Raw genomic sequence first — 72,089 nt, 5'->3', positions numbered from 1 at the left:
AAAAGATTAGTACTAGTATCCTTACTTATTCGAGTAAATCTCGAGGACGAGATTTCTATAAGGAGGGGAGAATGTAGCAACTCTCACTAAAATCAATACTTAAGGTGTTAATTATCTATTAAGGAAACCCTAATTAAGATCCCCAAGCGATTCTGCACAAACCCTGAAAGTTTCAGAACAATCAGAATTAGGATCAGGGCCCCTAAAACTCAGGGGGGATATTTCCTACTTGATGATTATCCACATAACTCGTTGTAGAAATCTGATTGGTCAAAACTGTTGACTCATCAAGGCTAGTCCCGTGGAGGGCAAGCCAAAGAATTATAGGTGTCCCTTACGGACCGTAAGGGATAAGGCATACGGTCCGTAAGCAGGAGCAAATTCGTGTATAAATAGCAGGCTTCGGGACTTGCTTCTGGGCATAAAAACGATGCTCAAACTTCAAATTGACGTCGAGTTATAGTAGAATCAGTCCAAAAACACACACAATCACTAAGTGCTGCTACGATTCAGGGTATTCATTCGATCGCTATTACGATTCAACGTCCGATCGATTGAAACTATCCAGCGTATGATTAAGTGCTGCTCAAATTGAGCTGATACTTTATTGATTCGTCGTGATTTCGACTTGAATATTTGAGTGCTGTTCGAATTCGGACTATGCTCTGTTATTCGTTGTGAATCCGCTGAATTGTTAAGTATTGCACTTTGTTAATCGTTGTGAGGGTTTAATCTCGTGAATTGTCGTAAATGCTGTATTGGTTACTTACCTAATTTCGTGTGCATTAGATTATTAGGCTTATCCCATACCCTTACAATCAAAGAAGATAAGCAAACTGAGCAAAGCAAAAGCAAAGGTGAGTTCACGAACTTTCTACAACGCACGGCCATCCTCCAGAGGTAGGATGCCACTCCACTAATCTTCGCACACATGCCTGTAGGGCCGCGATGTAGTATCCTTCGCACACATGTCTGGGAGACCGCGATACGGGCTAGTAAGCTAGGGAACCAACCGTGAATTCACTCAACTTTGTTGTTGACTCGTTGTTACATGCCTTGCAGGTCGTTAGATCCCTAGCTTAAGGAGCTTGCACTGGGAGGCGTGGTCGTTGTGAGAAAACTTATATTAAACTTATGTTTTGCTTCTGCTGTAAACTCAAACTATGTTTTGACACCAATTGTATTGTGTTGGATTTTATAAATAAACTACATGCTTGTTCAATATGATTGGTGGCTATGATCCTGGGCATGTCACGCCTCCAAGGCGGGGTGGGGCTTTGGAGGGGTGTGACACAAACATTACTTAATGATAATTGATAAGATGTTTTACTCAAAATGAAAATCCTTGTTTCTAACTTAAACTAGGACTCACTCAGCGAAGCTGACGTTTTAGCATGTATGTCCGGTTGACATGTTGCGTGAAAGGAAGTCAATGGAATGCAATGAAAGCTCCCCTTTGTCGCTCCTAAGCATCGAAAATACAAATAGTATAAGTTAAATGTTGCCTTTAAAGGACCATTATTTAACATGTAACTTCTTTCATGATCTCATTGTTCGAAGTATTTTCTGTTGCTTGTATTCCATTAAGATTGAAGTCACTTGCCTTGGAGTAATCGGATTACACGTTTGCTGAACTTGAAGAAGAGCCTTCCCCTCTAGCCCGTGCCAGCTTCTCAAATCCCTCTTTTTAAGACAAAAAAATAAATCAACAATAAGACTGTGTTATTGTGCTAATCAATTTTTTTTGAACACTTGATTCAAGCTAAGTATAGTTCTAACCTGCTTCCCTCTGGAAGACCTCCTATTTTTCATCGTATATATTTGCAGCAAAAAATTAGCATTAATCAAAATGTTAATCGATTCATATAATAAGTTCATAAAATAAATCTTGAAAGAAAACGATCTCAACAGTAATCGGCATCCTCCACCGGTTTCATGGCATCTTCAGTTAGTTGATCAAACACAACTTTTGTTACAGCTGACATCTTTTCCTTTCTACTACCAGAACTCCTTTCAGCCTTCTTAAAGCTTGAAGAACCTAAAAAGAGTATTATCCTTGATATGAGATTATTGACACAATAATAATATGAATTTAACGTGATTATGTTACCGTTTCCCCTGGTTCAAGCACATCGGCAATCCGTCTCTTAATTTTCCCTATAGAATGACTTGTAAGGTCAGGGGCTTCAACTTTAATGTATGTGGCCATAGATTGTCTTGGTGCAAGATTTGGATTAGAATCGATGCTATCAAGCCATGCATCCTACAAAAATACTCGAAGAATGAGGGTAAAATAGTAAAAAGTTTGACTTCATAGAAACGAAGGATCCATTTATTGTACCTTGATGTCATTAGTGACATACTCAACATAATTTCCTGTCTGGTCAAATAACCTTCATTCCTTTCTTGTTCAAGATTGAAGGGTTCAAGCTGAATTCCAACATCTTCGAGTTGCACATCATCCTGCAAAACACAACCCCAAATCACCAGTGTTCTAAATACTTTAAGTAGAGCTAGAAGATCGAATAGCCTCACTATACATATCAAAACATACTAAGGTCAAAATTCTGATTGTAACAGGTATTTTAATGACTAAAGCTATTATTCGATCCATCAACCATATGAAGCATGTGTATAATAGATTTTAACGTCTCAACAATAAAATCATTAAACCATGTTTCAAGATCTAAAATACATGTTTTCTCAACGTCTTCCTGTTAACATCTTCGAGAACAAATCATACAAAACAGACTACACTGGTTTGGAGAAAATAAAAGTACACAAAAACATAACATAACGCAAGCTACAAGACGAGAAATAAAGATTTAATCTAAATACCTCATAATGCATTTCAGAAGTAGCTACGTCATTAAGAAGATCTCCGGTTGCTTCAATATCATACTCTGAGCGTGGATTATAAACCCTAAACAACATTCAACCATTAACCAGAATCGGACGAAGCCGTATATATATATATATATATATATATATATATATATATATATATATATATATATATATATATATATATATATATATATATATATATATATATATATATATAGGTTTGGGTTCTTTTCAGAACCTTATTTTTAAGAATAACTTACAGAACCAATATAGACCACTCATTTTTGTCTAAACTTAAAAAACTAAAAACAAATAAAAAGGGCATAATAGTAATTTATCAATAAATATATATTTTTAATTAAATAATTAACTAATTCTCTTTCATCTTTTCTCTTTCTTATTTTCAATTTTAACATATCTACATGTATGTAAAAATCAAAACAGTTTAGAATACGAGCATCTAATTAACCTTCGTGCTAATCATCTATTTATCAAACTATCATTTATCTTACCATATAATAAAAGAAACCACTTTAGGGACACTTGTCATCATATTAGGCCATGTCTTATGTATAATTATTATTTTAGTTTAATTTTTTCTAATTAATTATAGATAATCCTCCTACTAAATATTATTTAGTTTAATTATTACTTTTATATTTATCTATTTACTTCAAATTCAAACTTAGCCATCTAATTTGATATTAGAGTAAATTACAATTTTGGCCCCTATGGTTATATCACTTTTACTCTTTTAGCCCAAAAAGAAATTTTTTAACATCTGAGCCATCAACGTCTTTTTTTCTAACCCTTTTGGCCCCTATAAGTTAATGGATGAGGTTAGTGATAGGGGCCAAAAGGGTTAGAAAAAAAGACGTTGGGAGCTCAGATGTTAAAAGATTCATTTTTTGGCTAAAAGGGTAAAAATGATATAACCATAGGGGTCAAAATCGTAATTTACTCTTAATATTAACTATATATTTGAACGTTTTGTTTAGTTTGGTATCAAATAGATTTTATAAAACTTAAAATAAAATTAATAATATTATTTATCATTTCTACATTTACAAGTTTTAAATAAATGGTTAAATTTATTGAGACTTCGTTACATTTATAAGTTTTAAATAAAGAGTTAAATTTATTGAGACTTCGCTAACAAATTTTACTAAAATATAATAATCTATTTATATCGATCTAAATATATATATATATATATATATATATATATATATATTATACTATATAATAAAACATTAATGTGTGACACCTATCATTCATTGTAAGCATTTATTTTATGATTTTCTCGCCTCACTTCAAATTTATCTTATATTAATTAAATAAATAAATGAATAATGAGCTAATATTAAATTTCATCCTACTTTAAATTTTGAATACCCTTCTTCTATTTTTCTAATAAGATACTATTATAAAATTTAAATTGTTAATTTAAGATATTTTTAAATAAAACAAATTATTTATCACGAAAACCAAACTTTGTATTAATATATGAAATATTTTTTTTCATTACTAAAAAAATTATTATATCAATTTTATTACATAATTTATAAATCAATTTGTCGGAATTGGTACCAACATTTTATCACTCAAATAGATGCTAATTTGCTTCTTGAATAACATATCTTCTTTTCAAGAACTATCTTCACAATCATCATATCCATCGCGTATCGAGTATTATCCATTCGTATATTGAAAGATATGACTTTTTTATTATTGGTATATAAAACTAGATTTATTAAACATGTGTAAAACACGTGGTTTTTTAAAGATATACCTTTTTTTATTATTTACTATACAAAATCACATTTATACGACCCGTGTAATACATAAAGTTTTTTTAGATATAACTTTTTATTATTTGATATATAAAATTAGATTTATTCAATTCGTACAATACACGGGATTTTTTAAGGATATATATTTTTTATTATTTAGTATAGAAAATTACATTTATTCAACTCGTGTAATACACATATTTTTAAAGATGTAACTTTTTTATTATTTGGTATATAAAATTACATTTATTCAACCTGTGTAATAAATGAAGTTTTTTAAAGTTGTGTTATTTTATTATTTGGTAAACAATATTAGATTTATTCAACCCGTGTAATACACATGGTTTTAAAGATATAACTTTTTATTTGGTATATAAAATTATATTTATTCAACACGTACAATATGGTTCTTATAGATATATGTAACACCCCAAAACCTGAATGTTTATATTTGCCGTATGTTCCTATATGACTTAGCATGAAATAAATAACTAGGCTATTTAACCTAGTTAAGTGTGTGGTTAAAAGTATTAAATGACGAAAGTAGTGCAAATTATGTTAAGTGACAAACATGAGGGGCTAAATGGAACAAGATGGAAGTTGGGTTATTAAAATGAAATATCACCACACACGAACACACACTTCGTGTGTGTTCTTGAAAGTTCAGGAGCTCCAAAGAGCCAACACCCTAACTCAACGATAACCATCAAATTGAAGGGTGAATCAAGACTTAAATTCACAACCGAACATGGATTAATGATCACCTTTACAAGGGGATCATAAGGTATGTCTTAAAATTTTTATTGGTGATTATGCACAAAGTGGGTTATGTTAGAAATCGCGAAATTGTATGAAATTGAGTATGAGTATGTGTTAGAATCATCATATAGGACATGGATTATGCGTGGTTTGGGGTAATTTGATGTTTAGAGGTGAAACCCACTTCTAGTGGTGAAGATGGCGACATGGGTGTGTCACCCATGTCCAATCCTTGTTCAAATCTTGTTGTACCATGTTGTATGTAATGCTTTCCTGTTAGGTAGATTGAATGTGATTTGAATTTGTTGATGTTTTTGTGTTAATTGATGAATGAAAGCATGAAGTAGGAAGTAAAGCATGAAACACTTGTACATTATGCATAAATTGTGACATGCACGCCAAGTGTTTGATGAAATGCCTAGGTGAGATTAATAGATGAAATGGTATGCAAGTAATGGATGAAATCGTATAATATGGGGATATGATGTATTTGATGATAAATAAACATGAGAAATCTATTTTTAGATGGAATTCATGTAGGATTTGGTTGGCCATGTTATTTGGTAAAAGTATACATTAGAATATTGTACTCTATGTTGGAGTGGTATGATGTTTACTACATGTTTGAATAATTGCTTAATCAAAATTGATAAGTAAAAGTACTCTAAATGTGAAGCATATGAGATCATTAGAACAGGATGAAGTTAGAATGATGTTGGGTTGTTAAGCATAGGTCATGGTGTTAGTTGTAGAATTATGTTACTAGAATGAACGGAATTGAATATGTTTGGTGTGTGCATATAACTAGATGATCATGTGGTTGTATGCTTATTGCATCGTGAGTATGAAATGTATATAGTGTCATTCGTATAGTCTACTATAATGACATAGATGTATGAGGTTAAGTCAAAAGTTCATATGATAAATCGTTGACTTTCTGAAAGTCAACTGTGCATAAGTAGCAATGTTAGACTTTTTGTCACAATTGTAATATATAATGCGTGTTATATCCATATGTGTTATATGTGATGACGTGATGAGTTATATGAGTTTGAAAAGATTGACTTTTGGAAATATGCCTTATGCTTGTTGGAATTGACTAATGAAAGTCAAATGTGAAACATGAATTTGATATGATCGTTAATATGTACAATCATGTATGCTACCAAGAATGTGAATGCGATGACATGAAAGTATAGGGATCATGTCAAGATGGATGGAAGCATGGAAGGCTAACGGGTCAAAAGGAGGCGAGGAAACAGATGCGAATACGGACACTTAAGGTAAGTGATTTCCGAAATCACTTCTTATTTATAAATGAAGTTTGGTATGTTGTATATAAGGAACCAAGTAAAAATTTACGGGTAAGGGTAAGTACCAAGGTAAGTTCATATGAACTTCGTCTATCCTTAATGTAAATTAAGATGATAGTTTCATCGTGTTAATGGAATGTTCATTATGTTGCTGAATATTCATCGTGTTAATGGAATGTTCATTATATTGTTGAATGTTCATCGTGTTAATGGAATGTTCATTATGTTGCTGAATGTTCATCGTGTTAATGGAATCTTCATTATGTTACTGAATCTTCATCGTGTTAATGGAATGTTCATTATGTTGTTGAATGTTAATCGTGTTAATGGAATGTTCATTATGTTGCTGAATGTTCATTATGTTGCTGAATGTTCATCGTGTTAATGGAATGTTCATTATGTTGCTGAATGTTTATCGTGTTAATAGAATGTTCATTATGTTGCTGAATGTTCATCGTGTTAATGGAATGTTCATTATGTTGCTGAATATTCATCGTGTTAATGGAATGTGCATTATGTTGCTGAATGTTCATTGTGTTAATGGAATGTTCATTAAGTTGCTGAATGTTCATCGTGTTAATGGAATGTTCATTATGTTGCTGAATGTTCATCGTGTTAATGGAATGTTCATTATGTTGCTGAATGTTCGTCATGTTTGTTGGAAGTTAGTCAGTTATGTTTGTTTGTAATTGCATTAATTTGTGTTGATATGTTTGTAGATAAGGCTAAACTTACAAATAAGTGAATGTGACTTTTATGTATGTATGTATGTATGTAGATATGGAACCGTAGCATGTGTAAGTCGTGTGAACTTGTATGTATGCACAAATGAATGAGATACGTATGAATGTACTTAGATATATGAAAGTGTATACACGTGATGTAATCTAATGATTGTAGATCACGTGTATACGTATACGTGAAGATGTGGGTTTTCAATATGTTTGAGATTACGTACTCCGAACCATGTTACTATTGAGAATGAAATAAATGGAGTATAGGTATGGGAACGTCGGACCCTCGAGGAATTGATGTCGGGCTCAAGTAAATAAAATTGAGAGGATGTTTCAATGGAATACCTTACGTAGTTAGAATGTGATATAGCCTTTTAAGTATATGTATTAAATTATATATGATGTTACCATGTACTAACGTGTTGGTTATATAAGGTGACCGCAGGTTAGTCAGATATTCATGAGGGATAAGTGAACGAGGATCAAGTTGAAGATCATGGATTGTACGGGAAGGCGGTCACGTTGTTTGTAATCATTTGTTAACATAGTTACATTAAATAAATGATGAATGATGTATTTATGTTAGAAGGGTTGACCTAAACGCTATTTAAGTATGTTAGAGTAGTTAAAAGAAAGAAATTTTACGGTTCATTTTCCGCTGCGTCGTTTTGGGTCAAATCGTGAATAGGGTCTTACAATATAAGTTTTTAATATTTAATATATAAAATTATATTTATTCAACGTGTGCAATAAAGGGGGTTTTTAAAGATATATTGTTTTATTATTTAGTATATTTAATTCATTTATTTGCCCCGTGTAATACACAGGGTTATAACCTACTTTATTACATATATACAAATCTTTACACTAATATTTTTTAATGATTATTTATTTGCATATATGTAAACCTTTATCCTGCTCATCCAATTTTCAAACAAATTTCTATATTTACATATATGTAAACTTCAAGCTAGTCGTCTATCAATTTATATGTAAACTAGTTGATGCCCCGTCTGTGTTGCGGGGCGATAGCCGAATAATAATTCTCAATCAATTAAAAAAACACTATTATAGTTTTGTTATGAAAAAAAACTAAAACGATGACACGACCGTAGTTCTGAGCTCATGGCAAAACTGTAGTTTGTCAGGATTAATGAGCGAGTGTTAGGCAGCTCCTTGACATGGAAAAAATTAAATCGAGTCAACCAATTAAAAAAACACTTTTATAGTTTTGCTAAAAAAATTAAAACGATAGCAATACTGTAATTTGAATTGAGTGCAAAGTTGTATTTGTTGACTTGGGTAAAATCGTAATTTGCCAAAAGTTAAAGTGATGGCAATACTATAAATTAGAACCAGAGACAAAATCGTAATATAACTTTGCACTAAGGACAAAATCGTAATTTTAATTTTAAGTTGGGGACAAAACTATATTTTTAATTTGAACTGGGCAAAATCAAAATTTTGAACTGAGGGCAAAATCGTAATTTTGAACTGGAGGGCAAAAACATACTTTTATTTTGAACCGGACAAAAACATGATTTAAAACTGAAGGCGAAATCATAATTTTTGAAATGGGGCGAAAATGCAAAATCTTCAATTTTAGTTTGGGGCAAAAGCAAAAATTTATTTTGAACTGTGGCCAAAATTGTAATTGTAATCGTAATCTGGGGATAAAATCATAATTTTGAACCGATGACAAAATTGTAATTTTTTGCGAGGGACAAAAGCATAATTTTATTTTAAAGTGAGGGCAATGAAATTAGTATTCTATAAAAAAAATTAAGGATGAAACCGTAATTTTAAAACGAATATAAAATAATAAAATGATTGGTCTAATAGGGAAGTGCCACTCTGCGTGGCACTATTCCCCTAACTTGTTTTTGTATATATAGGAAAATATTCTATATATGTGTAAGTATACTATTAGCATATATGTAAATATACAAACAAATCATCAATTTATAGTGAACTAATTCTATTTACACATATATGTACCTAATCAAAGTGTGACGCGGGGCAAAATAAAAAAAAATGATAACATCAACATCGAGAACCAAAGAAGCTTAAAATCTCAATCGAAATCAATCAACTATCCATTAACTTGAAGGGTGTTGCTAAATGCACCCCCTTTTTACTAAACGCACCTTCTCCCTAAACTTTCACATTAATACTATTCAACCCTTTTTTGTTTTTATAATATCTTTTCCGGGCTTTTTGTTATCTTATTTTTGTTATTACTATTAGTTGTATTCTGAAACGTTTTTTAAGTTAAAACGAAAAGTGGTTTCTTATTAAAAGAACAAATGTTTTAAATTGAAGTAAGTCAATATAATTTAGTTTGTTTTGCTTGATGTGTCCGTTTTAGTTTCAATTCTAAGACACTAACTGAACCCTTTGTTTAAAAAAAATATTATACTACCTACTTATTTATTTATTAATTAACACACATGGTTTAATAAATAGATATAAGCTAGTGATGTAAATGTTTTCTTTTGAAGAAAGGACAAATATTTTCTATTTTTAATATATAGAATTGTTAATCATTTTATAAAATATTTTAAATATCATAATAGTATTATTAAAATAAAAGAGGTAAGACAACTAAACTATGAAATAAAAGAATAAAAGTGAGGTTTTGGGGTTAAATACATAAAATTAACGGGTTTTTTTTTTCAAAAAATATGTTTATCTTTTTTTTTTTCATAAAAAATGTTAATTTTCAATTCGTAAAGCTTGTTTATGAATGACAATATAATAAAATACTAGTCAGAAAGTGTCTTTAAAACCAAGATTCGTTTTATTTAGAGAAAAAGGTTATAATTTTAATATTTAAAAATAATTGTTATGAAAAAAGAAAGTTTAATAAAAAAACCTTATTATTTTTTTTTAGTACAAAAAACGTTTTTTTAACCTTTTGGAAAAAAAAAAAACATTTCAAATATAATGGTTTGTATAGGGGTGAAACATGACAAGTTTTTAAAATGATATTTTTAGAAAGGAAGTATGAAAAGTAAAAATGGGGGTGCATTTAGCCAACCCCTAACTTGAAAACTCAAAATACCTGTAATGTTTGGAACAAACATATAATGCAAATAAACTCAAAATTAAAGATAAGCACAAGCAACATAAGATAAAAAAAATATAAGTGAAGATAATTAAGGACTTTGAAATTGAACTTGAAAACATCATTCGTTGATTGCTTTCGGAACCGATCAGGCAGCATCAAAATATAAAGCACAAACAACAAAAGATAAACAAAAATTATAAAAGGAGTTTTGGTCACAAAGATGTGTAATGAATAGAGAATGAAATGGAACAAAATTTATTGAACAGATGATATGCGATGAGGAGGAGATGGGCAATTCGTGAGTATGTTGGATCCTAAATTTGTTGAATTTTAAGAGAGAGAATGAAATCATGATTCAAAGGAGATCTTATAGGGGAGTTTACGGAAAGAGTTAGGTTAAAATTACTATATTACCCATTTTATTTTAATTCAATCTCCTTAGTATTCTATTTATTTACATACCTGCCATTACTCTTTTGAGCCATTGATCATATCATTGAATGGTCTTGATGGGTTCTGTAAGTTCTGAAAATATATAGGGTTCTGAAATGATCCTTGTAGGGTTGAGTTCATTTCAGAACTCTAAATAATTACAAAACTTTCAGAACTCCTAATAAACAATCATTTTATATATAAGTTTTTGTATTTAAGATCTTTTTATCATCTATTATACGTATTTCTTTGATTACATACATGTTAAAAGTAGTTTACATATGTTTAATTGCCAAAATTATATATATGTGTCATAACTAATTACATATATGTAAAAAAACTAGTTTACATACGTGTAATTATAAAATTACATATAAAAAATGATAAAATTACTCTTAACATGTATGTAATCGTAAAAATACACATAATAAATGATAAAATTATCCTAAACATAAAAATATATAAATAAAAAGATTGTTTATTAGGAGTTCTACGAGTTCTGTAAATATTTATAGTTCTGAAATGATCCTGGCATATATATATATATATATATATATATATATAGGGTAAGGTTCATTTGAGAACCACCCTTATTGCGGGAACCGCGAGAACCAATGTGAACACAAAATAAAATCTAAAAAAAATCAAAAAAGCACTCAAAATTTTTTTTTAATATTTAAAAAAAAATCGCTAAATTTCATCACCAAAAAAAAGAAAAACTTTTTTTCGAGTAACAGTTATCCATGCACATGTGCATATGTATCATTACTTCGACAAATTCCGTAATAGACAATTGCACTTTAATTTACAATACCATCCGTAATACACTACTTTTTAAATTACCAATATTCAAAATGCACATGTGCATCATTAAGTATAACCATGATATAACGTGTTTTGTTACAAAAAGTTTGTAATTTTGAATGGAGAAGTAGGCCCATATACATGTTTTTTGGTTAGTTATTTATAGTGGTTGATGGTTTGGTTATAGTTGTCAATTTATGATGTAATATGTTGATTGGATGGTATAAATGGTTTTTATATACATGTAATAAAGTGAAAATATTGGTAATGGTATTGTATTATGGATGGTAGGAGGTAATGGTATTGTATTATGGATGGTAGGAGGTAATGGTAGTGTATTATGGATGGTATGATAGATGAAAGGGAAGTGTATTCAAAGCAGTGTACCAAAACACCTTATTTCATGTTGATACATATAAATGAACATGTGCATTTCTAATATTGGTAATGTAAAAAGAAGTGTATTACATATGGTAATGTAAATGAAAGGGCAATTGTCTAATATTTGTAATGAATTACAGAATTTATCAAAAAAATGACAAAAATGCACATGTGCATGTTTGTGTATTATGGATGGAATAATAGATGAAAGAGAAAGTGCATCAAAGTAGTGTAAAACACATGTTGATATATATAGATGCACATGTACATTTTTAATATTGTTAACGTAAAAAGTAGTGTATTACACGTGCTAGTGTAAATGAAAGTGCAATTGTTAAATATTTGTAATGAATTACGGAATTTGTCAAAGAAATGATACATATGCACATGTGTATGGATAACTGTTACTCGAAATTTATTTTTTGAATTTTTTTCTATTATCAACGAAATATACCGATTTTTCCAAAAAAAAAAAAAAATAGTAAAAAAATTGGGTGTTTTTAAGATTTTTTTAGGTATTAATGTTTGTGTTCACACTGGTTCTCGCGGTTCTCGCAATAAAGGGTGGTTCCTAAAGGATCCTTCTCCTATATATATATATATATATATATATATATATATATATATACATATATATATATATATATGGGAAGGTTCAAATAAAAACCACTAATTATTGTGAAAACTCGAAAACTAATTAAAAAGGCCAAAAAAACATACCAATTTTTTTTTTTGCATACAAATTTTCGCCATTTTTTATATATAAAAAAAATTCAAAAAAAATTGTAGTGCACATGTGTACAATGTGTAGTATTACACATGTGTACTACACATTTTTTTTTTGGAAAAAAAGTTTTTTTATATAAAAAAACCTGCGATTTTTATAAAAAAAAATTGGTGTGTTTTTTAGGCTTTTTTTTAGTTAGTTTCGAGTTTTCACAATAAAAGTGGTTTTCATTTGAACCATCCCCTATATATATATATATATATATATAGGATGAGGATCATTACAGAACATTATTTATTGCGAGAACAAAAAGAACAACACTAAAACACTAATTTTGGGAAAAAGGTTCATATTTTATAAATTTTGTGTTTCTGACATTCATATGTGCAATTATATATACATAAAAAGACCATATATTTTTACCTACACATAGCCTACATACATGTTGTTAATTTAACATACACATAACCTACGTATGTGTAGGTTATAAGTAAAGTGAAAATTTTCCATATTTTGTTTTGAATTCAACTGTAAGAAACACTAAATCTTACATTTGTAACATTTTCATTTACTTTCTAGGTTTTTAGGATTGAAAAAATAGGTGATTCATTGTGTTTTGCGTGTCCTTGCAATATTTAGGGGATGGTTCAAATGAAAACCACTTTTATCGCGAAAACTCGAAAACTAACTAAAAAAAACCTAAAAAACGCACCAAATTTTTTATTTCAATTTTTTATAAAAATCGCAGGTTTTTTTCTATAAAAAATTTTCAAAAAAAAATTGGAGTACACATGTGTAATAATACACATGTGCACTACAATTTTTTTTTATTTTTTTGAAATTTTTTTTATATATATAAAAAGTGGCGAAAACTGGTGTGCAAAAAAAAATTGGTATGTTTTTTTGGCTTCTTTAGTTAGTTTTCGAGTTTTCGCGATAACTATTGGTTTTCATTTGAACCTTCCCTTATATATATATATATATATATATATATATATATATATATATATATATATATATATATATATATATATATATATATATATCCAAAATCAGTACCAACAAAAGTAAATCAGAGAATACTAAATCAAATACATTAATCAATCATCATCTAACAATAATTGAACTGCTAACAAAATAAGAACAATAAAAAAACATCAGAACATTAACGAAATCAGACGAATGTAACAACAAAGAAGAATGATCGAAGCACGTATTAGACATTACCATCGATTTAACGTCTTCCAATCCGATGTTTGTTGATCGAAAGTGTTGGAGGGATCTTAATCGCCATGTTCGCCATGGAATTAAGGTTTTCTTTTGAAGCGTATGTTGTAAAAAAAGGCAGTGTTGCAAAAATCGCGACTAGTCGGCGATTTATCGGCGACTAGTCACTAGTCGGCCTCCTACTGAGTAATTTTTCACTAATCAGTCAAAAATCGCTAGTCGGCCCAAGTCGGCCTAGTCGGCCCAATTACAATTTTTACAAAACTGGCCCAAAATGAAAAAATTAGCCCATTTTCGTTAGCCTTATACCCTAAAATCATAGTTATCAGCGACATAACTGGATTCCTGCCCTAAAATCTTTACAAAACTGATCAGCGACATCAGGGACAACGACGACTTCATTCTCCGGCGGCCCTGCTTCCTTCTCCGACGGTCCCGCTTCCAACTCCGGTGGCCTTCTTCTTCGGTTCTTCCATACTCCAACAGGTAATTTATTGGATTGATTATATGCTGTAATTGTTAGACATTCCATTAGTGAATAATATGCTGTGATTGCTGTTGAATTAGTGTTTGATTGGACTGATTATAGGTTGATGTTAATGAATAAGTTTCAGTTTGTTACAGTAGGCCGATTATAGGTTGGTTATAGTTGTCACACCCTGACTTTTGCGGAAGCGTGGTTATTTGGTGTGCCTTCTTAATACCATAGCAAACAATCACAACAATGCTATATGATAAAAACAAGAGATGTTTATCCATTAATAAAGTTCGGAAACTACCACAATACCATTGTTTGAAAACATCAATACCAAATTAAGTTACAAATCATGACGTGTTCAAATGAGTTCATAAAGACTCAACAAAAGTACTTAAATAAAACCTGAGTTTAGAGACGTGTATCCCGTCCAGGATTAAGATACACCCCCTAAACTCGACAACCATGGATAACATCTTTTATTCAAACGCAGCTTGACGACACATGCATACCCTTCCAGATCCACTAGTTTCCTGAAATACATGTAGTTTGAAAAATCAACAAAAGTTGAGCGAGTTCATGTGTATGTGAGTATGTATAAACCTTTGTAACCAGTGAATGTATGTATGTCCCCGTATGATTGCAAACAAGGAAAAGATCACCAATGGTTTGCAAGGCCACTGATATGTGTGACGGTGTAGGAAGACTCAAACCTAGCAAAGTTGTACCGGGCTTCCGGCTGGAAGACATAGTCACCACTATGGGCCGCCCCGGCCTCATGGGTGTGGGCTCGCTACACCCAAATAGATCTATCACTCATGCCCCTCGGTCCTGATACGAGGATTAATGGTCCCAAGTATCCGCCTACCCTATCACATGATCTATGGTTCTTTCCTAGGCTAATCATACCAATAGTATTGTAAGTATCCTTTTGTAACATGTATTTCACCCCCTAAGTAAGTAAAAAAAACAGTTTAAGGAAAAGGGGGACATGAACTCACAGTAGTGCGTCTTCTGTATCGTCAACTCAAATCTCCGCAGCTAATCACGACTACCTACAGTGTACGTCTATTAGACGAAAGGGCCGTGCCTTGGCTTAGAGTTTATGTTTTTTGAGTTGCGTTTCTTGTGTTTCCCAATATTATTCCAAGTTATAATTATTTGTTAAAATAATAATTTTTTTAACTCTAAATTATGTTTAATTTTGGAATAATTGTCTAATCAATATTTCGTATTAATACTTCTCAAGTATTTTAACTTCGTATTTCCTTCCCAAGGATGGGGGTATTTTATACATGTATATTTGTAGTTCTGAAATAATATATTTTAAGTCCCACTTAAAAAATATATATAACTCATTTATCAAAAATAATGTATTCCCAAGAAAATATATATCTTTCCCAAAAATAATATATTTTCTAAATATACTAGGAACATATATATTTTTATCTTCCAAAAATATAATATATTTTCTCTTTGTCGAAAATATGATATACTTGGTAATATGTACAAAAACCATATTTTCACCCCTTTCGTTTTTAAAATAATATTTACCAAAAATTATAGTTGTAAGAGTATTTTCCGGAATATTTCCTAAGTTACGTTTTTGCGTTCGGTTTTACAATATCAAGTGTGTAACTTAAATATTTTATCCTTGTAATTTTTGGTATTATTTTGGAGTCGTAAATGTCATGGTAATTTGTAAGTTATATTATTTCACCCTAAAATAATATAACCATTCCATATAGTAAACAAATATTCGCACAAGTGTCCTAGTATAAAATATATATTCTAAATATATATTTACCCATTTTTATTTACAAAAACCAACCTCCAATACTTGTATTTTTGTTATAAAAATTATGGCAAAGTTTATATTTGAAAAACAAAGTTAAAAATACACTTGTAAACACTTATTTAGAAAATATTTTCTAAGTGTTGGAATTTTTAGAAAATTTCGCCATAGTTTCCCCTAAAAAATGGAGGTGTCCATGCTATTTAGCATACCATTTTCTTTTCAAAAATCATTCAAACAATCAACAATCACACCCTAAACATCTTGCACTTGCCAAGTGCAAAAACTATACAACTTACATAATAACATGAACTTGATTTTTCACAAAAGTGTGTAGTAACTTGGTAAAGTATTTAGTAGCCTTTGTTACCCTTCAAAATATATTTACTACTTGGTAAACTTCATTCTTGAGGATTTTAGATGTTTACAACTATTAAACATGTTTTACAAAAATGTTTATTTATAACACGTTCTTGTTTCAAAAGTATTTCTATACTTATTTTGCCACTAAAAATAGTGTAGGTTTAATAAAAATCATGATCTTTCAAAAATCATCTTTTTAAACTTGGTTCTTTTAGAAAAATCATTCACAAGTCTTGGATTTACAAGATTATTAACCTACTTTGTCTATTACTTTTCAAGAAAAACATTTTACTTTCAAGTTCATGTTTAATCAAGAAGTTGATTATTTCACGTTGTTACATAATCATCCCCTATCTTGCTAAATCATGTTTTTAATCATAATCTAGCAAGTTCCATGATATGATCAACATCAATATCTCTAGTAATCAACAAGCAAACATCATCCATATGCTAAACAACATCATTCTATCCATATTTCATCTTATGTAAACTTTATGTTTCAAGATTTAAGTGTATGTTCTTTAGTGTTCTTAGGATTTTCATCACAATATATCTTTTAACCACTAAAAACATGAAGTAAACAAAGATCAAAGAAGTCTTACTACTAGCTTGAAGCTAGGGAAGAACAATGGAGAAAAAGAAGTGGATAAAAGCTTGTAAAGGAGGTCCTTCAAGATCCGTGAGTTCCACACCTTTTAAATCACCTTTGTGCACCTTGTATGAAGCTTGGATTGGATGAATGAAAATCGAAAATAATGGTGGTGTATGGATGGTAGTTCGGCTGAGCTTTAGAGAGGGAGAGGAGAAGAGTTGAAGTGGTGATGAAGATGTAGGTGATGGTTAAGTGTACTTATAATCCAAGATCTCTAATGTCCAATGGGTATAGTGTCCTTTGAAGTACATACAAGATCACACTAAATCCAAGAGAAGATTATGGTAATATTTAGGAGATTTGAAGTAATCTTGGAGTGGGGGCCACATGAGTGAGCCGTAAATTATATATGGGGGGGGGTGTAAATTGTAATTTGAAATGGTAAAAGGTAATTAGTGGAAGTTAAATGTTATATCTAATGTTTAGTGTGTAGGATGCTTTATGTAGAATGTTTAAGTGTTCGGGAACCATAACTAGTTCAGAAAAATAAAAAGAATGTTTTTAGCAATATTTTAGTGTTCCGGGTAATGTCCGGTTGTTCGGTTAGATACCGATCCGTTAAAGTGCTAAGTTATACCGTATATGTCCTTTATGTAACTTTTCGTGACACTTTTAATTCCCGACACTTAGGAAAGCATACAGGACCATTTTGCCATATTTTTGCATGTTACTAGCATGTTAAAATGCTGATTTTTAATGATTAATGCAGAATTCTGCACTTAGAGAGCGGGTTTTAGGCACTTTCCGGCACTTAAGCTATCACCTAGTGACGCAGTTTTATGGTCCTTACTTCCCTACACTCCATACTAGTGTAGTACCTTGTCTCTGGCTCATACTGGGCCTCAAAACATTGTCTGTCTATGTACTGGCACTGTCAGTATATTTCTGCGTTATCCGCTAACTGTGCTAACCATGCTTTGTGCATCAAGTATGTCACGAAAGTTTGTATGTAATAAATGGTGTGACAGTATGAAATGTGATGCACATGTATGTATGGTACAGAAATCATAAAGCAGTTTATATCATCAGTTGTAGTTAAACACAGTCATTAAGCACAAATTAATATTAATTTATTGTACGGATACCTGTAATTATGAGGGTTGTCACATTCTCCCCCTGTTAAGAAAATTCTGTCCCGAAATTTTAGTTCTGCTACTAGATGCAGGGGTCTTGGGGAATAAATGTGGGTACTTTTCCTTCATACGATCCTCAAGCTCCCACGTGAATTCTGGGCCATGTCGCGCGTTCCAACGAACCTTGACGAGTTTGACACTACTCCGTCACATCTTGTTAACCTTCCAATCAGTAACCTCAACGGGTTCTTCGGTAAAGTGGAGTGTGTCGTCAATATAAACTTCGTCGGCAGGAATGACAAATGTTTCTTGAGTGGGACTCTTTTTCAGATTAGATACATGAAATGTATCATGGACGCCATTCAGTTCAGCAGGTCAATCCAACTTGTATGCTACAAGACCAATCCTTTTTAGGATTTTAAATGGGCCAATGTATCTGGGGTTCAACTTCCCACGCTTCCCAAAGCGTGCCACACCCTTCTAGGGTGAAACCTTCAACAAAACCATATCTCCCACCTCAAATTCCAGAGGTTTCCTTCTTCGGTCCGCATAACTCTTTTGACGATCACGAGCTGCTTTAATGCGCTCTCGGATCTGGAAAATCTTGTATGTTGTCTCTTGAACCAAATCCGGACCAACAAGCTGTCTATCACCCGCGTCAGCCCAGCATAATGGTGATCGACACTTGCGTCCATAGAGAGCTTCGAAGGGTGCGGCTTGAATGCTTGCATGGTAACTGTTGTTGTATGAAAATTCAACCAAGGGTAAGTGAGTGTCCCAACTACCACCCAAATCCATTACGCAAGCTCGCAACATGTCTTCCAATGTTTGAATCGTTCTTTCGCTCTGTCCGTCTGTGTCACACCCCCAAAATCCACCTGCGGAGTATCACCGCTTGGGAGCGTGACTGACCAGGATCAAGCCACCAATCATATAGAACATTGTACAAAGTAAAAGTAATTGCAATATAAACCAAACCAAATCCATATGAAAGGTGTTTCCAAAACATAAGTAAGTTATCATTGTTTAGCGGAAGCGTATAATCAAAGCCCAACATAATTAAGTACGAAATGTCATAAGTGTTTAATGAGATAATCTCGATCCAAGCCCACAACGACCCGCTCCTCCATGTGCAAGCTCCATATACCTAACGACCTGCAAGGCATGTAACAGAGGATCAACAACTAGTTGAGCGAGTTCACAGAAAGTAAATGCGTAATAGTAAGTTCGTTAGTAACAGGTGGCGCTACTGGGCCGTTAGTACGTTCTATTGGTGGGGGCTTCCCATGTTGTATAACCACTAGACTGCTCGTGACCATAAGTATCCTTCACAACCGAGGATAGGAGTAAGTATAAGTACACGTAGGTTTTACGTGTGTATCCTTCACAACCGAGGATAGTAGTAAGTATAAATGCACGTAGGTTTTACGTGCGTATCCTTCACAACCGAGGATAGTAGTAAGTATAAGTCTACGTAGATTGTAAATATGTATCCTGCACAACCGAGGATAGTGAATAGCATAAGTATGTGTCCTACACAACCGAGGACAGTGGTATGGTAGTCTAGTATTAGTGTCAGCACAAATCTATTCAATCTTATTCCTTCAATCCCATTCCCAAGTCCTTGGGAATCCCATGCCTTAGTAAGGGTGTGAACTCACCTTGGGTTTGCTCGGTATGCTAAGTATGTGCTCAAATAAATCAGTCACGTCCTAGAGTATGCACGTATACACAATCAGTTTATATCCAAGTTGAGCACGTATAGGTAATCATACAAGTACTAGCATGTAGTCGTTATTACATAAGTTATGTACAACACTTAACAGCAGTCAAATAATCCCGTTAACTTTAACAGGGTTAAATCATGTTACTGTGCAAAATAACCAAGTTGGCGAAACAAAGATTTTTGGCGAAACACAGGTTGACGAAACACGTTGTGTTTCGTCAACTACCCTTTGACTAATCAAATTTCTATTTCGTTAACATCCTTGGCGAATTACATTTTCTATTTCGTCAAACATCCTTGGCGAAACACTTTCTGTTTCGTCAGGATCCCTTTTGGCGAAATAGAATCCAGTTCCGTCAAACTAACACAGAACCCAAAATAATTTCCAAGCTAAATTCTTTATTCCGCCCTTACCACCAATTAGAAAGTGCGGCCGCTCCATCCTTGTGAGTGGACCGATTAATGCATTAGTCAACATGGTGGGTGGTCTTGCAAACATGGCCACTATTTTTATCATTTTGGTTCTTTAATATTAGTGGGCCAAGCCCCACATCCAATTGAATTCGGTTAGCCACCCCCATCCCTCCAATCACATTATCACATCCTAAACAACATAACGGCGGCATCACAGCACATGTATCTGACATGGAACCTTAATTTTTAATCATTACTTCCTAATAATCCTAATATACTAGACGACACCCACATGTACCCTCCCATACATTCACATGCCATACAACCTGGCGGCTGACACATTTCAACCATCCCCAAATGTTATTGGACCAAATTGATTTGTGAGTTGAACCACTATTTAAACAAATATATTTGATTAATCATTCTATGAACATACACAGAAGACAAGGCTAGCCGTCCAAAACGTGATTTGACCGATCTATATATTATGCACATGTACTCCAATCATCCTCAATAAACACCGATCATATCACAAGAATCAAGACTTTATAAAAACATATAACCACTTTGAAAGGATAACATCATGAATATGCAGTATGAACGGCACGTGACGATCATTAACAAATGCAGTCAAACATAATAGGGTGATGACTAACACTAACCACAGCGAATGAGGAATAACTTGATCGTTCTTTGAGGGTTTCGAGGTCGCAAGGTTGCCGTCGAATGGATGAGGAGGCTCTAGGGTTTTTAGAAGTTTCATAACCGTTCCCTAATCACATATATATATATTCTTTTACGCATACACGTTTGGGCCGCATTGGGCTTTGGCGAATTTGGGCTCTCGGCGAAACACTTATGTTTCGTCGAGTGGGTTGGATAGCAAATAACAATTTTGTTTCGTCTAGTTTGTTTGATAATATTTTACATCTCGATTCGTGATTAAGTGTTCTATAATAATTCTAATATTATATTTTTACAAAGCAAGTAATCACATATATACACAACCGACAATACGTTTCATTACCACACCACGCGTACAATTACAAGTCAAACAAGTCAAACAGTCAAAGTCAATGGTCAAAGTCAACGTGCATTTAAAGTCGAAAGGTCGAGTTGTCACATTATCCCCAACTTGAAAGAAATTTCGTCCCGAAATTTGGTACGTACTTACTGAGGAAGCTAGGTAGGTTGCATCGTTCACTGATCGTTCACTGGTTTTCCTGGGGTGTCACATCCTCCCCCCGTTGATCTGGAATTTCGTCCCGAAATTCCGTGGTAGTAGCTTCAACCTCAGCAGTGGTTGTATTGTTTCCGAATAACTGGGGATACTTTTCTTTCATTTGGTCTTCGCGTTCCCAGGTGAACTCTGGGCCACGTCGGGAGTTCCAACGAACTCGAACAAGAGGGATTCTCTTGTGTTTGAGGACCTTCACATCCCGGTCCGTAATTTTAACAGGTTCCTCGACGAACTGCAACCGCTCGTCGATAGTGAGTTCTTTGAAATGAATGATAAGGGTCTCATCTGATAGGCACTTCTTCAGATTCGACACGTGAAAGACATTGTGAACTGCCCCGAGTTCAGCTGGTAGGTTCAATCGGTAGGCTACTGGGCCTATTCTTTCTATAATCTCAAATGGTCCGACATACCGCGGATTAAGTTTACCCCGTTTGCCAAAACGTACCACACCCTTCCAGGGTGAGACTTTAAGTAATACCCGGTCCCCGACCTGAAATTCCAATGGCTTTTTACGCTTATCCGCGTAGGCTTTCTGACGGTCGCGTGCTGCCGCCATGCGTTGTCGTATCTGTGCAATCTTTTCTGTGGCGTCCACTACAATCTCTGGACCCGTAATCTGACTATCCCCCACCTCTGCCCAACAGAGAGGTGACCGGCATTTACGCCCGTACAATGCCTCGAATGGAGCGGCTTGTATGCTGGTGTGATAACTGTTATTGTACGAAAATTCCACCAAAGGGAGATGCTTTTCCCAGCCGCTGCCGAAATCGATGACGCACGCTCGAAGCATGTCTTCAAGAGTTTGGATCGTTCGCTCAGACTGCCCGTCCGTCTGAGGATGATACGCTGTGCTCATGTCTAACCGTGAGCCGAAAGATTTGTGCATCGCTTGCCATAGCTCTGACGTAAATCGTGCATCCCGATCCGAAATGATGGAGATGGGCACCCCGTGCCTTGAAACTACTTCTTTAAGATAGATGTCCGCGAGAGTGGAGAACTTATCCGTTTCCTTTATAGCCAGGAAGTGTGCAGACTTGGTGAGTCGATCCACGATCACCCATATGGTATCATTCCCACGCTGGGATCTAGGTAAGCCCGTAACAAAATCCATGGAAATTTCTTCCCATTTCCACTGTGGTATCCTGGGTTGTTGAAGTAGACCTGCGGGTTTCTGATATTCAACCTTGACTCTCGCACAGGTCAAGCACTTGCCAACATAGGTGGCGATGTGGGCCTTCATACTTGGCCACCAGTATGTTGTTTTGATATCGTGGTACATTTTATCCGACCCTGGGTGTACCGAGTAGCGAGACTTGTGCGCTTCGTCTATCACAAGCTCTCGTAGACTGCCATAAAGTGGAACCCAAATACGCCCCGTTACATAGTAGGCGCCGTCTTCCTTTTGTTCCATGCGTTGCCTTGAGCAGCGTAAGGCTTCAGCCATGACATTCTCGGGTTTTAAAGCTTCTATCTGAGCAGCTCGTATCTGTGCACGAAGACTGGACTGATTAGTAAGCTGTAGTGCCCGCACGCGCTTAGGTAGGGTGTCTTTCCGACTGAGGGCGTCGGCCACAACATTGGCCTTGCCTGGATGATACTTGATGGCGCATTCGTAGTCGTTCAGTAGTTCAACCCATCTCCGTTGACGCATGTTCAAATCCTTTTGCTTAAGGATATGCTCGAGACTCCTGTGATCGGTGTAAATCGTGCACCTGGTACCGTACAGGTAGTGTCGCCATATCTTAAGCGCGAAAACAACAGCTCCCAGCTCTAAATCGTGCGTCGTGTAGTTTCGTTCATGAATCTTGAGTTGCCGCGAAGCGTAGGCAATGACTTTATCACGCTGCATTAATACACAACCAAGCCCCTGTATCGATGCATCACAATAGACCACGAAATCGTCGGTGCCCACTGGCAATGAGAGAATAGGTGCACTGCAAAGCCTATCCTTTAAGTACTGGAAAGCCGACTCCTGGGAATCTCCCCAATGGTAGGTAACACCTTTCTGAGTCAACATAGTAAGCGGTTGCGCGATCTTCGAAAAGTCTTTAATGAACCGTCTGTAATACCCCGCCAAACCCAAGAACTGGCGTATTTCTGTCGGTGTGCGCGGTGCAGGCCAGTTCCTGATCGAATCTATCTTGGATGGATCGACGTGAATCCCATCCCTGTTCACCACATGGCCTAGAAAGTGGACTTCACGAAGCCAGAAGTCGCATTTAGAAAATTTCGCGTACAGTTGTTCCTTTCGAAGGAGTTCCAAGATAAGACGTAAGTGCTGCTCGTGCTCCTCCTGACTCTTGGAGTAGATCAGAATGTCGTCGATGAAAACAATGACGAACTTGTCAAGATATGGTTTGCACACGCTGTTCATAAGATCCATGAAAACTGCAGGCGCGTTCGTAAGCCCGAATGGCATGACTAGAAACTCGTAGTGACCGTAGCGAGTTCTGAATGCTGTCTTGGAGACGTCCTCATCCCGGACTCTCAGCTGATGGTAACCTAACCTCAAGTCTATCTTGGAGTAATAACACGACCCTTGCAACTGGTCGAATAAGTCGTCAATGCGCGGAAGAGGATAACGGTTCTTCACCGTCACCTTATTGAGTTCACGGTAGTCGATGCACATTCTGAACGTACCGTCTTTCTTTTTCACAAATAACACTGGAGCTCCCCAAGGCGATGAGCTTGGACGAATGAAGCCCTTTTCCAAGAGCTCTTGTAGCTGTTTAGACAGTTCTTCTAGTTCAGTTGGAGCTAATCGATACGGTGCGCGGGCTATTGGTGCTGCTCCAGGAGCTAACTCAATCTGGAACTCGACTTGGCGATGAGGCGGTAAACCGGGTAAATCTTCAGGGAACACCTGAGGAAAGTCACGTACAACTGGAATATCTTCCAGCTTCTTTTCCTTTGCTGATGCCTCAGTAACAAGAGCCAAAATGGCTGTGTGCCCCTTACGTAAACATTTATGCGCCTTTAGGAAGGAGATGATGCCAACCACGGCACCACTCTTGTCGCCTTGAACTTCGAGAGGTTCCTGACTAGGGCGAGGAATACGAATGACCTTTTCCTTGCACAAAATCTCTGCGTGATGTTGGGATAACCAATCCATACCGATGACGACGTCGAAACTACCCAAAACTATGGGTATAAGATCAATCGAGAAGGTCTGACCCGCTAGAACAATATTACAACCCTTGACTACATGCGCGGCTTCTACACTTTTACCATTGGCTAATTCTACGACGTGCTTGGTGTTTAGGGGTGTTGGTGTACGTTTTAACAGTTTACTCATTTTTAAGGACATATAACATGTATCAGCACCCGAATCAAATAAGACAGTAACATAGATATCGTCGAGAAGAAACTTACCCATAACGACGTTGGGATCATTTCTGGCATCACCCTGCCCCAACACAAACACACGGCCCCTTGCTTCATTGCCATTGTTGTTCCCTCCGTTGTTGTTGTTGTTGCCATTTCCCTGATTGTTGTTATGGTTGTTGTTGTTGTTCTGGTTCCTATTCAGCTGAGGGCAGTGCCTTTTGAAGTGACCCTCTGCTCCGCAATGAAAACACCCCTTGTTGCCCTGCTGCTGATTCTGCTGTGCTTGGGGCTGCTGCTGATTCTGGTTCGCAGGTCGAGGGCTTCTACAATCTTTGGCCTCGTGACCCATCTTGAGGCATCTTTGACAGCGACCCTTATTACACTGGCCACTGTGGTGCTTGTTGCAGGTGTTACACTTCGGGAGGTTTCCTCGATATCCTCCCTGTCTGTGGCTGCCTGAGGAGTGCTGACTGGGACTCTGGTAACTGTCTGTCTGTCGTTGCTGAGCTTGTGACTGCACTGAAGCTGACCCCTTGCTAGAATCCCCATCCCATTTTCTCTTGTTTTCACTGGGAGTAGCAAGTGTAGTAGAAGCGGTAGCGGTAGCAGTAGCGCTGATACGCTTTGGCAGTCTGTTCTGATCCACTGCCTGGTCTGTGATGCGGTGAGCGAGGCGCTGAATAGCCTGAATGTTGTCGAGATTAGCCGGTGTTACGTGGCTCTGGATTTCTGGCACCAAACCCTTGAGATACAACTCAATACGCTTGTATGGAGGGTCCACCATAGTTGGACACAGCACAGCCAACTCGTTCGACCTCTTGGTATAAGCCTCGATTTCTGACCCAGTCATCTTCAAATGATAAAACTCATCCTCTAGCTTGTGGATATCTTCCCGAGTACAGTATTCCCTTTTGATCAGTTCCTTGAAGTCATTCCAAGGGGTGGCGTTAGCAGCTGCCAACCCTAGGATCTGCACCTGCGCGTTCCACCAAGTCAACGCGATCCCTTCCAAAGTACCAGTGGCATACTTAACCCTGCGAGCCTCAGGGCATTCACACATCTCGAACACAGACTCGAGCTTTTCAAACCAGTGGAGGAGTCCAACCGCTCCTTCAGTGCCACTGAACGAGCTTGGACGACAGTCCATGAAGTTCTTGAAAGTGCAGACAGGCTGCTGCGCATGTTGACCTGCTTGAGCAGCTGCAAGTGCCGCAGCAACTTGAGCTTGAACGAGAGCCTCTAGCTGGGCTTGAGTCATGTTAATACGTCCGGCCATTGATCTTCACATCAAAAGCAACATAGGTGAGAGAGGTTCGCGAATAGTGCGATGACAGAAGAGTGTAAGCACATAGGTGTTCTTAAGCAATAACAAGTAGTGAGCAAAGTAATGTAAGCATACTACGAGCAAAGTTCTATGCAAATTCTAGCATGTAGGCAATAAACATAAACCTTATTACCTAGAATGTTGAGTCTTGCATGTGGAGCGAAGCGTCGTTGTGGATCGTTGAGAGCACTGTTCAGGTTATAGTCTGGTTTTAATAAAAACGTTTTCCCATATTAAAACCAAGTTCTCTATAACCAATGGCTCTGATACCAATCTGTCACACCCCCAAAATCCACCTGCGGAGTATCACCGCTTGGGAGCGTGACTGACCAGGATCAAGCCACCAATCATATAGAACATTGTACAAAGTAAAAGTAATTGCAATATAAACCAAACCAAATCCATATGAAAGGTGTTTCCAAAACATAAGTAAGTTATCATTGTTTAGCGGAAGCATATAATCAAAGCCCAACATAATTAAGTACGAAATGTCATAAGTGTTTAATGAGATAATCTCGATCCAAGCCCACAACGACCCGCTCCTCCATGTGCAAGCTCCATATACCTAACGACCTGCAAGGCATGTAACAGAGGATCAACAACTAGTTGAGCGAGTTCACAGAAAGTAAATGCGTAATAGTAAGTTCGTTAGTAACAGGTGGCGCTACTGGGCCGTTAGTACGTTCTATTGGTGGGGGCTTCCCATGTTGTATAACCACTAGACTGCTCGTGACCATAAGTATCCTTCACAACCGAGGATAGGAGTAAGTATAAGTACACGTAGGTTTTACGTGTGTATCCTTCACAACCGAGGATAGTAGTAAGTATAAATGCACGTAGGTTTTACGTGCGTATCCTTCACAACCGAGGATAGTAGTAAGTATAAGTCTACGTAGATTGTAAATATGTATCCTGCACAACCGAGGATAGTGAATAGCATAAGTATGTGTCCTACACAACCGAGGACAGTGGTATGGTAGTCTAGTATTAGTGTCAGCACAAATCTATTCAATCTTATTCCTTCAATCCCATTCCCAAGTCCTTGGGAATCCCATGCCTTAGTAAGGGTGTGAACTCACCTTGGGTTTGCTCGGTATGCTAAGTATGTGCTCAAATAAATCAGTCACGTCCTAGAGTATGCACGTATACACAATCAGTTTATATCCAAGTTGAGCACGTATAGGTAATCATACAAGTACTAGCATGTAGTCGTTATTACATAAGTTATGTACAACACTTAACAGCAGTCAAATAATCCCGTTAACTTTAACAGGGTTAAATCATGTTACTGTGCAAAATAACCAAGTTGGCGAAACAAAGATTTTTGGCGAAACACAGGTTGACGAAACACGTTGTGTTTCGTCAACTACCCTTTGACTAATCAAATTTCTATTTCGTTAACATCCTTGGCGAATTACATTTTCTATTTCGTCAAACATCCTTGGCGAAACACTTTCTGTTTCGTCAGGATCCCTTTTGGCGAAATAGAATCCAGTTCCGTCAAACTAACACAGAACCCAAAATAATTTCCAAGCTAAATTCTTTATTCCGCCCTTACCACCAATTAGAAAGTGCGGCCGCTCCATCCTTGTGAGTGGACCGATTAATGCATTAGTCAACATGGTGGGTGGTCTTGCAAACATGGCCACTATTTTTATCATTTTGGTTCTTTAATATTAGTGGGCCAAGCCCCACATCCAATTGAATTCGGTTAGCCACCCCCATCCCTCCAATCACATTATCACATCCTAAACAACATAACGGCGGCATCACAGCACATGTATCTGACATGGAACCTTAATTTTTAATCATTACTTCCTAATAATCCTAATATACTAGACGACACCCACATGTACCCTCCCATACATTCACATGCCATACAACCTGGCGGCTGACACATTTCAACCATCCCCAAATGTTATTGGACCAAATTGATTTGTGAGTTGAACCACTATTTAAACAAATATATTTGATTAATCATTCTATGAACATACACAGAAGACAAGGCTAGCCGTCCAAAACGTGATTTGACCGATCTATATATTATGCACATGTACTCCAATCATCCTCAATAAACACCGATCATATCACAAGAATCAAGACTTTATAAAAACATATAACCACTTTGAAAGGATAACATCATGAATATGCAGTATGAACGACACATGACGATCATTAACAAATGCAGTCAAACATAATAGGGTGATGACTAACACTAACCACAGCGAATGAGGAATAACTTGATCGTTCTTTGAGGGTTTCGAGGTCGCAAGGTTGCCGTCGAATGGATGAGGAGGCTCTAGGGTTTTTAGAAGTTTCATAACCGTTCCCTAATCACATATATATATTCTTTTACGCATACACGTTTGGGCCGCATTGGGCTTTGGCGAATTTGGGCTCTCGGCGAAACACTTATGTTTCGTCGAGTGGGTTGGATAGCAAATAACAATTTTGTTTCGTCTAGTTTGTTTGATAATATTTTACATCTCGATTCGTGATTAAGTGTTCTATAATAATTCTAATATTATATTTTTACAAAGCAAGTAATCACATATATACACAACCGACAATACGTTTCATTACCACACCACGCGTACAATTACAAGTCAAACAAGTCAAACAGTCAAAGTCAATGGTCAAAGTCAACGTGCATTTAAAGTCGAAAGGTCGAGTTGTCACAGTCTGTGTGCGGATGAAAGGCAGTACTCAGATTCAACTGAGAACCAAAGGCTTCTTGAAAGGATTGCCAAATCCTTAACACAAATCTTCCATCTCTATCAGAAATAATTGAGAGAGGCACTCCATGTCGTGCGACAATCTCTCTCAGGTATAGCTCCACTAGCTTACTCGTGTTGTCCTTCTCCTTGATTTCCAAAAAGTGTGCAGATTTTGTTAAACGGTCTACAATCACCCAAATTGGATCATGGCCCTTGGGCGTCCTTGGCAATTTCATTATAAAATCCATCGAAATCTGTTCCCATTTCCACTTGGGTATTTCAGGTTGTTGCAGAAGTCCTGAAGGCTTCTGGTATTCGACCTTTACCTTGGCGCAAGTTAAACATTTGCCAACATATATCGCAACATCGCCTTTCATTCTTGACCACCAATAAAAGTCCTTTAAACCTTGGTACAATTTATCCGATCCAGGATGGATCGAGTACCGTGACTTGTGAGCTTCATCAAAAATAACGTTTCTCAAACCACCAAACAAGGGAACCCAAATTCGTTTCATGAAGCACAACGTTCCTTCCCCGTTTGGTACCAACTGCTTCTCCATCCCATGGAGATACTCATTCTCAAGATTCCTTTCTTTAAGAGCTTCTCTCTGCGCGGCACGAATGCACAACGAGAGGTCCGTTTGAACAATCATTTCCAAAGCCCTAACCCTTATGGGCTTGATCCTTTCCTTCCGACTTAGGGCATCAGCGACCACATTTGCCTTCCCTGGGTGATACTTGATCTCACAATCATAATCGTTCAATAGTTCTATCCAACGTCTCTGTCTCATGTTAAGCTCTTTTTGATAAAAAAAAATGTGCTGCAGACTCTTGTGATCAGTAAAGATCGTGCATCGCGTGCCATATAGGTAATGTCGCCAGATCTTCAATGCAAATACCACCGCGCCCAATTCCAAATCATGCGTCGTATAATTTTTCTCGTGGACTTTCAACTGGCGAGAAGCATATGCTACAACCTTCTGACGCTGCATTAGCACGTAGCCTAGACCTTGACGCGAGGCGTTGCAATATAGCAGGAAATCGTCAGTGCCTTCGGGTAGAGATAAAATTGGTGCGTCACAAAGCTTGTTTTTCAACAACTGGAAAGCTTCTTCTTGCTTCTCTCCCCATTCGTACCGATATTGAAAACTCTTCCTGACTTTTGCGGAAGCGTCACACCCTGACTTTTGCGGAAGCGTGGTTATTTGGTGTGACTTCTTAATACCATAGCAAACAATCACAAAAATGCTATACGATAAAAACACGAGATGTTTATCCATTAATAAAGTTCGGAAACTACCACAATACCATTGTTTGAAAACATCAATACCAAATTAAGTTACAAACCATGACGTGTTCAAATGAGTTCATAAAGACTCAACAAAAGTACTTAAATAAAACCTGAGTTTAGAGACGTGTATCCCGTCCAGGATTAAGATACACCCCCTAAACTCGACAACCATGGATAACATCTTTTATTCAAACGCAGCTTGACGACACTTGCATACCCTTCCAGATCCACTAGTTTCCTGAAATACATGTAGTTTGAAAAATCAACAAAAGTTGAGCGAGTTCATGTGTATGTGAGTATGTATAAACCTTTGTAACCAGTGAATGTATGTATGTCCCAGTATGAATGCAAACAAGGAAAAGATCACCAATGGTTTGCAAGGCCACTAATATGTGTAACGGTGTAAGAAGACTCAAACCTAGCAAAGTTGTACCGGGCTTCCGTCTGGAAGACATAGTCACCACTATGGGCCGCCCCGCCCTCGTGGGTGTGGGCTCGCTACACCCAAATAGATCTATCACTCATGCCCCTCGGTCCTGATGCGAGGATTAATGGTCCCAAGTATCCGCCTACCCTATCACATGATCTATTGTTCTTTCCTAGGCTAATCATACCAATAGTATTGTAAGTATCCCTTTGTAACATGTATTTCACCCCTGAAGTAAGTAAAAAAAACAGTTTAAGAAAAAGGGGGACATGAACTCATAGTAGTGCGTCTTCTGTATCGTCAACTCAAATCTCCGCAGCTAATCACGACTACCTACAGTGTAGTAACGTCTATTAGACGAACGGGTCGTGCCTTGGCTTAGAGTTTAATGTTTTTTAGTTGCGTTTCTTGTGTTTCCCAATATTATTCCAAGTTATAATTATTTGTTAAAATAATAATTATTTTAACTCTAAATTATGTTTAATTTTGAAATAATTGTCTAATCAATATTTCGTATTAATACTTCTCAAGTGTTTTAATTTCGTATTTCCTTCCCAAGGATGGGGGTATTTTATACATGTATATTTGTAGTTCGGAAATAATATATTTTAAGTCCCACTTAGAAAATATATATAACTCATTTATCAAAAATAATGTATTCCCAAGAATATATATATCTTTCCCAAAAATCATATATTTTATAAATATATTAGGAACATATATATTTTTATCTCCCAAAAATATAATATATTTTCTCTTTGTCGAAAATATGATATACTTGGTAATATGTACAAAAACCATATTTTCACCCCTTTCGTTTCCAAAAATAATATTTACCAAAATTATAGTTGTAAGAGTATTTTCCGGAATATTTCCTAAGTTACGTTTTTGTGTTCGGTTTCACAATATCAAGTGTGTAACTTAAATATTTATTCCTTGTAATTTTTTGTATTATTTTGGAGTTGTAAGGCTATAGGGTGTGGGGATCATGGTTGGGACATGATTTGCCACCTAGGAACATGAATAGAAGGCTACACCACCCCCTTGATTGATCCACCATGGTTTGCATGGATTAAACCATGGCAACCATGGTCCTCCTTTCCATTTTCAACAAATCATTTCCTTTTTGTTTAGAGAAAGATAATAAATAAGGGGCTAATGGTTTGGGTCATGACCATACCCTTAGGGTAGTGGTTTTGGATGGTGGATTAAAGATTAGTTACATGGCACTAACATGGAGGGTCATGGTGGTCATGAGGGTCATGACCACACCCTATAGCCTAAATGTCATGGTAATTTGTAAGTTATATTATTTCACCCTAAAATAAAATAACCATTCCATATAGTAAACAAATATTCACACAAGTGTCCTAGTATAAAATATATATTCTAAATATATATTTACCCATTTTTATTTACAAAAACCAACCTCCAATATTTGTATTTTTTTTACAAAAATTATGGCAAAGTTTATATTTGAAAAACAAAGTTAAAAATAAACTTGTAAACACTTATTTAGAAAATATTTTCTAAGTGTTGGAATTTTTAGAAAATTTTGCCATAGTTTCCCCTAAAAAAATGGAGGTGTCCATGCTATTTAGCATATCATTTTCTTTTCAAAAATCATTCAAACAATCAACAATCATACCCTAAACATCTTGCACTTACCAAGTGCAAAAACTATACAACTTACATAATAACATGAACTTGATTTTTCACAAAAGTGTGTAGTAACTTGGTAAAGTATTTAGTAGCCTTTGTTACCCTCCAAAATATATTTACTACTTGGTAAACTTCATTCTTGAGGATTTTAGATGTTTACAACTTGTAAACATGTTTTACAAAAATGTTTATTTATAACACCTTCTTGTTTCAAAAGTATTTCTATACTTATTTTGCCACCAAAAATAGTGTAGGTTTAATAAAAATCATGATCTTTCAAAAATCATCTTTTTAAACTTGGTTCTTTTAGAAAAATCATTCACAAGTCTTGGATTTACAAGATTATTAACCCACTTTGTCTATTACTTTTCAAGAAAAACTTTTTACTTTCAAGTTCATGTTTAATCAAGAAGATGATTATTTCATGTTGTTACATAATCATCCCCTATCTTGCTAAATCATGTTTTTAATCATAATCTAGCAAGTTCCATGATATGATCAACATCAATATCTCTAGTAATCAACAAGCAAACATCATCCATATGCTAAACAACATCATTCTATCCATATTTCATCTTATGTAAACTTTATGTTTCAAGATTTAAGTGTATGTTCTTTAGTGTTCTTAGGATTTTCATCACAATATATCTTTTAACCACTAAAAACATGAAGTAAACAAAGATCAAAGAAGTCTTACTACTAGCTTGAAGCTAGGGAAGAACAATGGAGAAAAAGAAGTGGATAAAAGCTTGTAAAGGAGGTCCTTCAAGATCCGTGAGTTCCACACCTTCTAAATCACCTTTGTGCACCTTGTATGAAGCTTGGATTGGATGAATGAAAATCGAAAATAATGGTGGTGTATGGATAGTAGTTCGGCCGAGCTTTAGAGAGGGAGTGGAGAAGAGTTGAAGTGGTGATGAAGATGTAGGTGATGGTTAAGTGTACTTATAATCCAAGATCTCTAATGTCCAATGGGTATAGTGTCCTTTGAAGTACATACAAGATCACACTAAATCCAAGAGAAGATTATGGTAATATTTAGGAGATTTTAAGTAATCTTGGAGTGGGGGCCACATGAGTGAGCCGTAAATTATATATGGGGGGGGGGGTTAAATTGTAATTTGAAATGGTAAAAGGTAATTAGTGGAAGTTAAATGTTATATCTAATGTTTAGTGTGTAGGATGCTTTATGTAGAATGTTTAAGTATTCGGGAACCATAACTATTTCAGAAAAATAAAAACAATGCTTTTAGCAATATTTTAGTGTTCTGGGTAATGTTCGGTTGTTCGGTTAGATACCGATCCATTAAAGTGCTAAGTTATACCGTATATTGTCCTTTATGTAACTTTTCGTGACACTTTTAGTTCCCGACACTTAGGAAAGCATACAGGACCATTTTGCCATATTTTTGCATGTTACTAGCATGTTAAAATGCTGATTTTTAATGATTATTGCAGAATTCTGCACTTAGAGCGTGTTTTAGGCACTTTCCGGCACTTAAGCTATCACCTAGTGACGCAGTTTTTTGGTCCTTACTTCCCTACACTCCATACTAGTGTAGTACCTTGTCTCTGGCTCATACTGGGCCTCAAAACATTGTCTGTCTATGTACTGGCACTGTCAGTATATTTCTGCGTTATCCACTAACTGTGCTAACCGTGCTTTGTGTATCAAGTATGTCACTAAAGTTTGTATGTAATAAATGGTGTGACAGTATGAAATGTGATACACATGTATGTATGGTACATAAATCATAAAGCAGTTTATATCATCAGTTGTAGTTAAGCACAGTCATTAAGCACAAATTAATATTAATTTATTGTACGGATACCTGTAATTATGAGGGTTGTCACAATAGTTTAATTAGTTGGCCGATTAATGGTTGATTATAGTTTAATTCTGTTTGTTATAGTTTAATTAGTTGGCCGATTATAATTTGATTACATTTCCCCGATTATAGACTGATTATAGTGTTTGATTGGACTGATTATATGAATAATATGCCGATTACAGTTGGCCGATTACAGTTTGTTACAAATAAGTTTCGGTTGGCTGATTATAGGTTGTTTCTTACAAATAGTTAGACATTAGTGAATGCTGTAATTGTTGTTTAATAATTTTCAGTTGACCGATTATATGAATAATATGCCGATTAATTGTTATCAGCTCTGTATTCTTGTGAAATTTGTACCGAACTGATGATTTTGGTGTAGACGTGTAGTTAATTTATGGCATCTATGGACTTATATGTAAGTTTAGTTTGAATTTTGAACTACTTTTATCTTTTTAATTATTATATTGATATGGATGTGTGAGTATATAAAAATAAAAAAATACACATATAAAATTCCCGATCTTATTAATCCCGAGTAATCCCGAGTAGTCGCTAGTCCCCACCTCACCGGCCGACTAGCGACTAGCGAGTTCTCCAACCTTGAAAAAAGGTATATTAGGAAAGTTAGTAATGAGATTTGTGGACTATCCATTAGAATTCTGGTTATACATTTAGCTGCTTTCTTTTAGGTGTGAAATTCATCTGTGGTGAAACCATGGGGTGACATATGTCCCCCAATGGTTTACTTTTAAGTATACTAGCAGTAAGACCCGTGTGCAAACACGGGTGGCTTTTAAAAAAACATTCATAACACATATAAATGGTGAATATGGTTATATTTATAAATAGATAAGTCAGTCGGTAAATACTTAAAGTTTAGAATATAAAAAATACGAAAATATATGATTTATTAATCTTTGTGAACGAAATAACATTTGCATTCAAGCATGTTCTTTCTCCACAAAACACTGTTTTAACTCAACAGTGGTTTCAAACATGTTCTTTCTCCACAAAACACTGTTTTAACCCAACAGTGGTTTTAAACCACCGTTTTAACCCAACAGTGCTTTCAACCACTGTTTTCTCCACAAAACTCTGTTTTAACCCAACAGTGGTTTCAAACATCTGTTTTTATCTATCTGTTGACCAAAGTCAACAGATGTATCAACCACTCTTTTACTTTCAAACATTTGTTCATAACAAACAGAGGTTTCAAAACATAAACATACCTTTGCCACTATTACAAGCTTTTAAACTTTCAACCCTAAATATTTATTTAATTAATTTAAATAACAAACATGGTTAATAATTTTAACATAACTAATTATATAAAACATGAAAGTGTCAAACAGAGCTAACTATATAAAATATGTCTAAATCCTACCTTTCATTGTAGATGTGAGTCATTCTAAAGCTACTTGCTTCCTCACAAAATTAGTATAAAAAATACTATATAATAAACAAAGTTTGAAAAACCAAACACCATTCAGTAAAATACAACATAATAATTTCTAATCGATAGGTGAAATAGTAGTCTCGATAAATAATGTTCCTTTCGGACCATTGTAGTTGTCAACATGTTGGAGGTATTTCAAAACTTCATTGATCAGATCAACTTCAACCATATCCCCCCCAATGCTTGTTATCAGCCACTTGTTGTTTTGAATTATATTGGTCCTTTGGCGCCTATATACATAATCAACTACACAAGGATTATTGAAAGCAAACACCTTGATCCAGCCTTCTTCTTCATATTTGAGCAAATTAGCAGTTAGCTTATCAGACTTTCCAACGACAATCAAATGCGGCTTCTTTGCAATGGTCAAAAAATGCCCTTGGCAAGGATTGACTTGCATACTCTCGGGAAAACGAAGTATTCTAAAAGTCTCAGGAAGAACATCGAAAGCAAATATGTTCCTCTCACCTGGTGGATACCAATAATTTGAAACCATGAAATATATGGTTTTGCCGAAATAAATTCCGGGAGACCATGAATAATTGCTTGAACCATAATTATTTACGCTTAAGAAATTTATTGTTCTCCATGACTCACGACGACGTGAGTAAACACGAGCAGTAACTACATTACGGTAACATCTGATGTGAAGCACTTTCAGATCATTGGATTCATCAAAATACATTTCACCTGTATCAGAGTTTTGATCGTGACTATTATTAAAGTAGTCATCGGACAAAAACTTATAGCGCCTGGTTGTTGGATTCCACAGGATCAGCTCACAGCAAATCTGTTCATTGCAAACTAACAACAACCCATTAAATGACGATAGAATACGTAAGAAGGTAGGTTGGACATTGTTAGGAAAACTTATGGTTTTGCTTGTAACAACATCCAAATTCCCACCTAGTATGTTGTCAACGACAATTGACGTGTCTTTAAAGGAGAGTAGTTTCTTTTGTAGTGAATTTCCAATTCGGTGAGAATGCATCATCTCAAATGCATGACTTGATAATTCCCTATGAAAATTTTTGGAAACACATTTGAAACGACCAATAGCTTTTGCAGGGAGCCTTGTGAAAATTTCATCAACGATCATTTGAAACCCAATGTTCTCCATTTTATGATCTTTATGTTCTGCAATAAAAAATATAACAAAACCGATCATAATTTTGATGAACAGAGTAACTACAATGATAGTTAAAACAAAGAATCTTCGGATTAGATTAAATGCATTGTTATGGAAGTAAAATTTTAATCAATATTCATGATTAACTTTACGATTCATAATTTTATTATAAAATCTCAAGAGAGTCATAAAAAGAGACATTTTAACAGATGTCAAGTGAGACTAACTTACTGTTAAAGAATATGATGTGACGATGGTTCGCTTTGTGTCTGATTTCGCGGTGAACAAATGGGTGTTTGAAAGCCTAAGAGATTGTAATGATATTGATAAACAAAAAAACTTTGAAGATGATTGAGTAGATGGATGAAGGCGGTAATGATGAAAGCAGTTTCCCATTGTAAGGCAAATAAATTTATTTTATATACCCAATGAAGGCGGTAATGATTGAGTAGATGGTGAGACTAACTAACTGTTAAAGAATATGATGCGACGATGGTTCGGCTTCTAATGGAAAACATTTCAAAAATAAGTTTTCATGGGAAAACTATAAAATTAAATATCAAGAAACCCAAAGGACAAATTTTAAACCGTAAAAAAACAGGTTATCATAATTACAATTAACCTCTTCATTTACCATAAGATGCATTTTAATTTTAAACACTATAAATGATCATTTACCATAAAACGCATTTCAAAACTTCAACAATTGCCTTTTAAAATTTTCACATCTGTTGAATTACGAAACATCTGTTCAGGCACAATTCAACATCCACATAATCTAAATTAAACTCAGACACAATGAGAAGAATGCTTTCATCATGATGCTTTTATAAAGATTGCAATTACATCTAATAGCCTAACAAACTCCCTACATCTGCTATTAGCCTAATCACTATTACATTGAAAACCTCTGTTGAGCAGCATCTATTGAATATCATCTGTTGTTCTTTAACATCTGTTGGCCCATAGCAGACCTTTGCTTCTTCAAACTTTCTTCAGACTTTGTATTCATCAGCACAGGATCACATCAAACAGATGTTCTGGACAGACTTTACCTTTGACAGACATTTAGAGTAGCAGATGTTGAGTATTTGTAATTGAAAGGAGGAAATTCTTCAAAAAACTGTTGACTTACCAAAAATTTGTACACGTTTTTAATTCAACATCAACATAATCTAAATCAATGATATTACATAGTGAAATATCTTACAGCCCAAAGGTCAGATTTCAATTCACTGTAGATTAAACAATATAGCAGGAAAAAAAGTGTACATTTAATATAAGCATGTAAAGTTATATTTAAAAACAATAGCTTTTAATGCAAAACATGTAATAGCGTAACAAACTCCCTACATCTGCTATTAGCCTAATCACTATTACATTGAAAACCTCTGTTGAGCACCATCTATTGAATTTCATTTGTTGTTCTTTAAGATCTGTTGACCCATAGCAGACCTTTGCTTCTTCAAACTTTCTTCAGACTTTGTCTTCATCAGCAGAGGATCACTTCAAACAGATGTTCTCTTCGGGCAGACTTTACCTTTGACAGACATTTAGAGTAGCAGATGTTGAGTATTTGTAATTGAGAGGAGGAAGTTCTTCAAAAAACTGTTGACTTACCAAATAATAAAAAAATAATAAAATTTCAAAACTCTGGCATTGAAAAAATAATTAAAAAAACCTCTTCATTTAAACACCAACCAATACTCTACATGGCAAACACATGTTTCTACCACTTCGTTGGTCACAGATGCTGGGATGCTCTGTTGGGCAACAACAGATGTTGGCAACAGTGGCAAGTCAACAGTCGTTAAACTAAACAGAACTTATGAGAACAGAAAATAAATGGATGACTTTTCACATCTACATAATCTAAATCTAAATCAAACTCAGAGACAATTTCACATCTACATCAATATCGATTTGCAATACTCAGATGATATTAAAAAATATATAATAATACTTATGCATGCTAAAATTAGTAAAAATAAAATGCTCCACAAATTTTAAAAGGAAAAAAATTTATTTATGACATTAAAAGATCAACAATTACATCGAGTACTGATCAATGAAACTTTAAAATCTAACAATAACACCAAGAAATTTAAGAATCTAACAGCAAGAATTAAGAAACTGTAGCTTCAACTCCATCGAGTACTGAACCTCTCGATGTATATCTTTGAGCATCGCCATGAACTCCACGTCTCTATCATCGCACCCTATATTACCGACAACACAAAGGTCACGAACGGAAGTTGAAGGCATCGCCATCAGGTTTCTAGAAACCTGGTCTCTCGTGGACAGGCCAAATGCAGTCCATCAAGACACCTCTTCAACTCTTGAAGAGTAACCCTATCCTCATATACTTGATCCTCAACTTGCTTGATAAAGCGCTACTTTAAATCATCAGTGTAATGCCCATAAATTTAAAATCATTATTCTAGAAATAAAAAGAATAATAGTAATTTATAAATTAACCACTAGAAAACCCTAATTAAGACACCCAAGCATGTCAATCAAGCAAGTAGGTAGGCATGTCAATCAAGCAAGTAGGTAGGCATGTCAATCAAGCAGGTAGGTAGGCATGTCAATCAAGCAAGTAGGTAGGCATGTCAAGCAGGTAAGTAGGCATGTCAAGCAGGTAGGTAGGCATGTCAATCAAGCAGGTAGGTAGGCATGTCAAGCAGGTAGGTAGGCATGTCAAGCAGGTAGGTAGGCATGTCAATCAAGCAGGTAGGTAGGCATGTCAATCAAGCAGGTAGGTAGGCATGTCAAGCAGGTAGGTAGGCATGTCCCAAAAATTAGTATAAATAGAGGACATTGGGACTTGATCTGGGAAGTTGAAACGACGCTCATAAGTTCTGTGTACGTCGAGTTATAGTTAAATCAGTCCACAACACACACTAATTCACGAAGTGCTGCCACAATCAGGGTAATAACTCGATCGCTATTACGATTCATTTTCCGACTGATCAATATATCCAATGGATGTTTAAGTGCCGCCCACATTAGGGTTATACTTTGTCGTTCGTCGTTAATTCGATGAATGAGTTTAAGTATCGTACTTTGTCGTTCGTCGTTAATTCGATGGATGTTTAAGTATCGCACTTTGTCGTTCGTTGTGAGAATTTGATCTCGTGAGTTATCGTAAATGCTGTATTAAGTTACTAACCTAGTTTGTGTGCATGTTATTTAAATTAGGTTAAAAGATTAATCAGTAATCTAAACTCTGCCCATATAAATCTAAAATATTAGCACAAGGTAGCTTCACTTTGGAGTTATTAAGGTACGGATCCTTACCCCACTCTTTATTGCTTCATATTCAAATTGTTATAAAACCACTAAATTACTATATCTATTAAAAACTCCTCACGTCTTTGATTATCGATTCATTTGACAGTCCGTTCGACTCCTATCCTAATCATTTGATTTAGCTTTCATGTCATGCGATAGTATTATGTTATACTCATTATCGCATGTTCCAATATATGTTCCGTTTTGTTATGAAAATAAGTTTTATAAGTTATGTGAATAAGACCATTTTTACTCTGATACCCTGAGTATCGCTTCTCGTGGAGTGTCCCACGAGCATGTTGTTGCGGCATCGACATCATGTGCTCCATCCGTGACGGAGAGATCAGTTCACGGCGTCTCTTAAGTACAAGTGTGGTACATAAGGCTATTAGGAGGCGTATGGATCGATCCTAGGATTTAAGTATAAGGAGGTGGATAACGGGTATGCCAATTCGCCATCTCATGTGATAATTATGCAGGAGTAGCTACCTGTGTATTGTCACGTTTTAAGTTTGCTCATGGGTACATCCGTAAGATATGATTATGAAATTATGTTCTTGCATCGTATCATTTTCGCATAAAGTTCCATCCGGATAAGATTTCATATAAAGCATTATCTGTTATTTGAGCCTAAAATTCCGTACTGAGCATTCGGCTCATTCCGTAAACTTTTTGTATATACAGGTCCACAGGTTACTTTGGGAGGGGAAAAGAGAGAAGAATAAAGCCTAGGAATAAATCTGAAGATGTTAGTTAATTAAGACAACTGTCTCCGCTTGTATAATAATCTTAATTTTTATGGTCGTGTGGTTGTATCCTTATCAAATAAATAAATGGAATTATGACTTTTGTTTATGTTACCGTTATTGTGACACGTCAGCCCTTCCGGGTTGGGGTGTTACAGCTATGGTATCAGAGCAAAGGTTCTTTCCTGTAGAAAACTTGAAGATAGTAATTAAGACCTGTGAGGAATGGGTAGATATCTATGATAGGATTCAACTTGATCTCTTATTTGGTTTAACTCCTATGTCTATTCTTATAGATGCCTCCTCGTCGTCCGCCACGTAGGAATACTCGTACTAACCATGAACGTAACAACACTTCTTCGAATGAGACTCCAGTTGATCCAAACATAATTAATGCTATCAACCAGGCTGTTGCTGGGTTGCTTCCAAACCTCGTTGCTCAAACAGCTGAGGCCGTTATTCAACAAACTCGTCATCCAGAACGCACTAACACTAATCCAACCTCTGGTGGTGAAACTCGTGAGAATACCACGAACAATATTACTTATAGTATAGACATATGGATTAGTAAATTCCAAAAACAAAAGCCGAAATCCTTTAGTCACGCTACTAATCCAGTCGAAGCAAGAAACTGGATAGCTCATGTTGAAAAGATCTTCGGAGTTCTTGGAGTTCCGGAGCAATACAAAGTTAGACTGGCTACCTACAAATTTGAAGATGACGCACAAACTTGGTGGGAAGGATATAAGCAAGTTAAAGGAGGGGATGATTTTGACGCTAATCTTTCATGGGTCGACTTTCGTAATATCTTTTACGGCAAGTATTTTTCGACCGCTGATAAAGAAGCTTATATCAGGGAGTATGCAATGATTCGACAGGGGAGTGATGAACCAGCCTCTGAGTTCATTACTCGATTTTCAAGGTTGGCTAGTATTGTAGGAGATGTTGCCGGATCAGCAGAAGTCCAGGCAGAAAAATGCAAGTGGGCAGTTAATGATCGAATTCGGAAGTCGATCATGTACATGAAATTTAAGGATATCACCGAAGTGGGGATAATAAAGAAGAGAAATAGGGAAGAATCAATTCGTTCCTCTATACCCTAATCTATTCTCGCAATAGAATTTTAGTCAAGTAACGGTAAATCTTGCTCTTTGATATATGTTCATTTGTTTCTGTTTACGGTCATTTATGCTTTACCTTATGTGGATATATTTTAGCTATGACTAAGCATATCTATGTAGAAAATGTCAGTACTAATAGCCACTCTAAGTATCTGTAAGTCTCTATTAACTTTTCGTACGGTAAGATATTTTATTAAGATACGTTATAAAAGGACCATTAGGGCACATATATAAGGTAATTGACAAGTATAGTCATGACCTTAGTTATGAATTTCAGATACATATGTGTGGTTAGGAGATTCTGGTTATATAAGTTAGTAACTCTGCTATAAAAGTTTCGTTTCTGTTACCTATGCAATAGGTTATATTCTTGTTTGAAAAATTTCGAGGACGAAATTTCTTTTAAGGGGGTAATAGTTGTAATGCCCATAAATTTAAAATCATTATTCTAGAAATAAAAAGAATAATAGTAATTTATAAATTAACCACTAGAAAACCCTAATTAAGACACCCAAGCATGTCAATCAAGAAGTGTATGCATTTTATATGTATACATTCTATACATCAAAATTCCAAACTTTATGCATCTTTTAATACAAAAAAGGCAGGAAAAAACAAACTGAAGCTACTTATATATCTTACTAGGTTATAACCCGGAAACTTTTCGGGTAGGAAAATTTAATTTAAAAAAAATAAAAGTATATAAATAACACTTTTAATCTCTAAAGTATCCTCTTTCCTTTTTCTCCACCACAAATTACGTTATATTTCTTAATCCTTTAGTTAGTAGAGATGTGTAACTTGTTCAACTCAAATAGATATAAAAGCGTCAAAGTTCAAATTTCAAAATTGATTAAAAGAAGGTCAAAAAAGCTTTAAAGTTTAAGCTTCAAACTTGAGCAAGAACATTCGTTGCAATATATAATAGGCATAGTGAAAAAGCCTCCTGCAAAGGTTACTTTGTGTAATAGTCCATCTATGTTGTTTGGCATAACCGTGTGATACACGGGTTGAACAATTTAAGTTGTATAAGACATAAAAATATAATATTAATTAAGAAAAAATAAATTGCATTACATTTAAGAATTCAAAGCTACATCACTTTTGCGTACAAAAGATTAGTCTTTTTTTTGGACGGCACAAAAGATTAGTCAAAACAAATTAGTCCCCCCTCCTTTTATTAATTCCCAATGTAACTACTACTACAGTAAGAAAAACAAAGTTTCAAGAAATAGTAGTTTTACAATGTACGGGTGCCTCAGTGATCTATATCTGATGTCTTGATGATTTCCATTTACACATTTTCAGCCATCTGTTTGATTCTTATAGGAGTCAACTAACCGTCGAACTATGGTAACATAACATGGTAGTCTTTTTAATAAATACAGGTTACCTTTACCATATACCAAATATAATATATGGCCACCAAACCGATATTTATCTCATCATCCCGGTTACCAATATTCACTTAACAATAATTATACATAAAAGTTATCAGACGATAGTAACAATTCCAAACAAAATGGAATTTTGTTACCCTTAAATCGACTCTTTGTTAGCCAATGATGAATGTTGAAACATTCTATTATATTAGAACTTATAAGCACTAAATTCATTAAATAAAAAATACAAAGTTACAGTACTTTTTTTAATTTGTGTTAAGTATTGTTAGGAAAAGGTAAATGATTGATGGTTCTACAATAATTGCATTACAAACCAAACATAAGATGATGACATATCAAAAAATGAGAAATAAATGTATCCATCAAAGACATGTGTGAAATAAACTACATATGTACCTCAATTGCATGGACAACGTTACTATTTCCCTTGACTCTTGCCACATAAAGTGCAGTTTGACAAACATCTTTCATCACCCTCACATTAGAGGAAAACTAAAATTAAAAAAAAAAAATTAATGCAACCAATTAGGAAAAAGCAACTTGACCCTTTAAATAAGGATACTTTCTAATATCAACCAAGAGACATATTTCAAATATCTAAAGGTAAGAAAACAGTGATAACACACACAACACTAATACAAGAATAAGTGGGTTAACTTATTTGATTATGGCTGCCTTTATGTGCAAACAACCAAAAAATATTCAAACATGAACAGAGTGGTTAAATGGTGCTTTGCCATGGTATAATCTGGTCACGAAATAATATAATTACGAAAGTTAGCAAAAAATGTTAATGGTAACATAAAAGGGTATTAGAAATTGTAATTCAGCTTATTACCCAGTACCCACCACTTGTAAAGTAATTCACAAAATGAAATAGTGTCATGATGAAATTATACACATAATTTTGAAATGATTTAGGCCCAAGTTGACAACTTGAGCCAACACCCTCGACCCGCCTATTGGTTTGATGGAAGATGATCAACTTACCCACTAATGTGTGCAATGTCTCGTGAGAATGTGAGATCTGTCAGGTCCACTGGCAGCATTGTCACACCCCCAAAATCCACTCACGGAGTACCACCGCTTGGAGGCGTGACTGACCAGGATCAAGCCACCAATCATATTGAACATGTAAGTAATAAGTAAAAGTAAATGTAATTCAACCAAACCAATATGAAAGGTGATCAAAACATGAGTGTAATATCAATGTTTAGCGGAAGCATATAAGTAAAAGCCCAACTTAAGTATGAATATGTAATATCAAAATTGTTTAATCAAAGCATTCACGATCCTTGTCCACAACGACCGCGCCTCCCAGTGCAAGCTCCATGTGTACCTAACGACCTGCAAGGCATGTAACAGAGAGTCAACAACTAGTTGAGCGTGTTCACAGTGGGTTGTTTAGTAATAGTGTTCATTTCGTAAAACGTTTGTTTGTTTAGTAACCCATGTATCGTTCATAATTACATCGCGGCCCTCCAGGCATGTTTGCGAAGATTAGTGGGGGTTTCCCATATATTGTAGACTAGTTTTATTTGTATCGCGGCCCTCCAGGCATGTGTGCGAAGTTTAGTATCAGTATCGCGGCCATTCCAGGCATGTGTGCGAAGATCAGTATCAGTATCGCGGCCATTACAAGCATGTGTGCGAAGAGTAGTGGGGGTTTCCCCATGTATCACTAGTCTAGCAGTATCTATAAGTGACCTTTCCCAACCGAGGTCAGTAACTCATAATTCCCAATCACAACGTAAGTACAGATAATCATCCAATCCCATTCCCTACCCCGGGAATCCCATGCCTTGGTAAGAGTGTGAACTCACCTTGGTTTGCTCGGTTTGTTATTGTGCTTCTAGTGTTAATTAATGGTTAGGTCCGTTACACACGACCTAAGGTACATTGCACATAAACTCAATGTAAGTGTTTACGTTCAATTAAGGTTTACAATTCCTTGGTGTCCAAACAACTGTGTTCCGTGTGATAATTGTTTACAAATTGACATGACATAGATTGCACATACATACTGTTTTGGTAAAAAATTACCGAAGTAATTAAGTGATCAAATTAGTTAAGTGAGGTAGTGTGCTAGAAATATGTGTGAAAAATATTCAAGTTAAGTTATTTGCTAAAACAGTTTCAGGATACGGCTCAGGATATTGAGCTGTATCTACGATCAAACAATGAGCAAAAAAGTAAAGTAAATGACACGAGATGTACGAGGAAAGCCCTTGATCAATCTAGATCGCCGGCATAAAACCTCGGGAGCTGACAATCGCAGCTGCCTTGTTCTTCTTATTGCTTGAATAACCAGGATACAGTGCAGGATAAAGCTCAGATCTCTACTAAGTGTTACAATGATTGCAAGTGATGAGTGTTAGTGTGCGATTACAAGTGAATTGTGTATGAATTCGAGAGTTAGAAGTGGAGTGAGTTGAAGTGAAGTGTCCTACGAGATCTGGCCATCCATATTTATAGTAAAAGAAACCAACAAACTATCCTATTATTCCGGGATACTTTGGAATATTCCATTCTGAACGTTGGGGGCTGCTTCTACTCGTTTTCCACGTGCTTATTGACTACAAAACCGGGTCTTTAGCTCATATAACCGTTACAATGTCAATAACATTGACCAACATCCGATATTCTCGCGGAATATGCCTTTCTGACCGTTACAAGACCCATTCTTCCACCATCAACATCCATTTTTCAACCACCTTGAGCGAATCTTCAGGTAGATCAAGTCTTTTAACGTTGGTACCTTGCAACCAACGTTTTACAAGCCAATCGTTAGTAATAGTCAGGATAATGCCTCAGGATATTACCAATATCCTGGCCCGGTATCCTGATACGGTATCCTGATCCGGTATCCTGATCCGGTATCCTGATCATATACAACTAATAAAAAATCAAGATACAAAGTCAGGATATGGGCTCAGAATTTCACCCATAACAATTGTCCCCAAAAATATAACTGTTGGATATCCTGATTCCAACGGGTATATTTTTTAGTCATTCCAACATGTCTGGTAAGGATATCTGTTTTAAATATTCCTGCACAGGTTTGGTTACTTCAGAATACTATCATGTAATGAAATTAGAATTACTCCCTTTTACGCAGATTCCATCAAGGACCCTGCTACTTTTGATCCAGAGGAGCTTGGCAGCTTTTCTAAGCCTGCCTTGGTGAAAAAGGAGCCATATGTTGCCATCAGCTCTAAGCCCTCTGCTGCTGCTGCCGAAGGTTTCTCTAATGGTGACCTTGGCTTCATGGAATCCATCGAGCCCATGATCTCCTTCCCTAATAAGGTAAGTATCCAGATCCTGTATCCCGTACACATATACTGAACATGTATCCTGGTTAGTTTGTCTTTAGTGATACTTATATTTTGTAGGGTCTAAATTATCTGGTCGTCCTGCACTTAGAACAATTTTAATTTCCTGCAAGTAGAATAGTTTGACAGTTGAAGGTGGAGGGATCCTGTGTTTTCAGGACGAAGCCTTCAACTGTTTATGTAAATATGTTTTAAAAACTTAATTGTGTTCTTGGTGAATGGGTCGCTTTTTGAGACGAAACCAAGAATACAATTTTTTGGACCAATAACAATAAACTAACCTTTTCGACCTTATCTCCGTGTTATATGTTATTTTGAAAAATTTGTTCTGAATATCCTGATCAGGATACTGGTATGACACTTAATTGCTTTGTCACCTTTGTTCAAAATGTTTGACAAAAACTTAGTTAAATACAAATTTTCATAAAAACTTAACTTACTCAGATAAGGCCTTCAAACTTAGGAACAGTAAGAATCCATACCAGAAACACCTAGGCAATAATCTTCATTCTTAAACCTTTGAATCATTCGCAATGTCCCAAGTGGGATATAATGTTGGCATAGGTTTCCTTCTCGCTCCAGCATAAATGTCCCCAGTAGGATATAGTATCAGCATACGTCATGTTCCATCACGGATGTCCCCTGTCTGTGCAAGACTAGTATGTTGTACCGGGATATGATCCTTTAGCAATTCTTCAACCAGTTGTTTAAACTTAGTAATCTTTTTTCAAAAATTTATGTAGACTCGTAAATGATTATGTTTTTTTTTTTTGAAAATATACTTTGGGATTATCCAAAAACTTTGTATTTTATTGGGACTAAACCCATTTTCCACGCATTTAAGCCGGAGTATAAGAACCTCAAGACTTGAAAAGGTGAAAACCTTTAAGTCTTTGAGTTTTACTGGGGATTTTACCCACGTTTCGTGCGCTACAGGCGAGGGTGTGGAAACCCCAAAACTTAGAAAGGTGAAAACCTTTAAACCTTGGAAGAGTGTGAAAACACTCTTGTTTTCGTGCGCTACAGGCGGGAGTGTATAAACTCCAAGACTTAGAAAGGTGAAAACCTTTAAACCTTAGAGAGTATGAAAATACCCTTTCGTGAGAGAGGGTGATCAATCCTCATATACCTTGAGGATCCAGGGTATAGCCAACAGTAACGAAATTGTCAGCCACTTTTACATGAACTGGTCCCGCCACCTTGAACTATCCCTGGATAACTTACGCTCCAGGCGGGGTGTTTAAACCCAATTCGTGAGAAAGGTGAATACCTTTAAACCTTTGAAGGGATTAGGATCCCTTAAACGTGAGAGAGGGGGCCAATCCTCTAATCTTCCGAAGTATCCTGAGTGTGTATCCTGGAGCTATATCCCGAGGCATATACTGCAAAACAACTTTAAACTAAAGTGGGTGTTAGCCTGGCTAGCACCTCTCCGATGCTTAAGTCAGTGTTGGGTTCAAATACAATAGAATTATATCTAAAAGAGATAGAATTCATACCATCCCGAGTTAGAAATTAAATTCTAAACTCACTTGAAATAGGCTTTGAGATGTATAACATTCCAGGATCTTTGTAGTATATCCCCCCTCCATATTCTTAAGCTGGTATGCTCCTTTTCCGGATTCTGATTCAATCTCACAGGGTCCTTCCCACTTTGGAGCCAACTTTCCATCAGCAGGATTCGTAGTATTCTGAAAAGCTTTCCTTAACACCCAATCTCCGACTTGGAACCTTCTAGTCCTTAGATTCTTGTTATATGCCCTGGATATCCACTATTGATATGCTGCCATCCTTAGCTTTGCTGCATCCCTTGTTTCATCCATAGTATCTAATTCTTCACACATTGCTTCAGGATTCTGCCCAGGATCCTGAAGATTGGATCTTGCTGTAGGTATCACCATTTCTGTTGGGATCACCGCTTCTGCTCCAAATACTAAGGAGAAAGGGGTTTGGCCAGTTGCACTCTTTATTGTTGTTCTATCGGCCCACAAAACAAAGGGTAATTCTTCTGCCCATCTTCCTTTTTTGGCTCCAAGTCTCTTCTTTAAGTTATTGACAATTATCTTGTTTGAGGATTCTGCTTGTCCATTTGCTTGAGGATGTACCGGAGTAGACTTGATCATTTTGATTCCCCAACTCTTGCAAAAGTCAGTAGTCCTCTTGCTTATAAACTGAGATCCATTGTCACAAATAATTTCAGCTGGTACTCCAAACCTGGTCAGGATATTCCTCTTTATGAAGGATACTACTTCTTGGTCTCTAACTTGAACAAATGCTTCAGCTTCAACCCACTTAGAGAAATAATCCGTCATTGCCAGCATAAAGACTTTTCCTCCCGGAGCTTTTGGTAACTTCCCTACTATATCCATCCCCCATTTCATGAACGGCAAAGGGGACGCTACAGGATATAGTGGTTCAGCTGGTTGATGTAGTATGTTACTATGTCTCTGACATGCGTCACATCTTCTAGCATATTCTGCGGCATCTTTTCTCATTGTTAGCCAATAATATCCTGTCCTTAATACTTTTGAGAATAATGACTTGCCCCCAGTATGGTTACCACAATCCCCTTCATGTATATCCTGAAGTACTTCTTTGGCTTCAGGATCCTCCAAGCACCTCAAATACGGTCCTGCAAGAGATTTCTTGTATAAAATATTATTTATAATAGTGAATCGTGATACCTTCATCCTAAATGCCTTAGGATTTTCATCTCCAGGGATGTGTCCTTCTTTGAGATATCTCATGATTGGAGCCGTCCAGGATATAGGATCTTCTTTAGGATGCTCTGCTCCAGGATCCTGAATATCCACTACTTCTTTATCCTGAGGATTCGTTGCAGGATATAAGACATGTAATATTGGTATTTGGGTCCCTTCAGGTATCCTGATCGATGATCCCAAATTTGCTAAGGCATCCGCTTCAGCATTATCCTCCCTTGGTACCTGTTCAAGTATAAAAACATCGAAATATCCTGCTAATTTTTTGAGAATATCGAGATATTCGATTAATTTCTCACCCTTAACTGCATAGGATCCATTAAAATGGTTAGTGTTTTGGTAAAAAATCACACAAGGATAATGCAACCAAACTTTATGTAAACGGGGAATGATGCTTCGTATGATGAACAAAGTGAAGGATCACTTAAATGTAAAATGCACAAATGACACAAGGATTTATACGAGGAAAAAGCCCTTGATCAATGAATGATCTCCGGCATAAAAAACCTCGGGTGATGGAAACTACCGATCACCAAACTTCCATATAACAAATAAAGGTTACAACTTCGGATGGTAACGAGCTGAGTACAAGGATCACTATAGTATCGTGTGTCAAAGCGTGAGGGAAGTGTGTTGTGTCTTCCGAATGTGGAAGAGAGCTATTTATACAAGTGTGAGTGGCCCTATTTTAGGTAAATAGACTAACTATTAGCTCGTTACCCCTTTAGGAATAAAAGTAAATCTAGCCTAAATTATCGCCCTTAAATTATGCCGAGTTTCCATATCGTCCACAACGTTCATCTCTGATTAAGCATATACCAAAGTTGTAAAGACGAGTCCCTTGTTTACGTTGCTAAGAGCGGATCCTACCTGACATTCCTGCAAGATAACATTAAATCCAATGAAAACAACTGTTAGTATGAGGATCCCTGTGATGGTCCGTGATCCTGATCCTGAAACTCTTCTGAGGATCAATATCTGCCAAAGAAATAAGGATCACTGGTTAGGATCATATGTAAGGATCATAAGTCACAAAAATCCAGCCCTAACAATTGCCCCCAAAATATAAGGAGTAATATTGTAAATAAACGAGTTGTATTTTGTTTGATCTTATCCTCAACAAGTTAATCGAATAACTAGCCGTTAGAGACGGACTAGCCGTTGCGAACCTTACGTCACAGAAGTGACAGCCCTGCAAATCATCATTATAAATAGGTGTTAGAGATAGGATCAATTTGCATTTAAATTCAAGAGAGACTCCCTTTATATTTTCGTCCGAAGATCAATCAGGTATCTCTTTTCCTCCTTCTTCCTTCTCTTACTCTGTTTTTCTATTTCTTTCCATTATTCTGCAAAAGATGTTGCTCCGGAGCTCCCCGCACAAGGATCCTAAGAAGAGCAGTCCCTTGAAGGGTCAAGGGATCATCAAGGATTCTTCAACTGAGAGGTGTTGTTTTACCGACTCTCAGATTGATAAAATTCGTCATTGCTTTCCGGCGAGCACCCCCTTTAAATCTTTTGATCCTACTGTTTTGGTCAAAAATCACACAAGGATAATGTAACCAAACTTTATGTAAATGGGGTATGATGCTTGGTTAATTATAAAAGTAAAGGATCACTTTTATGAGAAATATGCAAAGACACAATGATTTATACGAGGAAAAAGCCCTTGATCAATATATGATCTCCGGCATAAAAAACCTCGGGTGATGGCAACTACCGATCACCAAACTTCAATATAAGAACAAAATGGTTACAACTTCGGATGATAATGAGCTGAGTACAAGGATCACTATTGTTTCGAGTGTCTAAGTGTGTGAGAGTTGCGTTGTATGTCATGTGTTCTTCCAAATGAGGAAGAGTGGTATTTATACAAGTGTAGGTGACCTATTTTAGGTAAAAAGACTAATAATCAGCTCATTACCCCTTTAGAAATAAAAGACAATCTAGCCTAAATTGCCGCCCTTAAATCAAGCTAAGTTTCCATATCCTTTGCAACGTCTATCTCCAATTAAGCTAATGCCATAATTGTGAAGACGCGTCCCTTGATTATGATGCTAAGAGCATATCCTGCTAGATGTTCCTGCAAAATAACATTGTATTAAACGAAGGTAACCGTTAGCATGAGGATCCTATAATGGTCCATGATCCTGATCCTGAAGTCCTGTTGAGGATCACTGTCTGTCAAAGAAACAAGGATCACTGGTTAGGATCACGTGTAAGGATCATGCATAATAAAATTCCAGCCCTAACAATTGCCCCCAAAATATAAGGAGTTGATTGTAAATTAACGAGTTGTATTTTGTTTTGATCTTATCTCCAACGGGCAACTCCGAATAACTAGCCGTTAATATTGAACTAGCCGTTACGATCATTACGTCATGGATGTGACAATCCCTGCAAATCATGATTATAAATAGGAGATAGGGTTAGGATCACTCTGCATTTAAATTCGAGATATCTTCCCTTTATAATCGCTACCGAAGACTGATCAGGTATCCTCTTCTTCTCTCTTTCCTTTCTTCCTTCTCTTTGCTCTGTTTTTTCTGCTTTTATTCTGTTTCTGTTCCGTCACAAGCATGTTGCTCCGGAATTCTCCACACAAGGATTCCAAGAAGAGTAGTCCCCTAAAAAGCCAAGGGATCATCAAGGATTCTCCTACGGAGAGGTGTTGCTTTACTGATGCCCACGTAGACAGGATTCGTCATTGCTTTCCGGCGAATGCTGTTTTCAAATCCTTCACATCTACTGCTTTGAGCGACTTTGTTTCAGACGTTTGGGTGGCCTTTCCTGTTACTCCGTTCACCATAGGGTATTCGTATCCTTTTCCAGCCTTCACCCAATCCTTCTTTTCTTTAACCGGCATATCTTATATCCAAGCTATGCCGATGATCTGGAGGGTCTTGTATACCTTCGAGAGGATCATCGAGCAGAAGGGAATTGATTTGGGGATGGCAGAGTTGGCCGCACTTTATGATCTTACCACTTTCGGTTCTTGCCGATATCTGCTAAAACGGAAAGCTGGGGAGGATCACCCTGTCTTCAAGGTGACTAAGAATGACACAAACTGGAAGCGTCGCTTTTTCTTTGTTAGAAGGGATACCATCCCAGATGGGAAGGATCTGCCCAAGGAATGGGCCACTCATGGTAGGGTGGAGGATCCCGGAAGGATCACTATCAGACTTGTCTCATACGATGAGGATCACTAACGTCTTTTTTATTTTTTGTGCAGCTATATCCATTGCTTATCTTAAGTTAACCCCTGCTGCAAGAGAAAGAGTCTTAGCTTTTAAAAAGCTCAATCCTGAGGTCAGAAGTTTCCAAGTCTCCGTCCAAGATTCACAGGAAGTATCCTCCGCATCTGCCACTATGTCAAGTAAGTATCCTTGTAAAAAGTAAGTTATATGCTAGATTGTTTAATTAGTAAGGGAACTTATCTTGTTTTGATTGTGTAGGTGTTGGGAAGTCTGCCAAATCTGCCAAGTCTGCCTCCAAGTTCGGGATTGATGAACTTACCAACGTCAAGTCTTCACGAAAGAAGGCTTCTGTTGCCAGTCCCTCTGCTTCAGCTCCTAAGGCACCTGTTAGAAGTAAGGGGAAGAAGAGGAAGGCTCCTGAGGATCTTCAAGGATTTCCCCTGATCCGCCAACAGTTCCTTGACTATGTCAATGAGGTAAGGATCATTGCCCCTGTTAGTTATCCTTCTCGAATATCCTGCTTGTATATCCTGCTTTTTTGAGGATCACCTGATCCTGAACTTACCTTTTTTCTCTTTTGCAGAAATTTGCTGAGATTGAGACCTACCTTGGCCACGTCGAGGATCAGGAGAGCCAAATCGCTGACCTCCAGCAAATGGGCGTGTTAAAGGATCTCAAGATAGCCGATCTTGAGAAGGAGCTCCGGGCTACAAAGGATGAGGCTGCTCAAAGGCTAACTGACATGGATGGCGAGAAGCAGGAGATCATCCAGGATGCCAAGGTCTCTGCCGCAACTGCTATGTACAAGATACAACTACAAATGGCTGCGGAGGCTCAGGATCCTGCCTTTGACAAGAGCTCATGGGACGTGGAGGGATGGAAGGCAAGATTGGCGGAGCTGGAGGATGAGGATGAGGCTGAGGAGATCCCCATGCTGGAAGGTGGTGATGCTGAGAAAGATCAGGGTGGAGATGCTGGTGGTGATGGAGCAGCAGAGGTGTGAGCTGCTGGATTGGGCGATGATGGATATTTCGAGACTAGGCCGGAGCCCAATTTTTTTGGGATTGGTAGTGGTTTTTTTTGTGGTTGTTAATGGTTTGTGAACAATTGGTCTGTAATCTTTGAACAATAGTTTTTAGGGTAAAGGATCTTGGATCCTTCGAACAATAGGTAGGATTACAAAAGGTGGAGGGATCCTCTGTTTGGGGGATGAAGCCTTTGTGATCCTGCCGCTTTTACTTTCCTGCACCTGCTAAGACCGCATAGACAATCGACACCCTTTGCCAACCCATGTGGACGGGCCACGTTTTGCTGGTAGAAACGTGGGTTGGCAATTTTGACAACTTTTTGCAAGGGTTAAAGATCCTTTTGTTAATAATATAACCTTAATCTTTCTGGCTTATCCTGTGTTGTTATCCTTTATTTATCTTTTTAGTTTCCAATTGTTTTAGAAATATATTTGTAACAATAGTTAAGCAAACCATGTTCAAGGCATTTAGGATATGATCCTGGATCAAATATCCTATAATCGAAAATTTTCAAGGTAGTTTATTTTAAGGACCATATGTTCAGTTGTCAAGGTCCAAAGGTTATTCAAATGAATAATGAAATTAAAAAATAGTTAAGGATCATACCTGAGGATCCAAGTTAGGATCCTAACCTTTAATCGGGACAACCATAAGTAAAACTTTAATGGATGATAAGGATTAAGGATCCTTATTTGTTTAACTTCGAGAACCTGAAAAATGGAACATATCTTGGGACTAAGCCAATGTAAAAGATAAATTAGTAGCTGGGGACATGCCCAAAGGATAACTGAGGATGATCCTGGAGGATCACTGGGGACAAGCCCAAAGGATAACTGGGGACAAGCCCAAAGGATAACTGGGGACAAGCCCAAAGGATCGTATGTAAACTGGAGTATGGCCCTTACTGGCGACTATCCAAACTTAGTGACATGAAAATGTCAAAACCTTAGCTAACGTGAAAACGTTAGAAACCTTATGAACGGATGTATGGTACGTCTACCATTATACGTAGGATCCTGGGTATAGCCAGTACGATGAGGTTGTCAGCCCCGGAAGTGGGTACTGGTCCCAAAGACGTGAACTATATCAGGATCATCGTGCGCTGCTGGCGGAAACTGGGGATAATCCCAAGGATAACTGGGTTAGACCCAAGGATCTGCGTTGCTTTTGAAGATCTTCGATGATATGCTGTGGATACCTGAACTATCATAACTCAAATGGTTCGTGAGAAGAGGATGAAGGATACAGGATCCTTATCCTTTGGTAAAAAGTAAGGAAATGTAACAGTTTTAAGATAAGGACATTACCAGATTAAGGATCACTGACATCACCGGGATCCTTCGAGGATACTTCAGTGTAAGGATCACATGCTTGAAGGATCATGTTCACATAAAGTATCTCTTTAAGTGAACAGCATTCCAGGCTCTTGGTAACAAGTTTCCTTCCATAGTTAGCAATCTGTATGCCCCCTTTCCTGCTTCAGCTTCAATTAAGTAAGGGCCTTCCCACTTTGGTGCTAACTTCCCGTCAGCAGGATTAATAGTGTTTTGGAATGTTTTCTCAACACCATATCCCCGACTTGGAACTTCCTTATCCTAACATTTTTGTTGTAGGCACCAGCCATTCTTTGTTGGTAGCTTGCCATCCTTATCCTAGCCAGATCCCTGATTTCCTCAATAGTATCCAAATCCTGAGCCAGGATTGTAGCATTTTCTTCAGGATCACGCGCACTTGTTCTAGCAGTTGGGATCACCATTTCTGTTGGGATCACTGCTTCTGCCCCAAATACTAAAGAGAAAGGTGTTTGACCAGTGGCATTCTTGGGAGTTGTCCTATCAGCCCATAGCACATAAGGTAACTCTTCTGCCCATTTTCCCTTCTTGGATCCTAGCTTCTTCTTTAGATTGTTGATGATGATCTTGTTGGATGATTCTGCTTGGCCATTGGCTTGTGGATGAACTGGTGTTGATGTTATCATCTTGATTCCCCAACTGTCACAAAAGTTAGTAGTTCTGCTTCCAATGAATTGGGAACCATTATCACATACAATTTCAGAGGGGATGCCAAATCTAGTTATAATGTTTCTTTTGATAAAGGATATAACTTCTTTTTCTCTGACTTGAGCAAAAGCTTCAGCCTCTATCCACTTAGAGAAGTAGTCAGTCATGGCAAGCATAAATACTTTTCCACCAGGTGCTTTAGGGAGCTTGCCAACTATATCCATTCCCCATCTCATGAATGGCCAAGAGGATGGTATGGGGTGTAGCAATTCAGCTGGTTGATGAAGGATATTGCTGTGTCTTTGACAAGGATCACATTTCCTAGCATATTCTACAGCATCCCTTTTCATGGTTGGCCAGTAGTATCCTGTTCTAAGGATCCTTGAGAATAATGCCCTGCCCCCAGTGTGGTTTCCACAATCTCCTTCATGGAAGTCTCTCAACACTTCTTCAATTTCAGGATCCTCAATACATCTTAAATATGGTCCTGCAAGGGATCGTTTATATAGCACATTATTTAAGATTGTAAATTGAGATACCTTGATCCTGAAAGCTCTAGGATTTTCTCCCATTGGAATCTCTCCGTCTTGCAAGTATTTCATGATTGGTGAGACCCATGATCCTGCATAAGATTGAGCTTCTTCACTAGGGATTACTGCAGTATCCTCTTCTATTTCCATGGCCACTTGACTTTCAATAGCAGGAGCCAGGATATGGATGATAGGGATACTTATGTCTTCTGGAATTTTTAAGGACGATCCTAAGTTGGCCAATGCATCAGCTTCCGTGTTATCCTCCCTTGGTACCTGTGTTAAGCTGAAAGAAACAAAAGAGAGTGCCAATTCTTTGACTATCTCTAAATATTTGGTTAGTTTTTCACCTTTAACAGCATAGGATCCATTAAAGTGATTGGTGATCAATAATGAGTCTACATATACTTTAAGATATTTTACCCCCATATCCTTAGCAATTTGTAAGCCAGCAATTAAGGCTTCATATTCAGCCTCATTGTTAGTTGCTTGGAACTCACAGGCTATGGAGTGGGGTATTATGTCCCCCTGTGGCGATTTTAGTAGTATCCCGAGCCCTGTGCCCTTGACATTTGAGGATCCATCAGTGTGTAGTATCCAAGGATCCTTGGTCTCATCCAGCTGTTGGACCTCCAATTCTGCTTCTCTTTGTAGATCACTACTGAAATCAGCCACAAAGTCAGCTAGTGCTTGGGATTTAATGGCTGTTCTTGGCTCATATCTTATATCATGGGCACTAAGCTTTACTGCCGACTTAGCCATTCTTCCTGACATCTCTGGTTTCCTGAGGACATTCTTGATTGGAAAGTTAGTTCTAACAACAATAGTATGGGTTTCAAAATAATGCCTTAACTTAGTTGATGCCATGATTAATGCAAGAATAAGTTTTTCGAGGTGTGAGTACCTGGATTCGGCATCAAGTAAACTCTTACTTACATAGTAGATAGGATATTGTGTACCTTCATGATCCTTAACAAGGACAGCACTTACAGCGGTTGAGGATACCGCCAAATATAAGGATAACACATCTCCTTTTTCGGGCTTTGTTAATGCTGGTGCTGAGGACATATATTCTTTAAGGGCTTGTAGAGCATTCTCATGTTTCTCAGTCCATTCAAACTTCTTGTTCTTCCTTAGGATATCGTAAAATTCTTTACATTTTTCTGAGGATTTTGATATGAACCTGTTCAGAGCTGCTATCCTGCCTGTTAGCCTTTGCACATCCTTAGCATTGGCAGGGGACTTGATGTTCACTAGTGCTTTAATTTGCTCCGGACTTGCTTCAATGCCTCTCTGAGTTACCATATATCCTAGGAATTTACCTGCCTTAACACCAAAGTGGCACTTTGAAGGATTAAGCTTCATGTTATATTTATCAAGGATATCAAATGCTTCTTCTAAATCCCTTAGGTGATCCTCAGCTTTCTTTGATTTGACTACCATATCATCTATGTATACTTCCATAGTTTGTCCAATTTGATCTTTGAACATCATATTCACCAGCCTTTGATATGTTGCACCTGCATTTCTTAATCCAAAAGGCATGGCAATATAACAATACAAACCTGTTGGGGTCATAAAGGTTGTATCCTCTTGGTCAGATGGTTCCATCTGAATTTGTTGGAATCCAGATGATGCATCCATAAAGGTCAACAGTTCATGCCCCGCTGTTGCATCCACCATGGAGTCAATGTGGGGTAATGGGAAAGGATCCTTGGGACATGCCTTATTCAGATCAGTGAAATCGACACATACCCTCCACTTTCCATTTTTCTTTTGGACAACGACCACATTGGCTAACCATTTTGGATATTTTACCTCTCTGATCATACCTGCTCGAAGTAGTCTCTCTACTTCTTCTTGGATAATGGCATTCCTTTCTGGTGCAAACTTCCTCCTTTTTTGATGGATAGGTTTGATAGACCTGTCAATGCCAAGTTTGTGAGTAATAATATCCTTAGATATACCTGTCATATCTTCATGTTTCCAAGCAAAGGTAGATTTTCTTCTTTTGAGGAAGGATAATAAGTCTTCTTTCATCTTGCCAAGGATCCCTGATCCGATATAGATTTTTGATTCAGGATCACTAGGATCCAAGAGGATTTCGTCCACATCTTGTTCCCTTGCCTCCAAGACATTCCTCGGAGGATACTGTAATTGCTATTGCTCCCTTGGCTTCGAGGTTGGCTTCATGGATGAGGTATAACAATCCTTAGCCTCCTGCTGATCACTGTCGATCTTGATTATTCCCCATGGGCTAGGGAGCTTCACACATTGATGGTAGGTGGATGGGACTGCTTTCATATCATGTATCCAGGGTCTGCCAAGGATAACATTGCAACAAGACAAACAGTCAATAACACAAAATTTCTGATAATTATGTAATCCTTCCACGTAGATTGGGAGTTTGATGTCCCCCAGAGTTTTCTTCGTTTCTCCACTGAATCCTACAAGCACGGAGGATCTTGGTGTGATGTCTGATTCTGGGATACCCATTTTCTTCAGAACATCAAGCTGGATAATGTTCACTGAGCTTCCTCCATCGATAAGGATCCTGCGGACAAAATGGTTAGAGATAAAGAGAGTAATAACTAGACTATCATGATGAGGATCCTGAATGTTAATGCGATCATCCTCATCAAACGTTATCATCTTCCCTTCTGAGACACTTGATGTCCTAATAGGCCTTTCTCCATTATCCATTTTTGACTCCTTTGCATGTCTTTTGGCCGCCGAGAAGGATGTACCACAGATGTCTGATCCTCCGGAAATAAAGTTGATCACTTGTGCGTTTGCCGGGGGTGCTGGAGCCTTTTCAGGGATCCTTTCAGGATCCTGAGTCCTTTGCTTTTTTCTTCCCAATAATTCTTTTAGGTGCCCCTTGCTTAACAGATATCCAATCTCTTTTCTTAAAGCTATGCATTCTTCAGTTAGATGCCCGAAATCCTCATGGTATGCACACCATTTTGACTTGTCTTTAGTCCCGGATGGTTTATCATTCTTCCTGGGCCACCTAGCTTTTTCGCCTAGATTCTGCATTGCAAGGATTAGTTCATGATTATCAACGGAAAAACAATATTCTGAGATTGGAGGATAGTCTTCATCATCCTCTTCTTGGTCAACAGCATGCACATTCTGGTTCTCATTTCTATGGTAGGATTTGAATTTGTTGTTCTTGAAGGAGGATCCTTGCTTCTCCTGTTTTGAGGATCCTACTTGTCTCTCCTGGATCCTCTTGTCATCCTCTAGCTGGATGAATCTGAGTGCTCGAGTTCTTACCTCATCTAGATTCCTGCATGGTGTCATAACAAGATCATCATAGAATAATGAATCCTTAAGCAGTCCCATTTTGAAGGCTTCAACAGCCGTAGCCATATCTAAGTTGGGAATGTCCAAGGATTCTTTACTAAATTTAGTTATATAATCCCTTAATGATTCATTATGATTTTGAGTTATCCTGTACAAATCACTAGTTAATCTTTCAAATTTTCTACTACAAGAGAATTGGTTATTGAATAAATTAACTAAATTGGCAAATGAAGTAATAGAGTAAGGGGGAAGACTTAGCAGCCATTTAAGAGCTGATCCAGTAAGAGTGGATCCAAATCCTTTACATAGGCATGCTTCCTTCAACTTTTCTGGGATAGGATTGATCTCCATCCTCTCCCTGTATTGTGCTATATGCTCCTCTGGATCCGTTGTGCCATCATACAGCTTCATAGTAGGGATATGGAACCTTTTGGGTACCTCTGCATCACAAATTGGTGGTGCAAAGCGAGATACCTTGTGGCTTCCATCTGCAATCTCCGGGATAGGCTTGACTACCCCCGGAACACTTGAGATCATATCTTTAAGCTTCTGCAATTCCCTGGCCATAGCATGATTGACACCTGTATCCTGCATGAATCCATGGTTAGTGGTAAGATAATTATTTAAAGTGTTACCTCCCATTGGGTTCAAGTTAGTGAATCCATTTTGCTGGGATTCTGGAATAACGGATGGACCAGTGGAAGCAATGGTCTGCATTGGAATGAAGTCTCCTTGATGGACATCTAGACTTCCTGTTTGCAAACTTTTTAGGGATCCTGGCATCTGGGAGGATCCTGGTATCTGGTAGGATCCTGGTATCTGGGATGATCCTGGAACGAAGGAGGATCCTTGAACCTGGAATGATCCTAGAGCAAAGGAGGATCCTTGACCCTGGGATGATCCTGGAATAAAGTAGGATCCTTGAAATTGCTGTGCTCCCGGATAGGCTCCCGAATTTGTAAAGGATCCCATATGCTGGGGATAGGATCCTGCCGGCTGAAAGTGTGAGCCTGATGCCTGAGTCATTGCTGTCGAACCGAGGTGCAATCCTCTTGATTCTCCCATAATTTGCACGTCTGGAATCCCCGATGGCTGAGAAGTGATCATTGGAGTATCAAAGCTCAAGGATTTGGGCATTAGTGGGGAATGATCCTCTGCCGTTCTCTTTTGTCTTTTGAGATCTCCAATTTCCCTGAGGATCCTATCATTAGTTTCATCCTGCCGCTGCATACGATCCTTCATCTGCAAAATCAAAGTAAATACATCACTAGTACTGGGAATATAAGAATTCATAGGAGAAGAAGATGGAGGTTTAGAGTTAGTAGGAGTTTGTCTCTTCTCAGCATTCTTCTGGGATCCTGCCGGTGGAGGAGGTAGAGTGCTTTGAGACGAGGTGACTGCAGACATCGCCGTGGACATGTTTTTCAATGATGAAGCCATGTAATTCTTTGAAATGATTTTGAACAGAAAGTTTTCTTATGAATGAAGCACCAATTGCCCCACGGTGGGCGCCAAACTGTTTTGGTCAAAAATCACACAAGGATAATGTAAGCAAACTTTATGTAAATGGGGTATGATGCTTGGTTAATTATAAAAGTAAAGGATCACTTTTATGAGAAATATGCAAAGACACAATGATTTATACGAGGAAAAAGCCCTTGATCAATATATGATCTCCGGCATAAAAAACCTCGGGTGATGGCAACTACCGATCACCAAACTTCAATATAAGAACAAAATGGTTACAACTTCGGATGATAATGAGCTGAGTACAAGGATCACTATTGTTTCGAGTGTCTAAGTGTGTGAGAGTTGCGTTGTATGTCATGTGTTCTTCCAAATGAGGAAGAGTGGTATTTATACAAGTGTAGGTGACCTATTTTAGGTAAAAAGACTAATAATCAGCTCATTACCCCTTTAGAAATAAAAGACAATCTAGCCTAAATTGCCGCCCTTAAATCAAGCTAAGTTTCCATATCCTTTGCAATGTCTATCTCCGATTAAGCTAATGCCATAATTGTGAAGACGCGTCCCTTGATTATGATGCTAAGAGCATATCCTGCTAGATGTTCCTGCAAAATAACATTGTATTAAACGAAGGTAACCGTTAGCATGAGGATCCTATAATGGTCCATGATCCTGATCCTGAAGTCCTGTTGAGGATCACTGTCTGTCAAAGAAACAAGGATCACTGGTTAGGATCACGTGTAAGGATCATGCATAATAAAATTCCAGCCCTAACACCTACCGCTTTGAGTGATTTTATCTCTGATTCCTGGGTAGCCTTTCCTGTTACTCCGTTCTTGATAGGATATTCGTATCCTTTCCCACAGTTCACTCAATCCTTCTTCTCTCTCACCGGCATCTGCTATATCCAGGCTATGCCCATGATCTGGAGGGTGTTGTATACCCTTGAGAGGATCATTGAACAAGAGGAGATTGACCTCGGTATGGCGGAGCTGGCTGAGATGTATGATCTTACCACTTTCGGACCCCATCGTTATCTATTTAAGCGAAAAGCTGGAGAGGATCATCCTGTCTTCAAGGTCACCAAGAACGACACAAACTAGAAGCGTCGGTTCTTCTTTGTTAGGAGGGATACCATCCCAGATGGGAAGGATCTGCCCAAAGAGTGGGCTACTCATGGTAGGATAGAGGATCCTGGAAGGATCACCATAAGATTTGTTCCCTAGGATGAGGATCACTAATATTTTCTTGTTTATTGTGCAACTATCTCCATCTCTCGTCTGAAGTTGACACCTGCTGCAAAAGAGAGACTTTTGGCCTTCAAGAAGCTTGATCCGGAGACAAGAACTTTCCAGGTTGCTACTCAAGATTCCCAAGAAGTATCCTCTGCCTCTGTCACAATGTCAAGTAAGTATCCTTATTTAGAAAGTAATTCTATGTAGGATTTTCAAGTTTAATTAGAAAACTTATCTTATTTTGGTTGTGTAGGTGCTGGAAAATCTTCTAAGTCTGCCTCAAAGTTTGGCATTGATGATCTTGCTAATGTCAAATCTGCAAGGAAGAAGACTCCTGCTGCCAGCCCAACTGCTTCAGCCCCTAAAGCACCTATTAGGGGTAAAGGAAAGAAGAGAAAGGCCTCTGAGGATCTACAAGGCCTGCCCCTGCTTCGCCAACAGTTTCTGGACTACTTCAACGAGGTAAGGATCACTGCCCCTGTTCGTTATCCTGACAATTTTGAGGATCACTTGTTTCTGACGTTATGCCTTGTTTTCCTTGTAGAAATTTGCTGAAATAGAAACTTATGTTGGCCACGTCGAGGATCAAGATCGCCAAATTACTGACCTCCAACAGATGGGTGTGCTGAAGGATCTCAAGATTGCTGATCCTTAGAAGGAGCTCCGAGCCACCAAGGATAAAGCTGCCAGGATGCTGATCAATTTTGATTATGAGAAGCATGACATTACCCAGGATGCCAAGGTCTCTGCTGCGATAACCATGTATAAGATCCAGCTGCAGATGGCTGCGGAGGCTCAGGATCCTTCCTTCGACAAGAGCACATGGGACGTGGATGGCTGGAAGGCGAGGCTGGCAGAGTTGGAGGATGATGAGGAGGCTGAGGAGATCCCAATGCTTGAAGGTGGTGATGCTGGCAAGGATCAGGGGGAAGCAAGTGGAGCTGGTGGTGATGGTGCAGCGAAGGTTTGAGCTGCAGAATTGGGCGATGAAGGAAACTTCTAGACATAGCCGGAGCCCAATTTTTTAATTTTGGTAGTGGTTTCTTTTGTGGTTGTGATGTTTTAAACAATGATGGTCTGTAACTTTGAACAATAGTTTTAGGATTAGGGATCCAGGATCCTTCAGACAATAGGTAGGATTGCAAATGGTGGAGGGATCCTCTGTTTGGGGGATGAAGCCATTGTGATCCTGCCGCCTTTATATCCCTGCATAACTTTTGAACCTATTATCATGGGCACCCTTTACCTACCCCAGCGGACGGGCCACGTATTGCTGGTAGATGCTCGGGGTAGGTAATTTTGACAACCTTTGAAGGGTTACTCCTTTCGTTTATAAATAAAATCTTAAACTTTTGTCGCTTATCTTGTGTTATTATCCTTTTTGTTCCTTTAATTCCCCATTGTTTTGGTGTACATTTATTGAATAAGTAATTTTGAATAAGTCAGATTGAAAACACTTAGGATATGATCCTTGATCAAATATCCTATAGTTGAAAAATCCCAAAAAGTAGTACATATTTTAAGGGTCACAGGTTTAGTTGTCAAATTTCAAGGGTTAGCATAAAGAAACAATAAATAGGATTAAAAACAGTTAAGGATCATACCTGAGAATCCAAGTTAGGATCCTAACCTTTAATCAGGATAACCGTGAATGAAATTTTAATGGATAATAAGGATTAGGGATCCTTAATTGTTTTAACTTCGAAAACCTGAAAAATAGAACATAACTTGGGAATAAGCCAATATAAAAGATAAGTTAGTAACTGGGGACAAGCCCAAAGGATAACTGGGGACAAGCCCATAGGATCACTGGGGACAAGCCCGAAGGATAACTGGGGACAAGCCCAAAGGATAACTGGGGACAAGCCCAAGGATCGTATGTAAACTGGAGTATGGCCCTTACTGGCGACTATCCAAACTTAGTGACATGAAAATGCCAAAACCTTAGCTAACGTGAAAACGTTAGAAACCTTAGGAACGGATGTATGGTACGTCTACCATTATACGTAGGATCCTAGGTATAGCCAGTACGATGAGGTTATCAGCCCCTGGAGTGGGTACTGGTCCCAAAGACATGAACTATACCAGGATCATCGTGCGCTACAAGCGAAAACTGGGGACAAGCCCAAGGATAACTGGGGTTGAACCCAACGATCTGAGATGCTTTTGAAGACTATCAATAATATGCTGAGGATACCTGGACTATCAAAACTCAACTTCTCGTGAGAGGAGGATGAAGGATACATGATCCTTATCCTTTGGTAAAAATAAGAAAATGGAATAGTTTAAGATTAGGATATTACCAGAGTAAGGATCATTGACATTATCGGGATCCTTCGAGGATGCTTTCAATGTAAGGATCATATGTGCCAGGAGGATCCTGTTCACATGAAATATTTCTTTAAGTGAACAGCATTCCAGGCTCTAGGTAACAAATTTCCTTCCATGGTTAGCAATCTATATGCCCCTTTTCCTGCTTCAGCTTCAATCAAGTAAGGGCCTTCCCACTTTGGTGCTAACTTCCCGTCAGTAGGATTAATGGTATTTTGGAATGCTTTTCTCAATACCATATCCCCCACTTGGAATTTCCTTATTCTGACATTTTTGTTGTAAGCACCAGCCATTCTTTGTTGGTAGCTAGCCATCCTTATCCTAGCCAGATCCCTGATTTCTTCAATAGTATCCAAATCCTGAGCCAAGTTTGCAGCATTCTCTTCAGGATCACGGGTACTTGTTCTAGCAGTTGGAACCACCATTTCTGTTGGGATCACTGCTTCTGCCCCAAACACCAAAGAGAAGGGTGTTTGACCAGTAGCATTCTTCGGAGTTGTCCTGTCAGCCCAAAGCACATAAGGCAATTCCTCTGCCCATTTCCCTTTCTTGGATCCAAGTTTCTTCTTCAGATTGTTGATGATGATCTTGTTGGATGATTCTGCTTGGCCATTGGCTTGTGGGTGGACTGGTGTTGATGTTATCATCTTAATCCCCCAACTGTCACAAAAGTTAGTAGTCCTGCTCCCAATAAATTGGGAACCATTATCACATACAATTTCAGAAGGAATGCCAAATCTAGTTATAATGTTTCTTTTAATAAAGGATATCACTTCCTTTTCTCTGACTTGGGCAAAGGCTTCAGCCTCTATCCACTTGGAGAAGTAGTTAGTCATGGCAAGCATAAATACTTTTCCACCAGGTGCCTTAGGGAGCTTGCCAACTATATCCATCCCCCATCTCATGAATGGCCAAGAGGATGGTATAGGATGTAGAAATTCAGCCGGCTGATGAAGGATATTGTTGTGTCTTTGACAAGGATCACACTTCTTAGCATATTCCACAGCATCCCTCTTCATAGTTGGCCAATAGTATCCTGTCCTAAGGATCCTTGAGAACAATGCCCTGCCCCCAGTGTGGTTTCCACAATCTCCTTCATGGAAGTCTTTTAGCACTTCTTGAATTTCAGGATCCTCAATACATCTTAAATATGGTCCTGCAAGAGATCGCTTATATAACACATTATTTAAGATTGTGAATTGAGATACCTTAATCCTGAAAGCCCTAGGATTTTCTCCCATAGGAATCTCCCCGTGTTGTAAGTATCTCATGATTGGTGAGATCCATGATCCTGAATAAGATTGAGTATCCTCGCTAGGGATCATTGCAGTATCCTCTTCTGTTTCCATGGCCACCTGTTTTTCAATAGCAGGAGCCAGGATATGGATGATGGGGATACTTATATTCTCTGGGATCTTCAAAGATGATCCTAGATTGGCCAATGCATCAGCTTCTGTATTTTCCTCCCTTGGTACCTGTGACAAACTGAAAGAAACAAAGGAGAGTGCCAATTCTTTGACTATCTCTAGATATTTGGTTAGTTTTTCACCTTTCACAGCATAGGATCCATTAAAGTGGTTAGTAATTAACAATGAATCTACATATACCTCAAGATACCTGATCCCCATATGCTTAGCAATTTGTAAGCCAGCGATTAAGGCTTCATATTCAGCCTCATTATTAGTGGCTTGGAACTCACAAGCTACGGAATGGGGTATTATATCCCCCTGTGGCGATTTTAGTAGTATACCAAGCCCTGTGCCTTTGACATTTGAGGATCCATCAGTGTGTAGTATCCAAGGATCCTTGGTCTCATCCAGCTGCTGGACCTCCAATTCTGCTTCCTTTTGTAGATCACTACTGAAATCAGCCACAAAGTCGGCTAGTGCTTGAGATTTAATGGCTGTTCTAGGCTCATATCTTATATCATGGGCACTAAGCTTTACTGCCCACTTAGCCATCCTTCTGGACATCTCTGGTTTCCTGAGGACATTCTTGATTGGAAAATTAGTTTTAACAACAATAACATGGGTTTCAAAATAATGTCTTAGCTTAGTAGATGCCATAATTAATGCAAGAATGAGTTTTTCAAGGTGTGAGTACCTGGATTCAGCATCAAGTAAACTCTTACTTACATAATAGACAGGATATTGTGTACCTTCATGATCCTTAACAAGGACTGCACTTACAGCTGTTGAGGATACCGCCAGGTATAAGGATAACACATCTCCTTTTCCGGGTTTCATCAATGCTGGTGCTGAGGACATGTATTCTTTGAGGGCTTGTAAAGCATTCTCATGCTTTTCAGTCCACTCAAATTTCTTGTTTTTTCTTAGGATATCATAGAATTCTTTACACCTTTCTGAGGATTTGGATATAAATCTGTTTAGAGCTGCTATCCTGCCTGTTAGCCTTTGCACATCCTTAGCGTTGGCAGGGGATTTGATAGTCACCAATGCTTTGATTTGTTCCGGGCTTGCTTCAATGCCCCTCTGAGTTACCATATATCCTAAGAATTTGCCTGCTTTAACACCGAAGTGACATTTTGAAGGATTAAGCTTCATGTTATAATTATCATGGATATCAAACGCTTCCTCCAAGTCCCTTAGGTGATCCTCAGCCTTCTTGGATTTCACAACCATATCGTCTATGTATACTTCCATAGTTTGTCCAATTTGATCTTCGAACATCATATTCACCAGCCTTTGATATGTTGCACCTGCATTTCTTAATCCAAAGGGCATAGCAATATAACAATATAAACCGGTTGGGGTCATAAAAGCCGTATCCTCCTGGTCAGATGGTTCCATCTGAATTTGTTGGAATCCAGATGATGCATCTGTTATGGGTAAAATTCTGAGCCCATATCCTGGAAAATATCTTGATATATATCTTGTTTATTGTATCTGTTTACATCCGGGATGCTGACTCAGGATATTGGTAACATCCTGAATGGTATCCTCAGGATCACTAACGGATTAAATGCAGGTAAGTGGATCAGAAGCTAACAACGTTCATGAAGACCTTTTCTACTGAAGACTCGGTCCAAGTCGTTCACAAGAGGCCGTTGAAGCCGCATTACTCGGTCTACAACGTTCACATTGGAATATTCGGAGCATCCCATGTTTATAGGAATTTTAGTTTGTAACTCGTTACTATAAATAGTGGGTATATCAGATCAACTAGGACATCACAATCACACTCTCTACACTCTCAACACTTGCTCTCTCGCAACTTTCACAAAATTCATTGTAACACTTAGCGATCTGATCTATATCCTGCACTGTATCCTGAAGTTTAAAGCAATAAGAAGAACTAGGCAGCTGCGATTGTCAGCTCCCGAGGTTTTATGCCGGCGATCTGGATTGATCAAGGGCTTTCCTCGTACATCTCGTGTCATTTACTTTACTTTTTTGCTCATTGTTTGATCGTAGATACAGCTCAATATCCTGAGCCGTATCCTGAAACTGTTTTAGCAAATAACTTAACTTGAATATTTTTCACACATATTTCTAGCACACTACCTCACTTAACTAATTTGATCACTTAATTACTTCGGTAATTTTTGACCAAAACAATTTGGCGCCCACCGTGGGGCAAGTGGTGCTCTCTTTACTAAAAATCTTTGTGAAATCGTTAATCGGTTTTCTGTTTTCAAAACTTTTTGCCACATTGTTTACAATGGCCTCAAGATCAAACATGAGCTCTTCTACTGTGTCTGCTACAACTTCTGCAACAGTTGGTTCGGTGCTTCCACCGCCTCCTCCAAGGATGCTAGCCTCTACACAATCTCAAAATGTTATCCCTACTCGGAGTGTCCAGGGATCTGCTCCTGTTTTAGCTTCTAACGATGAAATTCTAACCTTGTTTGGAAGTGTGCAGGAACAAATGAGGCAGCAACAGGAAACAAACCAAATGCTTTTAAGGGAAATACAACTCCTGAAGTCTGGCTCGAGCAGATCTGCTGAGGATAATGTCACTCCATTACATCCCAGAGTGTTGAACTTTAGTTCAGCTGTGTATGCTGAGGATAACAGGGGGAATATCGTGCCCAGCCTTCCTCATAATCATACTCCTGAAATACCCTCCTCGGTCAGGATATCGACTGTGAGGAGCTCAGGATATGCTTCAGGATATGGGCAAAATCCTCTAACGGGTAACATATCAAATAATAATAATGCTATTACCGCTAACAGTGTTGGATCTTTGCAGGATACAAATGTAGCGTCAGAATTATCCAGGGAACTTCAGAAATTAAAGGATATGATATCCAGTGTACCTGGGGTGGTGCAGCCAATTCCTGAAGTGTCCCAGGATAGCCACAGGGTATCTCGGTTCGTGCATCCTATATGTGATGCTGAAATCCCAAAAAGATTTCAGACTCCGAACATGAAACTCTACGACGGAACCACGGATCCTGAATGTTTTGGTCAAAAATCACACAAAGGATAATGCAACCAAACTTTATGTAAACGGGGTATGATGCTTGGTTTATAGAAAAAGTACAGGATCACTTCAGTGTGAAATATGCAAAGACACAATGATTTATACGAGGAAAAAGCCCTTGATCAATGTATGATCTCCAGCATAAAAAACCTCGGGTGATGGCAACTACCGATCACCAAACTTCAATATATCAAAATATGGTTACAACTTTGGATGATAATGAGCTGAGTACAAGGATCACTATCGTAATGTGTGTCTAAGCGTGTGAGAATTGTGTTGTGTTTTCTTCCGAATGAGGAAGAGTGTTATATATACAAGTGTAGGTGACCTATTTTAGGTAAAAAGACTAATAATCAGCTCATTACCCCTTTAGAAATAAAAGTAAATCTAGCCTAAATTATCGCCCTTAAATCATGCCATGTTTCCATATCCTTCACAACGTCCATCTCCGATTAAGCACATGCTATAGTTGTAAAGACGCGTCCTTTGATTGTGATGCTTAAGAGCGGATCCTGCTAGATGTCCTGCAAAACAACATTAAATTCAACGAAAGCAACTGTTAGCATGAGGATCCTATGATGGTCCGTGATCCTGATCCTGGAACTCTGCTGAGGATCACTATCTGCCAAAGAAACAAGGATCACTGGTTAGGATCACACGTGAGGATCATGTATTGTAAAAATCCAGCCCTAACAATTGCCCCCAAAATATAAGGAGTTTATTGTAAATTAACGAGTTATATTTTGCTTTGATCCTATCTGTAACGGGCGACCCGGATAACTAGCCGTTATAACCGGACTAGCCGTTGCAACCTTTACGTCATTGAGGTGACATCCCTGTAAATCATGATTATAAATAGGAGATAGGGTTAGGATCAATCCGCATTTAAATTCAAGATATACTCCCTTTATAATCTCTACCGAAGATCGATCAGGTATTCTCTTCTCTTCCTTCTTCCTTCCTTTACTCTGTTTGTCTGCTCCTCTGTTTTCATTCTTCGGTTAGTATGTTGCTCCGGAATTCTCCTCACAAGGATCACAAGAAGAGTAGTCCCCTAAAAAGCCAAGGGATCATTAAAGACTCTCCTACGGAGAGATGCTGCTTCACCGACGCTCATGTCGATAGGATCCGTCATTGTTTTCCGGCGGATACTGTCTTCAAGTCTTTTACTCCCACCGCGCTGAGTGATTTTGTTTCCGACGCCTGGGTGGCCTTTCCTGCAACTCCGTTTACCATAGGATATTCGTATCCTTTTCCAGCCTTCACCCAATCCTTCTTTTCTCTGACCGGCATGTCCTATATCCAAGCCATGCCGATGATCTGGAGGGTTCTATATACCTTCGAGAGGATCATCGAGCAGGAGGGGATTGACTTAGGGATGGCAGAGCTGGCTGATCTTTATGATCTTACCACGTTTGGTTCCTATCGATACTTGTTGAAACGGAAAGCCGGGGAGGATCACCCTGTTTTTAAGGTTACCAAAAATGACACAAACTGGAAGCGACGCTTCTTCTTTGTTAGGAGGGATACCATCCCTGATGGGAAGGATCTACCCAAGGAGTGGGCTACTCATGGTAGGATAGAGGATCCTGGAAGGATCACCATCAGACTTGTTCCTTATGATGAGGATCACTAATGTCTTTTTTTGTTTTTTATGCAGCTATATCCATTGCTTATCTCAAGTTAACCCCTGCTGCAAGAGAGAGAGTTCTAGCCTTCAGAAAGCTTGATCCTGAAATCAGAAGTTTTCAAGTCACCGTCCAAGATTCACAAGAAGTATCCTCCGCATCTGCCACTATGTCAAGTAAGTATCCTTATTAAAAAGTAAGTTATATGTAAGACTGTTTAGTTAGTAAGGGAACTTATCTTGTTTTGATTGTGTAGGCGCTGGGAAACCTGCTAAGTCTGCTAAGTCTGCCTCCAAGTTCGGGATTGATGAACTTGCCACTGTCAAGTCTTCAAGAAAGAAGACCTCTGTTGCCAGTCCCTCTGCTTCGGCCCCTAAAGCACCTGTTAGGGGTAAGGGGAAGAAGAGAAAGACTTCTGAGGATCTCCAAGGATTTTGTCACACCCCCAAAATCCACATGCGGAACACCACCGCTTGGAGGCGTGACTGACCAGGATCCAGCCACCAATCATACTGAGCATTGAATTAATAGTAGAAGTATTTAATATCCAAAGTAGTTAGCAACATCGTAGTTTAAGTTCGATAATTAGTTTAACAAAACAGCGGAAGCATAAACCAAATAGTTTTAAAGATAGTCCTTAGTTCAAGATAGTTAAACCCAACACACAGGTTTTGACGAACACTACACATCCCCAAGCAGCAGCTCCTGAGTCACTGGTTACCTGCAAAGCATGCAGTAAGGGGTCAACAATAATGCTGAGTGAGTTCACTAGTTGTCCAGTTTTAGTTTACCAAAAACTTAAGTTGTTTAGATAAAGCATTTATAATCACGTTGTGGGGAGCTACCCCATCTGTAAGCTCACTAAACTTTAGATACCGAAACTGTTGACGGAAAGTTGTTGTGCCCCGAGTCAATGTCTATCGTCATTGACCATGTTGCAAGGTCTACTAGTTCACGCCCGATCTCCCCCGGTCACGGTGTGAGGTTGTCAAACCTAATAGCGCTATCAACTAATAACCCGTTCGCCCCCGGCGATTAATCGGTACTGTAAGCAGGGACTTAAAGTGATAGAGTTTCGTTTAGCATGGCTAGTTGTGATTTATAAATAATATCCAAACGTATCTCCCCCGGAGATAGTAATTACCCATTCTGGTTTCCCCCGGAGTAATGGGTCAAAAGTGTTTTTCCCAAAGTTGGTAGTTTGTTCGTGTCCCTCCACGGGACGCATGCTTTTAGTGTGTGAACTCACCTTGGGTTGCTCGGCAGATTAGGTTACTTTGTCAAACACGTTGGTCACCACATCCTAGCA

General features: G+C 37.6%; 1 protein-coding gene and 1 long non-coding RNA gene across 2 annotated transcripts; one reads left to right on the top strand and one right to left on the bottom strand.

The window, feature by feature from the left end:
• Nucleotides 1-5,291: 5,291 nt before the first annotated feature.
• LOC110874238 lies at nucleotides 5,292-8,097 on the top strand. Its single transcript, XR_002555763.2, has 3 exons — nucleotides 5,292-5,424; nucleotides 6,599-6,682; nucleotides 7,882-8,097. It is a non-coding gene; the product is annotated as an uncharacterized LOC110874238 (long non-coding RNA).
• Nucleotides 8,098-35,919: 27,822 nt separating this feature from the next.
• Nucleotides 35,920-36,984, bottom strand: LOC110875536 (putative F-box protein At5g50220). Its single transcript, XM_022123733.1, has one exon. It carries the CDS (start codon nucleotides 36,982-36,984, stop codon nucleotides 35,920-35,922), a length of 1,065 nt encoding a protein of 354 aa, XP_021979425.1.
• Nucleotides 36,985-72,089: the final 35,105 nt, after the last annotated feature.

The sequence above is a fragment of the Helianthus annuus genome, chromosome 9 (assembly GCF_002127325.2).
Source record: "Helianthus annuus cultivar XRQ/B chromosome 9, HanXRQr2.0-SUNRISE, whole genome shotgun sequence".
NCBI lineage: Eukaryota > Viridiplantae > Streptophyta > Magnoliopsida > Asterales > Asteraceae > Helianthus > Helianthus annuus.
This window is presented reverse-complemented; position numbering and strand designations above follow the sequence as displayed.

Excerpts from the sequence above, each read along its gene's own strand:
- LOC110875536 (XM_022123733.1), bottom strand. The coding sequence starts at position 36,984 with ATGGAGAACATTGGGTTTCAAATGATCGTTGATGAAATTTTCACAAGG.